Raw genomic sequence first — 71531 nt, forward strand, 5'->3', positions numbered from 1 at the left:
CCAAACTCTTCATGCGCTCACGAGAGCCTTGAGCTTCTTGGCGCTTCTTCAGAAAAGCTTCTTTAAGCTCATGCAGCATGACCTTGAAGTTTCTGACGTCTTGAACACTGAGCTTCGCCACATGCTTCTTGAATTGAGCCTTCTCATAATCAATTTTGTTCTTCAGCTCAACAATGCGCTGAGCAAGAGCTAGCTCAGAAGCAATGGCGCCATTGAAAGAGACGCTGAGGCCAATGGGAAGCTACAAATCTTCAAAGATTAGATTTGGTGTGTCAAACCATTCATCAATGAAGTTATGGAGAACTGCCACATCAAAGAGAGGCAAGTTGTTGAAGATTTCTGCTTCTTCCTTGCTCTTTATCAGCTGCTCAAGGGCATCATCAGCAAGATCTTCATCACTGGACAAATCAATGGGCTCTTCACGCAGAATAGCAGCAGGAGTCAGAGCTTGATCAGTACGCCTGACAAGTTGCTTTTTCTTCTCCGTCTTCTTGGAGATACGGGATTGATCTTCAGACTGCACACTGGCTTCAGGAGGTGCAGTGGCCAATGGCTTCACACGAGAAGCTTTTGGAGGTGCGGCTGATGATGAAGCCTTAATCTTCTTTGGCTTCTGCGGCCTTGGAGTAGGAGCTGGGGCTTCATCAGAATCAGCATCATTGTCAGAATGATCCACTTTGGCACCTTGTACCAAGATGTAGGAGATGAGGCCATCAAGATTTGCAAAGGGGCCAATTCTGTTTTCTTCAGCTTCACGTGTGCCATCATCACGGGGAGCAGAGGGGCCAGGATTGAAGTCTAATCCCCATGACTTCTTGTTTTCCTTTGCCGAGGCCTTAGCAAATTGAAGGTTGCGCTTGAAGAGATTGTCGTCACGACACCAGAGCAATGATGATGGGTCGGCTTCTTCAGGTTGTGGTCCATGGACCATGCAAGAATAGAATTCTTGCGCAATGGCTTCAACTTTGTTCTTGGGGGGAAGGCCTCGATAGAGAATATCACCCCAAGGGCTCTTGATAGCGTTTTTCTCTGTGTACTCCTGGGTGACGAACTTGTACTTGTACCACTGTTCAGCCCAATAGCGTCAAATCCATTGGATTCGAGTTTTGCGCTGATTGTAATCTTCTTCACGATCCGTTTTATACATTTCTGCCAAATCATCAGGCAGATCCTTTGAAGTTCCCCCACGATGCTGTCTGCCACCCTTCCTGATAGATTTCTCCGTAGCCATGAACTTCAAATTGAATGGTTTCAATATGTTAAAAGGCTTCAAAGGCTTTCGCTTGCTGGTCAGACAGGAACTCGCTTCAGGAGAATCAATGTGTTGCTGTGAGAATTCTGCAAACGAATGCAGACTATGATAACCTAGGGATTCTCCCACGGACATGTACCTGTGACAGCATTAGAGATGCGAGGGAAGGGGAAGAGGTCATATGCATTCTCAGAAGATTTTGAAGATAAATCAGTTTGAAGACATTGACCTCATGTTGCGAAGACATTCACTTATATGTTGAGAGTCGATTCCAGAGTTGTACGAATCCGTGAATAAGTACAAGTGAGGAACCAAACTAGATAGGAAATCTAAGTGAATAGACTAGGCATTATGAGATGCAGACAGAATAGATCTAACATTGAGTAGGTAGAAACCACTTTCTGTAAATGGAATGAATCTAGAAAGATAAAAAAAGTGGTAAAAATAGAGTTATAATTACCGCACGAAGAACTGCTAGAAGGGATGAATAGGAGACCGAGCAGTTCAGCCCACCGTGCCCTAACTTGGCGGCGGAGGACACCTATGGCGACGGCGGAGAGGACGATGTCCGCGGCCGGCGTGAGGACGGCGTCGGAGAAGTTGCGGCAGCTAAGCGCTTCGTCGCCGGCGTCGTCGAGAGCTAGCGGTGGCGCTAGGGTTTTGACGAGGTGGAGAGGTGGAAGAAGGATTTCCTTACCGCAGGGGACACGTATTTATAAGTAGGTGTGTGGCACAGCGCAATTACGCAGGTGCCCCTATTTGTTCACATCCGTGGGACACGTGGCAAGCATGCAACATACTTAGAGTTGTCCCACGTTCCCACGCCCGCCAAGTTTGTCGGATGTTCATTCCGGCTTCTCCGGATATCGACAATAAAGATGAATCATTTAAATAGGACTTGATGTTTGTCTCTGTGTCTTCTGCTGACTAGGATGCAGAGAAGACATTCGACAGTTTCAATAGAATGCATATGATTTGGACAGATAGAGTTTGAGATAGAAAGCATAGAGAGATTAGGGTCCGATCACATTCACTTAGTTCAAAAGATTCAACTTGAAGACATAGCTATAAGTGAATGCTGTAGAGGACAGAACACCGGTATATATATATGCAATCAAATCATCATAGCACAGAAAATTATGAAGATAAATTGAAACTGAAGACAAACCAAATGCGAAGTCTTTGCAAAAGTAACGCCATGAGTGAAACACTTCAAACAGAGAAATTTGGTGGTGGCGTTACCCACCGTATAGGAAGTATTAGACCCAGACACGGCGCACAATTATCGTGGCGCTCCGAAGTCAAATTCCATGTTAATGTATTCACACTCAGAGTGTAAGTCTTCATTGATTGAAGATATACCTTGCTTCGTGTGTTGCACATCTAAGTCATCAACATGCATAAGTGTTAGGATGTGTGCCTGATCACAGGACATTAGAGGATTCCAAGATATTTAGCTCACACCGTAACTTGCAAAACCTTTTCTCATCCAAGGGCTTTGTGAAGATATCTGCCAGTTGTTCTTCAGTGTTGACGTGAATGATGTCAATATCTTTCTTCATGACATGATCTCTGAGAAAATGATGATGAATTTCAATGTGCTTTGTCTTCGAGTGCTGAACTAGATTGTTGGCTATCTTGATGGCACTTTCGTTGTCGCAGAAGAGAGGTACTTGTTTCAGGTTGATGCCATAGTCCTTGAGAGTTTGCTTCATCCATAGAAGCTGAGCACAATAGGATCCAGCAGCAATGTATTCAGATTCAGCAGTTGAGAGTGATACACAGTTCTGCTTCTTTGAAGACCAACAGACAAGTGATCGACCAAGAAAATGACATGTGCCTGGTGTAGACTTGTGATCCACCTTGTCACCAGCATAATCAGCATCCGAGAATCCAACCAGATCAAACCTTGAGCCCTTTGGATACCATAATCCGAGTGTTTGGGTGTAAGCCAAATATCGAAGAATTCGCTTCACAGCTAAGTGATACGATTCCTTTGGTGTCGCTTGGAATCGAGCACACATGCAAACACTAAGCATAATATCTGGCCTAGATGCACATAGGTAAAGTAAAGAACCAATCATGGAGCGATATACCTTTTGATCGAACTCTTTACCATTGTCGTCGGGACCAAGATGATGCTTGGCTGGCATTGGCATCGTGTAACCTTTGCAATCTTGCATGCCGAACTTCTTCAGGCAGTCTTTGAGATATTTTTCTTAAGATATGAAGACGCCATTTCTTTGTTGATGAATTTGAAGACCAAGGAAGAACTTCAGCTCACCCATCATGGACATCTGATATTGCTCTTGCATCATGTATCCAAACTCATCACTATACTTCTGGTTGGTGCAACCGAAGATTATGTCATCCACATATATTTGGCACACAAACAGTTCACCATCATATGTCTTCGTGAAGAGTGTGGGATCTAGAGATCCTGGTTTGAAGCCCTTACTCTTCAGGAAGTCTTTGATTGTATCATACCAAGCGCGAGGAGCTTGTTTGAGGCCATACAATGCTTTGTTGAGTTTGTACACCTTATCAGGATGTTTTGGATCTTCAAACCCAGGTGGTTGAGCAACATACACTTCTTCTTCAATCTTGCCGTTGAGGAAAGCACTTTTCACATCCATTTGATATAGCAAGATGTTGTGGTGATTTGCATAGGCTAGCAGTATGCGAATAGCTTCAAGCCTAGCCACAGGAGCAAATGTTTCATCGAAGTCAATTCCTTAAACTTGAGTATATCCTTGTGCTACAAGACGTGCTTTGTTTCTGATGACTTGACCATGCTCATCTTGTTTGTTCCGATATATCTATTTTGTGCCAATAATGTTATGCTTGCGAGGGTTAGGGCGCTTGACCAGTTCTCAAACATTATTCAGCTTGAACTATTGAAGTTCTTCTTGCATGGCTTGAATCCATTCAGGTTCCATAAAGGCTTCAACAACTTTCTTGGGTTCAGATATTGATACAAATGAAAAATGCCCATAGAAATTTGCTAACTGTGTTGCTCTTGATCGAGTAAGTGGACCTGGTGCGTTGATGCTATCAATTATCTTCTCAATTTGTACTTCATTTGCAACACGAGGATGAACTGGACGAAGACCTTGCTCATGCTGATCATTGTCATCATTGGAAGTATTGTCTTCGGTCTGAGCATTGTCTTCAGGTTGGTTTGGTGCAGAAATGATAAGTTCCTCTTCAGGCTATGCTTCAGAGGGCATGATCTCACCAGTTCCCATTAGCTTGATAGATTCATTGGAAGGAGCTTCATCAAGTGTGCTTGGCAGGAGCTCTCGTTGTGAACCATTGGTTTCATCAAATCGCATATCCACTGTTTCAACGATTTTGTAGTGGAAGAGGTTGAAGACTCTGTAAGAGTGCGAATCCTTTCCATAGCCAAGCATGAAGCCTTCGTGAGCTTTGGGTTCAAATTTTTACTTGCGATGGGGATCCTTGATCCAGCACCTAGCTCCAAAGACTCTGAAGTAGATGACTTTTGGCTTCTTGCCAGTAAGGAGCTCATAGGATGTTTTGCCCAGAAGCTTATGGATGTAGACACGGTTGATGATATGACAAGCTGTATCAATGGCTTCAGGCCATAATTTCCTTGGTGTCTTGTACTCGTCAAGCATTGTTCGAGCCATCTCAATGAGGGTTCTGTTCTTGCTCTCTACAATGCCGTTTTGCTGAGGTGTGTATGGAGCAGAAAATTCATGAGTGATTCCCATTGTATCCAGATATAGATCAAGGCCGGTGTTCTTGAATTCAGTGCCGTTATCACTTCTGATATGCTTGATCTTGACGCCATAATTGTTCATTGCTCGATTGGCAAATCGTCTAAAGACATCTTGTACTTCAGTCTTGTAGAGAATTATGTGCACCCATGTATATCTTGAGTAGTCATCAACAATGACGATGCCATAGAGACACGCCGTTGTTGTGAGGGTGGAGTAGTGAGTAGGGCCAAATAAGTCCATGTGCAACAGCTCAAAGGGTTGAGATGTCGTCATGATTGTCTTCGAGGGGTGCTTGGCCCTTGTCATCTTCCCAGCTTCGCAAGCACCGCACAAATGATCTTTCTTGAACTTGACACCTTCGATGCCTATGACATGCTTCTTGATGAGAGTGTGCAAGTTCCTCGTGCCAGCATGCCCTAGCCTTCGATGCCAGAGCCAGCATTCTGAAGCTTTTGCAAGAAGACATACGACAAGCTGTGGACCTGCTGAGAAATCTACCATGTATAGATCACCTTTCCTATACCCTTCAAAGACTAGAGACTTGTCAGATTCCATTAGTACAAGGCAACGATATTTTCCAAATATCACAATCATGTTTAAGTCACAAAGCATTGAGACAGACATTAAGTTGAATCCAAGGGATTCAACAAGCATCACTTTATCCATGTGTTGATCCTTTGAGATTGCAACTCTACCTAGACCCAATACCTTGCCTTTACCAGTGTCAGCAAATGTGATTTGACTCTTGTCGGATGGACATAAGGTTGAGTCCATGAGAAGACTTCGATCACCAGTCATATGATTATTGCATCCACTGTCAATAATCCATTCTGAAGCTTTTTGACATGCCCTACAGTGCAGTTAGGAGGATAGGCTTCACAATGTATGTTGTGAAGCATAAGCAGTTGATGCACACTTGGATTATCACAACATAGATGAAAGTTAGCACACAGTATGACAGGTAAGCGATTCATATGTGGAATACATAGTAAGTCATTTTATCATGCGTCCCTTTTGTGTTTTAGGTCCCCAGCAATAATATCGGACGCCTTTGATTGCTGGCTGGAGACCATGTTCTGCAAAAGAGAGTTAGTTTTTCTTCACCACCCACATCTTGAGGGGTGGCTTAGAAGCAATGAGTCTAGGTGCAGCATCTAAGAATTTCGGCTTTGGAGCCCTAGCAAATAGCCTTGCAGGAGATGAATGATACTCATATGAATAGGCAGAAAACTTCTTAGTCTTGTGAACATAGCGGTTTGAAGACACACGCTCATATTCATAAGTTTGAGTGTGATTTCCCTGCAAAACATTGGCGTTAGGGTGACCCAGGTGAGTCCTGTTTCCGTATGAAGCTGTTGGACCATGTGACGCCTTTGATCTGAGGTTTGTCTTCTTCCCTGGTGGTGTCATGACAACATTCACAGGAAGATTCTCGAGACAGCTTTTGGGAACCCAGATCTTCTTCATTGGCGGTCCATTCCTGCAGTTAGTACCAATATACCTGGCAAACACTTCACCATTCTGATTTTTGAACACTTTATAGTTTGCATCAAAGGATTCATCAATGATAATAGGATTAGCACAGGCAAAGCCAGATAAAGTGGATGGATCCACTGAAGGTTCCTTTGCAGCAACCCATGTGGTTTTGGGATACCGCTCAGGCTTCCAGTAGGAACCATCAGCATTCATTTTCCTCTCGAACCCAACACCCTCTTTCCTAGGGTTTCAGTTCAGAATCTGCTTTTTGATGACATCACAAAGTGTCTGATGCCCTTTCAGACTTTTATACATCCCTGTTTCAAGAAATGTCTTCAGCCTAGCATTTTCATCAGCAATAGTAGTGGTATCCTCAGAAGAGGGGTTAGTTACCACATTAGTAGTTGAAGACAGAGCAACAATAGCAGTAGTGGAATATTCAGCAACAGAGGCAGCCTTATCACGCTCAATGCATTTTAAGCATGGTGGTTCAAATTCATCCTGAGCGGGACTGATTTGTTGCGCAAGTAATGAATCGTGCTTCTTCAGAAGAACTTCATAATCCACTCTTATCTTTTCAAGATCTTGCTCTCTTTGAAGACATTCAGAAGAAAGTTTCTCATGATCAGATAAGAGAGCATTATGTTGATCTTGAAGGGCGTCAAACTTGGAATGAAGTCTTTGAAGACTCTCAGCCAAAGCTTTTGACTGATCCATTTCTTCGCCCAATATATCATCGCTCTTACTAAGCATGTTGTGAATCTTTTCCAAAGCTCTTTGTTGTTTAGTGGCAAGGGAAGCAAGTTTGACATAGCTGGGGCCAAATTCATCACCTGATTCATCATCACTAGTTTTAGAAAGATAGCATTCCGTTATCTTAGCACCCCCTTCCATGAGGCATGGTGAAGATGAAGACGGTTCAGATGGAAAGGTCATCTCTTTAAGAGACTCCTTGTAGTCATCAAGCCAAGGATCATGACGATTAAGATGACTATCATAGACCTTAGAAAGCCGGTCCCAGATTAGCTTCGCGTGATTGAGGTGCATGACGTTCCTGAACTGATTTTGGGACAGGCAGGAGCAGATGACATCCTTCACTGTGAGGTTCAGTAGAGTGTACTTGCGAATGTCATCAGCCTCCGCCATCTTACATAGATCGGTAAGACCAATCTCGCTGACGGTCCACAGTTCACTGTCCATAGCCATGAGTCGCTTCTTCATCATGGCTTTCCACCGGGGATACTCATGACCGTCAAAGGTGGGGCAAGATACATTCCTCAATCCTGCAGTCGACATAGCTAAACTCCAGGTGGTTAAACCGAATCACACAGAACAAGGGAGTACCTTACTCTGATACCAATTGAAAGTGCTAGTTATCGACTAGAGGGTAGGGATGGCAATGGGTACCCATTACCCGCATACCCGGCGGGTAAAAACCCTATTAGGGTAAGGGTATGGAATAAATGATTACCCATGGGTATATAAATAGAAAAATATTAAACCCATCGGGTATAGTGGGTACGGGTATGGGATGTCATAACCCATAACCGTGTACCCATAGACCCACATAAAATATGTTAAGTGGGCCCTTACTATTCATTTATCTAATTTAATTTCCCACAAAATGAGTCTAATCCCATAGCCATTGACTACATGAGTAGCCCACGTTGGCAGTAGCTACATGGTAAACATGGGTGGCCCGGTAAACATGGAAAGGAAACATGTAATGGCAGAACGAATCCCATAAATATCTCCTTCTCTCCTAGATTAACGTGATTAGGTGATGGTGAATAATGAATACGTGTGATCACAGCCCATATTTAGATAGATATCCTCCTCATCTCCTCGTATCATTTCATCTCCTTGTCTCATTTCATCTCCTCGCCTCCTCGTCCATCGGCTATCGCTAGTCGCTGCCGCCAGCGCGTCCAGCTGCTCACTGCCTCGCCATTGCTAGCGCCTCCAGTCACTCGGACACCATGGACCTTGCGGATGAGGACCACAACTTCTGTGAGGATGGCGACCGGGAGAAGCACATGCAGCTCGCACTCATGTAGATTTAGTCTGAGGGCGGTGACCACCATAGTTCCACCGCGACCAGGAGCATGGCATGACAACCCCGATCTTGTTGATGGATAGCGCATTGATCTTGTAGTTTTTTTTATATGGATGAGGTGATGCATTTGTGCATATAATCATTGGTTTCTGCTTATACAAGATGTATACAATATATAGCTATTGTGATGAATATGATTTTTCTATATATAGAAGATATTCGATGTAGATATGTTATATTATTACAAGATTTCAGTACATAGTGTATTATGTATATATGAGCATCGTAATTTCAGTGCTCATTAAGAATCAAGTATTATATTCAGTAGACTACATATATATGAATTTGATGTCTATTTTGTTATTGATGCTCCTTTTGTAGTAGTACAAGCTCAGCAGCCAAGTACATGTTCCTTGTGAATATGCCAATGATACATCTGCCCCAATGGATGAAGATGAAGATCATGTTGTTCTTTTCAATGATTAAGATGTACAGGAGGAGATGGAAGAGGTCAACAAAGTACGCAAATAGAAGATAATTTCTGAAGTTTGGCTAGAAATGAAACAAAAGAGGACAATGACATCTTGTCGATTATGATTACTTTTTGCTCAAGTTGATGTGTGCACACGGGTATTTTCACCCGTCGGTATCCATTTACCCTGTCGGGTGATGGGTATGGGAAAAAATTGTACCCGTTGACGGGTATGGGTACGGGTAATGGGTAAGATCAAGGAGGATGGGTAAGGGTATGGACTAACTATACCCGTACCCAAACCCGGCGGGTGCCATCCCTGCTTGTGTGAGGATGGCGACCGGGAGAAGCAGATGCAACTCGCACTCATGCAGATTTAGTCTGAGGGCGGCGACCACCACAGTTCCACCGCGGCCAGGAGCATGGCATGACAACCCCGATCTTGTTGATGGATAGCGCATTGATCTTGTAGTTTTTTTATATGGATGAGGTGATGCATTTGTGCATATAATCATTGGTTTCTGCTTATACAAGATGTATACAGTATATAGCTATTGTGATGAATATGATTTTTCTATATATAGAAGATATTCGATGTAGATATGTTATATAAGTACAAGATTTCAGTGCATAGTGTATTATGTATATATGAGCATCGTAATTTCAGTGCTCATTAAGAATCAAGTATTATATTCAGTAGACTACATATATATGAATTTGATGTCTATTTTGTTATTGATGCTCCTTTTGCAGTAGTACAAGCTCAGCAGCCAAGTACATGTTCCTTGTGAATATGCCAATGATACATCTGCCCCAATGGATGAAGATGGAGATCATGTTGTTCTTTTCAATGATTAAGATGTACAGGAGGAGATGGAAGAGGTCAACAAAGTACACAAATAGAAGATAATTTCTGAAGTTTGGCTAGAAATGAAACAAAAGAGGTCAATGACATCTTGTCAATTATGATTACTTTTTGCTCAAGTTGATGTGTGCACACGGGTATTTTCACCCGTTGGTATCCATTTATCCTGTCGGGTGATGGGTATGGGGAAAAATTGTACCCGTTTACGGGTATGGGTACGGGTAATGGGTAAGCTCAAGGAGGATGGGTAAGGGTATGGACTAACTATACCCGTACCCAAACCCGGCGGGTGCCATCCCTACTTGTGTGAGGACGGCGACCAGGAGAAGCAGATGCAGCTCGCACTCATGCAGATTTAGTCTGAGGGCGGCGACCACCATAGTTCCACCGCGGCCAGGAGCATGGCATGACAACCCCGATCTTGTTGATGGATAGCGCATTGATCTTGTAGTTTTTTTTATATGGATGAGGTGATGCATTTGTGCATATAATCATTGGTTTCTGCTTATACAAGATGTATACAGTATATAGCTATTGTGATGAATATGATTTTTCTATATATAGAAGATATTCGATGTAGATATGTTATACAAGTACAAGATTTCAGTGCGTAGTGTATTATGTATATATGAGCATCGTAGTTTCAGTGCTCATTAAGAATCAAGTATTATATTCAGTAGACTACATATATATGAATTTGATGTCTATTTTGTTATTGATGCTCCTTTTGCAGTAGTACAAGCTCAACAGCCAAGTACATGTTCCTTGTGAATATGCCAATGATACATCTGCCCCAATGGATGAAGATGGAGATCATGTTGTTTTTTTCAATGATTAAGATGTATAGGAGGAGGTGCAAGAGGTCAACAAAGTACGCAAATAGAAGATAATTTCTGAAGTTTGGCTAGAAATGAAACAAAAGAGGTCAATGACATCTTGTCGATTATGATTACTTTTTGCTCAAGTTGATGTGTGCACACGAGTATTTTCACCCGTCGGTATCCATTTACCCTGTCGGGTGATGGGTATGGGAAAAAATTGTACCCGTTGACGGGTATGGGTACGGGTAATGGGTAAGCTCAAGGAGGATGGGTAAGGGTATGGACTAACTATACCCGTACCCAAACCCGGCGGGTGCCATCCCTACTTGTGTGAGGATGGCGACCGGGAGAAGCAGATGCAACTCGCACTCATGCAGATTTAGTCTGAGGGCGGCGACCATCACAGTTCCACCGCGGCCAGGAGCATGGCATGACAACCCCGATCTTGTTGATGGATAGCGCATTGATCTTGTAGTTTTTTTATATGGATGAGGTGATGCATTTGTGCATATAATCATTGGTTTCTGCTTATACAAGATGTATACAGTATATAGCTATTGTGATGAATATGATTTTTCTATATATAGAAGATATTCGATGTAGATATGTTATATAAGTACAAGATTTCAGTACGTAGTGTATTATGTATATATGAGCATCGTAATTTCAGTGCTCATTAAGAATCAAGTATTATATTCAGTAGACTACATATATATGAATTTGATGTCTATTTTGTTATTGATGCTCCTTTTGCAGTAGTACAAGCTCAGCAGCTAAGTACATGTTCCTTGTGAATATGCCAATGATACATCTGCCCCAATGGATGAAGATGGAGATCATGTTGTTCTTTTCAATGATTAAGATGTACAGGAGGAGATGGAAGAGGTCAACAAAGTACGCAAATAGAAGATAATTTCTAAAGTTTGGCTAGAAATGAAACAAAAGAGGTCAATGACATCTTGTCGATTATGATTACTTTTTGCTCAAGTTGATGTGTGCACATGGGTATTTTCACCCGTCGGTATCCATTTACCCTGTCGGGTGATGGGTATGGGAAAAAATTGTACCCGTTAACGGGTATTGGTACGGGTAATGGGTAAGCTCAAGGAGGATGGGTAAGGGTATGGACTAACTATACCGGTACCCAAACCCGGCGGGTGCCATCCCTACTTGTGTGAGGATGGCGACCGGGAGAAGCAGATGCAGCTCGCACTCATGCAGATTTAGTCTGAGGGCGGCGACCACCACAGTTCCACCGCGGCCAGGAGCATGGCATGACAACCCCGATCTTGTTGATGGAGAGCGCATTGATCTTGTAGTTTTTTTATATGGATGAGGTGATGCATTTGTGCATATAATCATTGGTTTCTGCTTATACAAGATGTATACAGTATATAGCTATTGTGTGAATATGATTTTTCTATATATAGAAGATATTCGATGTAGATATGTTATATAAGTACAAGATTTCAGTGCGTAGTGTATTATGTATATATGAGCATCGTAATTTCAGTGCTCATTAAGAATCAAGTATTATATTCAGTAGACTACATCTATATGAATTTGATGTCTATTTTGTTATTGATGCTCCTTTTGCAGTAGTACAAGCTCAGCAGCCAAGTACATGTTCCTTGTGAATATGCCAATGATACATCTGCCCCAATGGTTGAAGATGAAGATCATGTTGTTCTTTTCAATGATTAAGATGTACAGGAGGAGATGGAAGAGGTCAACAAAGTACGCAAATAGAAGATAATTTCTGAAGTTTGGCTAGAAATGAAACAAAAGAGGTCAATGACATCTTGTCGATTATGATTACTTTTTGCTCAAGTTGATGTGTGCACACGGGTATTTTCAGCCGTCAGTATCCATTTACCCTGTCGGGTGATGGGTATGGGAAAAAATTGTACCCGTTAACGGGTATGGGTACGGGTAATGGGTAAGATCAAGGAGGATGGGTAAGGGTATGGACTAACTATACCCGTACCCAAACCCGGCGGGTGCCATCCCTACTTGTGTGAGGATGGCGACCGGGAGAAGCAGATGCAACTCGCACTCATGCAGATTTAGTCTGAGGGCGGCGACCACCACAGTTCCACCGCGGCCAGGAGCATGGCATGACAACCCCGATCTTGTTGATGGATAGCGCATTGATCTTGTAGTTTTTTTATATGGATGAGGTGATGCATTTGTGCATATAATCATTGGTTTCTGCTTATACAAGATGTATACAGTATATAGCTATTGTGATGAATATGATTTTTCTATATATAGAAGATATTCGATGTAGATATGTTATATAAGTACAAGATTTCAGTACGTAGTGTATTATGTATATATGAGCATCGTAATTTCAGTGCTCATTAAGAATCAAGTATTATATTCAGTAGACTACATATATATGAATTTGATGTCTATTTTGTTATTGATGCTCCTTTTGCAGTAGTACAATCTCAGCAGCTAAGTACATGTTCCTTGTGAATATGCCAATGATACATCTGCCCCAATGGATGAAGATGGAGATCATGTTGTTCTTTTCAATGATTAAGATGTACAGGAGGAGATGGAAGAGGTCAACAAAGTACGCAAATAGAAGATAATTTCTAAAGTTTGGCTAGAAATGAAACAAAAGAGGTCAATGACATCTTGTCGATTATGATTACTTTTTGCTCAAGTTGATGTGTGCACACGGGTATTTTCAGCCGTCGGTATCCATTTACCCTGTCGGGTGATGGGTATGGGAAAAAATTGTACCCGTTAACGGGTATGGGTACGGGTAATGGGTAAGCTCAAGGAGGATGGGTAAGGGTATGGACTAACTATACCCGTACCCAAACCCGGCGGGTGCCATCCCTACTTGTGTGAGGATGGCGACCGGGAGAAGCAGATGCAGCTCGCACTCATGCAGATTTAGTCTGAGGGCGGCGACCACCACAGTTCCACCGCGGCCAGGCGCATGGCATGACAACCCCGATCTTGTTGATGGATAGCGCATTGATCTTGTAGTTTTTTTATATGGATGAGGTGATGCATTTGTGCATATAATCATTGGTTTCTGCTTATACAAGATGTATACAGTATATAGCTATTGTGATGAATATGATTTTTCTATATATAGAAGATATTCGATGTAGATATGTTATATAAGTACAAGATTTCAGTGCGTAGTGTATTATGTATATATGAGCATCGTAATTTCAGTGCTCATTAAGAATCAAGTATTATATTCAGTAGACTACATATATATGAATTTGATGTCTATTTTGTTATTGATGCTCCTTTTGCAGTAGTAAAAGCTCAGCTGCCAAGTACATGTTCCTTGTGAATACGCCAATGATACATCTGCCCCAATGGATGAAGATGGAGATCATGTTGTTCTTTTCAATGATTAAAATGTATAGGAGGAGATGGAAGAGGTCAACAAAGTATGCAAATAGAAGATAATTTCTGAAGTTTGGCTAGAAATGAAACAAAAGAGGTCAATGACATCTTGTCGATTATGATTACTTTTTGCTCAAGTTGATGTGTGCACACGGGTATTTTCACCCGTCAGTATCCATTTACCCTGTCGGGTGATGGGTATGGGAAAAAATTGTACCCGTTGACGGGTATGGGTACGGGTAATGGGTAAGCTCAAGGAGGATGGGTAAGGGTATGGACTAACTATACTCGTACCCAAACCCGGCGGGTGCCATCCCTACTAGAGGGGGGGTGAATAGGCGATTTTTATCAAAGTCTTCAAAACGTGGAAGTTTCAAAGACAAACAATAGAAATGCCCTAATTGATATGCAGCGGAAGATAAACTACAACAAGCAAGCCATAGTCAAGTATGCAATAGCGTTAACGTACGAAGACTAATAACAGCTAAGTAGTAGGATCAGGATGGAAGATAGTGTGAAGCCAATCAACAACAGTAGTCAAGCAATGAAGTCAATCAGATAAGATAGATAAGCAATGACTTCACGAAGACAAACTCAAGGTAAAGGAGGGAAGAGATAGAACCAGTCACTTGTTGAAGACACATGATTTGTTGGACCAGTTCCAGTTGCTGTGACAACTGTACGTCTGGTTAGGGAGGCTGAGATTCAACTCAGAAGACCGTGTCTTCACCTTATTCCCCTTGAGCTAAGGACACTTAGTCCTCGCCCAATCACTCTGGTAAGTCTTCAAGGTAGACTTACAAACCTTCACAGACTTCGTTCACCCGGCAATCCACAATGATTCTTGGATGCTTAGAACGCGACGCCTAACCGGCTGGAGGATACACAGTCCTCGAGTGTAATAAGTCTTCAGGTCACACAGACAGAAAGACTTCAGTGATGCCTAACACTCTTTGGCTCTGGGTGTTTGGGCTTTGTCCTTGCAAGGATTTCTCTCTCAACGGCTTCGAGGTGGGTTGCTCTCAAAATGACAAAAGCCGTAAACTAACTCTGAGCAGCCACCAATTTATGGTGTAGGGGGTGGGCTATTTATAGCCACAAGGCAACCCGACCTGATTTGTCTAAAATGACCCTGGGTCACTAAGGAACTGACACGTGTTCCAACGGTCAGATTTCAAACACACGCGGCAACTTTACTTGGGCTACAAGCAAAGCTGACTCATCCAACTCTGGATAAGATTTGCTCTCATTGTCTTCGCTCGAAGACATAGGATTTGGGTTGAGTATCACTTCAGTCACTCCGACTTAGTTCACTTGGACCCCACTTAACAGTACGGTGGTTCCTATGACTCAACAAAGAAGAAAAGGAAACAACGAAACCACACAGTCTTCACGCTCCATAGTCTTCACGCAATGTTGTCATAGTCTTCAATATGAATATCTTCTCATACCACCATTGTCTTCAATGTCTTCATACATTTTTAGGGGTCATCTCCGGTAGGTAAACCGAATCATTGAGGGACACTACCTGCGTTATCCTGCAATTCTCACAAACACATTAGTCCCTCAACCAACTTTGTCGTCAATACTCCAAAACCAACTAGGGGTGGCACTAGATGCACTTACAGACGGCGTGCCCATGATGAGCTCGAGGAGGGAATCAACTAAGGTGAAGAAGATCCAGTGAGTAAGCCTCTGGTCGACGGCAAGCCAGGCAGCGTCGGGATCGGCTGGGGGCGAACGATAGGCATGATCTTGGACGCCATATTGGAGGAGAACGCAAGTCAAGAAGGTGTGTTATTTGATGTAGTTGTTCTCAGCGGGATCGAGTTTGAATTTTGTGTGGTTTGAGATATGACATGTATGAATGTTGAGAGGGGATGGGCCAGGAGGTGGGGCGGCAGAGGGGGCGACCATGGTGGTGATCGCGAGGAAGCAGTGGGAGTAGCGGATGAAGATAGGGAAGGGGAGGTCCCGGAAGGGGAGGTAGGAATGGCAATGGGTACCCATTACCCGCATACCTGGCGGGTAAAAACCCTATTAGGGTAAGGGTATGGAATAAATGATTACCCATGGGTATATAAATAGAAAAATGTTAAACCCATCGGGTATAGTGGGTACGGGTATGGGATGTCATAACCCATAACCGTGTACCCATAGACCCACATAAAATATGTTAAGTGGGCCCTTACTATTCATTTATCTAATTTAATTTCCCACAAAATGAGTCTAATCCCATAGCCATTGACTACATGAGTAGCCCACGTTGGCAGTAGCTACATGGTAAACATGGGTGGCCCGGTAAACATGGAAAGGAAACATGTAATGGCAGAACGAATCCCATAAATCTCTCCTTCTCTCCTAGATTAACGTGATTAGGTGATGGTGAATAATGAATACGTGTGATCACAGCCCATATTTAGATAGATATCCTCCTCATCTCCTCGTATCATTTCATCTCCTCGCCTCCTCGTCCATCGGCTATCGCTAGTCGCTGCCGCCAGCGCGTCCAGCTGCTCACTGCCTCGTCATTGCTAGCGCCTCCAGTCACTCGGACACCATGGACCTTGCAGATGAGGACCACAACTTGTGTCTGGGGAGGACTGAGGGGGTGGCAAGCGGGGGCCCGGAGTAGGGAGCTCGCCGAAGATGTCCTCAGAAGACATAGAATCTGGTATCAGGATAGATGAAGGAGATTTCAATGATGTTCTTGTTTGCTCTAACATTGTGAAGGATCAAATTTCTAATAGTACGTTGTATGAGGAGATTATGAACAGCTTATCGTACAAATTAAATAACATTGCTGGCTAATACTTGCAAGGTGCACGTACGATTTGCCGAATATATATCTGGATAGTATTACCATTTCCTGATTCATGACTAATAACAAGTCGAATCTTTTGAGGATCGGTATCCCCGAGTTGTTACTAAATTATTGCAGGCCCAGATCTCCTTCTCTTTGTATATCACAGCAGACCAATCTAACAATCTGTGTGGCTCTACCGATCTTTTAAAACGGGGGCTGCAGGGAGTGCAATATCGATCAAGATATGCCAAGAAAAGATGAGACATCTAAGCAATCAACCAGTGCAGGGGGGACGACCTTCCTTTTGCTTCCGGGATGGACAGGAGCTCTAGGTGCAGTCAGTGCGTGGGCTCAAAATCTTTTGTGCCATTATTTTTTATGATCGGATGACGATATAAGATGCTATCAATGATCAAACAGGGAAAATATGGACCTTTTACTGCCAACAATGCTCACTAAAATAAAAGGTCGACAATCGATGAATAGTAGATCGGAAGTTTTTCCCGCAAAAAATGAAAAAATAAATGGTTAGTTTGATAAATGCCACTTGAGTTCTGGCGATTTCGAGAAATGCCACTGCAATTTCTAAACTTCAAAAATGCCATTTCTAGTGGCGTTTTTCAAAGTTTGACATTTTTTAAAGTTTGAAAATTGCAATGGCATTTCTCGGAATTGCTATAATTCGAGTGGAATTTATCCAATTAACCCAAAAATAAAAGGATGAATAAGGAAGAATGTACTGATTAACAAAGTCTCATCTAACTTCAATACCATTAGATTCTTGCATAAAGAATTTTGCGGACCCCCCCCCCCCCCCACCCCCACCCCCGCGCGGCCGCCCTTTCCCATTTTTTACAGTCTTTGGTTGAACTACCTAGATGCATGTAATTTTATAGGTGGCATAAACTTCTTGGAAAAAATAAGAAAGAAAATATAGCACTAATAAAATTACAAATGCACTCACTCGCAATAATAATAATAATTGCAAATGCACTCGAGCAATAATCTGTCTTTACCTTTTTTTTTTGAGAAATGAGTGTTATAGATGGGAAATATCAAACCTGAAATCACACGAATGAAGACGAACAAAAACTGGATCCAAATAGATCCACCGAAAAACCAAGACCGACCGAGTTACATGTGATCCGACGGAGACTTACCTCCACACATCCTCCGACAATGCTATTCACACCATCGGGACAGGGATAGAATGTGTGAGACATTGTTCCTATTAAGGGACATCACCACCACCACGCAACCCCAACCAAGACATTCAACCTAGAGTCTTGCTATGCGTACGACTCTTGCTTGTCCGATTTCATACGACATAGCAGATCAAGCCGTTCAACTCCTGATCCAAACGGCAGCACACCACTAGATTAGGCATAGTGCAACCACAGTAGTTCCGTTCAACCTAACAAAAACAAGAACAGAGCCCCTCCCGCCGGCGAGTGGTCGAGATCTTCCGCACCTCCGCAGCACAAAGGCCATCGGAGGTGGGGCGAATCGGCGGCGGCGCTGGCGGGAGGAGGAAGGAGACTTTTCTTGTGGAGGAGGATTCAAAATCTTTCTCTACACATTAACCTAAGCCTTTTGAGCTTTGAAAAAGGAAAATCAAGTCTGAGATATATAAAAACATTGAACAAGCTAGCATGCCCCGGGGACCGGTTCAACTCAGGCATCCAAGCCAGCTAGCTAGCTACTCTGTTTAGGAAGTCATTGACGACTAATATTTTTCCTTAATCCGGTCCAGTGGGTAAAACGAAGCATCCAGCTGACGGGTGCCTTGAGGATTTTGCTGTGGTCTGATGTGGTGTGTGCGAGAGAGGTTGACCGCCAACTGATCCGGCGGTCAAAGGCCAGGATCCTCCTCCATTGCTCCCACTCTAGAAGGTGTTTTGACCCGCAAAAAAATACGTAAAATATAAATAAAAATCGAAGGTGTTTTGACCCCTGCCAGTGGTGCAACTCGCAGGCACCCTGCTCCTTTCCTGCTGATGAAAAGGATGTCAGTCGCGTCAGTCATGTCGAGTTCAGGTTCGGTATTATGTCGATTCGAGTAATTAATTATGGGGTTTGCTATATGATAGGAATACCGCTTGCTTTTAATTTCAAGAATAAGAACCGCTGCACTGATCTGGACACACGCACGTATCCGCGTTCTGTCCGTCGCCGATACGACTCCTTTGCTCGTGAGATGTTTTGGGCATCGCCACTGTGCTGCTCCAGTTTGCTCAACCCAAGGCCAACAGAGAGGCAGCTTAACATGGAAGATAAATTTATAGGGAGCTGAACTGCCCTGCAATTATCCTGGATTATTAACATCGAGTCCACTGGACCAACCTGTGGCGTCGTAGCTGGAACTGGAAGGGGCCAGCTGTCCTTCGGCTGCAATTGGAAGTAGCCCTCCTGCTCATGGGCTGCAAAATGGCCCCGACAGCTAAATGCAGCAAGTTCATGCGGCAACTTGGGCACCCAGCCGAGCCATGCGGTGCGATGGAAAGGCCGGGGATCCGCACGAGCGCCACCACCTGCCCTGGAAATCCATAGTCGGATCGTGTAGTAGGTTTTGGCACCATGGAAACGACGAGCTTCGCACGGCTGATATGGGTACGTGACAGCCATCGTCCGATCAGGGCGGATTTTAATTAGTTTATTTATCAAATGATGACATGCCATGATCCCGACCGGAAAGCGACGATCCAGCACTTCTCGCATGGGATCCGCCATGGAACACCAACTGTTCCAGGTGCAGGGCGGCCAATGCCAAGCGGCGTTTCCAGTTTCGGAATCGAGTTTTGCCGAAAGCCCATCGCGGAAGAGCCCTCGCAGCTAACCCGTTCACACTCGTGCAAGGCAAAGCTGCCGCTTGTTGCGACGCCATTCTAATTTCAGCTGCTCCTTTTCCGTTTGGGAAAAGTGGCGCGATCTGTAAAACTTTTGACGGAGTAAACGTGATTAGTTCTTCAGTTCCAGTAACCTCCGGGAGGCCCACTGCGCATCATGGACATGGGATTACTTAGAGCAGCGAGGTTTACCTGGTCTTACCAGAACCAGGAACGTTTCCGTTTTGAACCTTTCAAATAAAAAGTGAGGAATTAGAATGAGAGTATGTATATGAGGTGTAAAAGTAGATGATGGACCAAGTTCCTCCATTCCCGCCCTGTTTTCTGTCCGGTCAGTGATTACTCGGATTTGTACTGAATATTTTTGTTAAGAAATTATTGGAAAGGGGTGATAGCCCAGATGTAAAAAAGAGATGATGGACCAAGTTTACCATGCAGCGAGTGATACAACACTTCTATAGCAAATATACGCGCATACACTCACCCTATGAACGCACACGCACACATGCACACGCACACCATATCCCTATGAGCAACTCCGAGAGACTGAACCGACCTATTATCTTGAGATTTTACGAAGTCACTTTAGGCGCATCGTAGTTTATGGGAACATCTCCTCCTACTAAATGCGCATCGCCGAAAAATTTAAAATAAATCCAGAATAAATGCGAGTACCAGAACTTGAACCCTGGTGGACTGAGATACCACTATCCACCTAACCATCCAATCACAGGTTGGTTCACAATCTGAAGTATAGTTCTTTCTTTTGGGGCAAATTTTTTGAGACACATGAGGATTTTTTTTTTTGAAAAAGGCAGAACAAAGTAACCAGACTACTATTAAAGCCCAATAGGTCAACAGAAAATTCATTCAAACTCAATACCGGTCTACGCGGTCCACAGACAAGCAAGCCGAGCCCATAATATCCATACAGCCCATCGATCCGGCCTGTACCGACCTCGAGGCCCGAAGAGATAAGGGAAGCGGGGCGTAAGAAATTAGAAACCCAAAAATCAGCGACTGGATTTTCCTGGCCCGAAACAGCAAGGTCTCTCTCGCGCTCGCCTCTCTCCTCCTCGTCTTCGGCGGCGGCGATGCTGTCCGGCGACGTTCCCCCGAACCAGACCGTCTACTTCAGGAACCTCAACGAGAAGGTCAAGAAAGAAGGTATTCTTCACCCGGCCGCTTAGCGTCCCGCCGCACCCGCTGGCAAAATCCTTCTCCTAAAACCCTAGCCTCTCGATCCAGGCTGTTGCTCGCCCGCGCCTCGCTTTTGGGTTGGTAGGATCTCTGCTGTGGACTCTCGAGAGATGAAACGTCCATAGTGTCAAATGCTGGCCGTAGGAGCTGATTGAACTGCCCGATTTTGGTTCCGTTTCATGCTTTTGCTGGAACCCGTGTTTGGCTAAGTCCGTCTCATCCTTTTAGGAAACTCGCGCTCTCTGCAAGCTGTGTCAGAGCTTTGAAGGGGCAAAGTTATTGGCTCCCTCTACAGTATGTATTTGTAATTTCCAAGCGAGCGTGGTCGTATATGTCTAAAATCGAGTTTGCATAAACAATAGTTCTACTGTTCTAGGTTGTACTATGCTAGTAATTTCAGTTGGTTCATGCTGTAACGTGTCTCGTTCTTTCCTGCAGAGTTGAAGAGATCACTTTATGCATTGTGCTCTCAGTATGGAAGGATAGTGGATGTCGTGGCCTTAAAAACTCATAAACTGAGGGGGCAAGCCTGGGTGGCATTCAGTGAAATTACAGCGGCTACCAACGCTTTCCGGGGCCTACAGGACTTCGATTTTTACGGCAAAAAAATGGTGAAGCATCTCCACTTCAGCTTATAATGTCAAGGTGTTTTGTTTACTTTTTATTCTCGCCGTTCTCTTCTGTGCATAAGAGAAGAGAAGCATGGTGGGTATGTTTGGTCCAAAACAAGCAATCTGTTTCTGATTATCATAAGTGGGCAATTTAGTCTTCCTATGATGGTCCTTAGATTTGCATTAGCAGTTTAGCACAACAATGCTCCACTTCAAAGTCTCCGCTGGTAAATTTTTGTACAATAAAGTTATACCTTGAGTGTAAGTCTTGTGTTTTGTTTGCAATCTGCAGAGGCTTGCCCATGTGTGCTAACCCAGAGTTCTTTGCCTAACTGGTACAATTATGGCGACCATTTAGGTTGCCACATACACTATGTCACTTGCCTAAGTTTAGGTATGGCGAAATTGTACGTGATCTGTGAACCAAACCCGCCCATAGAAAATACAGCCTTGTAGCCTTCGTCTTTTACAATGTTTTGATTAACAGTTTGTAGAATACTGTGGATAGACGATAGACGTTTGTTCTTCAAATGGTGCTAGCATACACTACTTGCGCTTAGGTTATACTGGATACTCTTTCATGAATCATATGTCCAGATGATCTCTGACTAGATGCTGAAGCACGTAATCTTTATCTATCTACTCCTTATTTGTTACTCCTATTTGAATCTATTGTTTTAACCTGTAAGTAAAACTGTGTCGCATTAATAAACAAAATTAGTGTTAACAATACCATGGTTGACAACTTACTTTTTTCCCTTCCCTTATGCAGCGGGTACAATATGCAAAAACAAAGTCTGACTGTTTTGCAAAAGCAGATGGGTCTTATGCTCCTAAAGAGAAAAGGAAGAAGCAAGAGGAGAAAGGTATTTCTAATTGTAGATTTTATTTATGTTTTAGTCTACACTCTACACTACAACTGCCTGTTGAGATAATAACCTAGCAGCAATCCTAGTTGGATATGTTGGGTTAGTACATCAGGGGAGCCAAAATGATGATAACATCTACACTAGTGTGCATATTAGCTTGCTTTTCGGTTCTCGAAATCAGAACCTGCCCTGTTAGAACATATAATTATTCCTATGGAGATTAATGCTGCTTTATTTAACCATTTAAGAATAACTATAATTGCCCATTTAATTATGTAGTCTAAGTTCAACTATGATGTATGATAGCATCCACTTACACTCTGTGTTATTTAAATTGGTGCCAATAACCCCTTCACACCCCGATCTTGGGTGCCTTTTATTTGCATGTTATCATTCTCAGCAATTGATCCAATGTGGTGTCAGCAGGTGTGCTGATGCGTTTTAACATTTTGAAAGTGTACAAAACAAGTATTCTGAAATTTACCAAGGTAGGCAAATAACGTAAAATGACCACCGACCTTATCATGTGGCTTTACTACATCACCACATCTGTTTTCTGATCGCTCCCCCTAGGCCCCTCCTCCCTTTTGGCATGGCCAATTCTTGTGGTGGATCATACATGCTGCTGTCTGTTGCTTGTGCCAAAGGTTAAATAACCCCGGGAAAAAACGCGCTCAGTGCAGGCCTGCTACTCTGTTTTTGCCGAAATCTGGGGTCTAGGCTCCTGGCAAAGCCCCCACTGTGTGCTGCAGCGGCCTCTAGCTACATATCCCAGACCCTCCACCCTGCCGCAGCGCAACTCCTAGACTCCTGTGCGATGCCTAGGCAGTCTGGGCTCTAGGAGCAGGTTTGCCACCCGCCTAAAAAACCGTGCTTCTGCCAAGAATGCTTGCTATCCATTCACTTGCCTCGCTCGCTGCCTCATTATACTGAGGCCACCAAAGCATCCTGTCACCTTGGTTCCTGCCTCATTAGTCGTATTGTTTGTGTTTCAACAATGTTCAAAAAAGCGGTAAGCGTAAGCGGAGCGGAAGGCCACAGCTTAAGCGCAGCTTAACCGGGATTAAGCGTTTTATAAAAATTGACCAGAATTTGGCTGTTTTTGAATAATATGCACAAGAAAACAGCAGACATAGCACATAGGTAACTGAAAAATCTGAAATAGCATATAAGGTTGAGGTTTAGTGGTTCACACACCACAACAAATAGCCAAATAACACATAAGGATAAGGTTCAGTGGTTCACACAGCAAGCGTAAATGCATAATATTGTCTTAGAATGAGCATATAGGATAAATGGCAGCAGCCAAGCAGCAGCAGCCAAGCTGGATGCAGAGCAGAAGCCGCCGTCACAATGCTCTCTTCTTTCCCCTCCTTCTAACCCAGTAACCCTAGCCGAACAGGCCACTTTTGGGCCAGGCCTTATATATCCCCCTTTCCCCCTCCCGCCTGTGTCTATTTCAGCTCCCGCCTGACTTTTGGGCCCGCCTTCTTCGACTTTCCATCGCTTAAGCGCGCTCAGTGCACGCTCAGCCAGCGCTTAGCGCTAAAGCGATCGCTAAATCACGCTTTTTTCCGCTCAACACTAAGAGTTGCGCCTAGGCCAGAAGCGAAGCATTTAGCTGTTGCTCAGCGCTTAAGCACCGCCTAAAAACGCTTTCTTGAACATTGGTTTTCAACAATGTGAAATGGCATGGAATGATGGAATGCACACACTGGCGTCCATTTCATTCGTGTAATGGTAAGATCAGGTAAACAATAGACAAAGAAGGGTATTTCAGCACAACTTTCCATAGACACCAGAGAGGGAGTGCAGGCGATCTGACTTCCCAGTGACACTAAGATTGATGTGCTCTGAATAGCAATGGGTCTTGGGTGTTGGCAGCTTGAGGTCCTCCATGAGATGACCTCTAACTCATTCAGTAACCTTGAACCTAGAACCTCTAACTCATCTTCGATGCCATTGTTACTGCACTTGTCGTGGGCGCTACCGCTCTACCTGAAGAGTGGTTTTTGGAGAGAAAAGGGATGGAGGCAGAGGTGGCCATGACTGTTGTTGGGTCCTGCCATTCCTTTATATTGATTTCTGTTTTAATTTAAGACACATGTCATTGACATGCATGCCTTGTAAGCACGGGAAAGTATCTGCTAAAAAACCAAGTTACGACAGAAATTCCGTGAAAAATTTCTTTCGAGAATTCTAAAAAGAACTGTATGCTTCAAAGGTAATACTCTATCGTGTAAAATTTCAACTTCAAACTTATCTATTTGGGGGGAAGGAATGAAATCATTACTGAACTTGTTTTTTCCCTACCACCCAAATGAATTTTATTTTGTACTTGAAATTTTAGATGTTTATTATAGAACATTACCTCCCCATCATATTTTGTTTTAGAATTTTCGGTAGCTTGGAAATATGTTTTTTTTTTTTTTTTTTTTGCTTGGTTTTCACTGGTTTCTGAAGGGGAGCCTTGGCGCAGTGGTAAAGCTGCTGCCTTGTGACCATGAGGTCATGGGTTCAAGTCCTGGAAACAGCCTCTTACAGAAATGTAGGGAAAGGCTGCGTACTATAGACCCAAAGTGGTCGGACCCTTCCCTGGACCCTGCGCAAGCGGGAGCTACATGCACCAGGTTGCCCCTTTTTTTTTTGGTTTTCACTGGTTTCCACTGTAACGTAGTTGCCACCGGATATTTTTCTTTGTAAGCACATATCTGTGGATGCTGCCATAGTCAATTTTATGAACTGATGTTTCTAAGATGTGGTAAATTTAGAACAAGGGTGTTATGCGCTCTCACTTCAACTGTTGTAGGTGACGAAATAGATGGGTACCATACTTGCTTGAAATGAGATGACTTGAATAGTTCAATGGGCATAAAATGCACCTTTTCCTTATTTTACTGTTTGAAGTGTTCAAAGTGTGTATTTATATACTGCTCATTGCCTCTTATCCCCCCTGTAGCTGCTGAGAAAAAACGGCGAACTGAAGATGGACAACAACCTGGCGCTAATGCTCCTGTTGCCCCAAGCAATGGAACTGTAAGTTCTTGGTTTAAAAGCCACACTTTGGTTTTTATTTGTTGTTTAGCCATTGGTATTGTATGCCAAAAATTCGCAAATTGTACTAGCCTTACTGTAGATATGAAGTGATGTGTTTGTCTATGTAGTATGTTGGACTTGTTCACCACAAAGCCTGCCTTCCTTTTTTTTATTTTATATGTAGAAATTAGTTTTTTTAATAGTATAGAAATGTCAGACAATATATGCTTGCTGTCTAAAGTGTCTGAGTGTGTCACTCGTTTTTCTTTTCTATCAAAAATTTCACCGACAGAACCTGAATGATCTAGTCACTATAACTACTGTTAAGCTGATAATGATTATCCTTTTAACAATTAACATTCTTAATCAGTTTGCTAGATGGTATGGTACACCTTTATTTACTAGGGTGTCTCTGAAGTTTATGTGTAAGCATTCAACTGCGACCAAGCATCTATAAATGCATCATGTCTAGCTCTGCAGACCTTGTTATTATTTGTAGTTGCTCCTTCGTCTGAAGGGTGTAAATTGTACCTACCATTTTTTTTGGCTATAACCAAAATATCGGTCTTTGTTTGGACGAGGGCCAACTTTTTGGCATGCCAATGCTGCTTTCCCAACTCTAGTTCATGTTTAGCCAATGTTGGCCAATCCATAGCAGGCAACCTTTCGCACCAATCAAACACACTCGCAGTTTCGACCTCAGTGAAGTTTTCCTTTGACAATGTATACCTCTAAAAGTTTGTAGTAGTTGAGCTGCAAGTTGGTGCTGATATCGTATTCTGTTATGTTTCACTAGGGCACCAGGCCTGCTAGAAAGCTGATATGGTTGCCTACCTAAGCGTTATGTCAGAAACTAATCTGACTTGAGCTGGCTGGTCTACTTGAGTCATGGATTAATCTGAAATATTTTCAGTGTCTTTGAGTTGGAAGATAGTCTTGTCATACGTTCCATTAATTTATGTTTAGGTATGTTAGCTCACCAATGCCGTGAGCACTCTGCCTGTACTGACCTAATCCTACACAAAGATATTCAACCGTCTTAACAGTTCCTAGTCATGCAATGCTCATACTGTCCTGTTAAATTGGGGAGTAGTTGTTAGTGAGATATCATATCTTGCTAGCATCAAAATCTTTGTTGAATGCAGCATCGCCTTCATGAATGATATATATGTGAACAAAACCAAGTATTAGTGTACTTATTAGTTTGCGATTAACATTTAGCGGTGCTGGAATTTTGATATGCAACTTTGAGATTCTTTTTGAAGTAATTTTGTTAACCTTTTCTACTTGTGCAGGGTCATCAACCTTCTCGTTTTGCCAAGCCTCCGCAAGAGCCAGCTGCTCCGCCGAACAACATCCTCTTCCTCCAGAACATGCCGGATCAGACCACGAGCATGATGCTCCAGATCCTGTTCCAGCAATACCCTGGTTTCCGGGAGGTGCGGATGATTGAAGCCAAGCCAGGCATTGCTTTTGTGGAGTACGAGGATGAGAACCAGTCCATGGTTGCAATGGAAGCCCTCCAGGGTTTCAAGATCAGCCCAGAGAACCCAATGGCCATCTCATACGCCAAAAAGTGAAACGATCCATGTGATCTCCAAACCGGCCAAAAGAAATCTGTAACTGTAAGATTTTCCACCCTAAGCTTTCAAGCTGCTGTGCTGTGCTGGCTTTCTAACCCTGTATTTCTTGGAAGTGACTTGCTTGTTGTTTAAGAAGTTAAAAGTATGTGCTACTTTAAATCAGGTTTGGCTCTACGTTTTCATGTGAACCCGGGTATTGTCCTTGTCAAGTCTGGTATCGTGGCCTATGCATGATCATTTTCTCTATCAATCTACAGTGGTAGGAGAAGTTAACAAGACATGGACGACGTACCCCTCGCTTAAAAGGCAAGAGAAAATCATCAGGCCTATCTATATCCTCCTGCCTCCAGTCCATGGTCAGAGATGAATGAATGAGGTGTATATTCCAGTAATATACATTTTGGCCAGAAATCGAAGTAGTTGCCGGCATGATGCCTGATGGTTGAACAAGTATTTTAGTAGTGGGATGGTTGGTTTGGTGGCCTGTTTTTTGTTTAATGGGAGGCGTGCGTGCCGCCTTGTACCACTACTGCTTTGCAATTATGGGATTGCTGTTGCATTCGTGGCCCTCAAATTAGGTGCGTATCTCCCCGTTGGCCGCCTTGTATGAGTAGCTTTGAAGTCGAAGAATGTACTGTAGTATGTGTGCATGGTCGCCATGTTTCTTTCTAGTGGAGGGAGGTGGACGGCTAGCAAAGGCAGGCGAAATTTCCTTTCTTAAAGGAAATAGTTCCCTCTGTGTTTGTGCTCGCTCGCTCGGGCAACCTATGCTGGTCCTACGCTTATGCTGGCTGGTTGTTACAAGGCTACAGATAGTGTGCTGTGGGGTTGGGGACTTTGTAGGGTGTTGTGGTTGGGCACCGTTTTGTCCTGTCAAAATCTTGTAGCCTACCGCGCTTGTGAGTCATGTTTTCGTCGTGTAACGACACCATGTGACACGTAAAAAGGCATCAAACTAGCTGGTTTTGCCCTGTGACCGTTGTCTCTCGTTGGATTTGGATGCCCTTCCTGATTCTTACGGGATTAAACAGGCTTGTAAGTGAAAATCTGAATAATCACACGGAGCAGGAGCTGCGTAAGTAAATTTTACTCTGCGCAAGTGCAAAGGTGCTCATGGGAAGCTTGGCGTTGGCACTCGGCAGTTAAAACTGCCTTTGCAGACGGCGTGGAAAGTCATTCCGAAACCACCTTCGAACTTAGTTACGCACGGGCACGGCAGTGAAGGGGATCACACTTAACAAGTTCCGCTGCAGGAATGGAGTACCAAGCATCATTGTGCATTAACAAGTTCACATGATGCACTAGGCCGACTATGTGCGGGCCCCTCGTTGCCGCGGAGAGCAAACCAAGAGAGAGAAACAGCGCAATTAGCTACGAGTAACCCTTTTAATCTCGCTCCCTCCCCTGAGATTTCTCTTTTCTCTCTCTCTGCTTATGCGCTGAGCGCCCTGGAAGTACGAGAAAGAGGCACAGGGAAAAACAGAAAGACCACCGCCGTAAACAACACCGGCCACGCCGAACCTTTTCAGGCTTACATTTAGCGGCAGGCACCAATCCATCCAAAACTGTAAAGCCACCGGGACAGGAGGATCCTCCTAGACCTCTGCGCTCCTGCCTCTGCCTGAGCCACCGGGATCGGCAATCAACCCAGAAAAGCTGCCATTGCTGCTGCTGCAGGAGCAGCAGGAGGCGGGAAGAGAGCTCCCGGCCGGAGCAACCAAGAACAACAATGCCCCTGTCAAGGCACACGGTGGCCAACGAGTACTCCCTCGGCGGCCGCGACCTCTACAAGCGGGCCGACCAGCACGACCCCGAGGCCGTCCTCGACGGCGTCGCCACCGCCGGCCTCGTCGGCCTCCTCCGCCAGCTCGGCGACCTCGCAGAGTACGTCCATGCTGCTCCCTCCCTTGCTATCTCGGATTTCTTTCTTTCCTTTGAGTCTCTCTCTTCTTTTCTTCTATCCCATGAATTCTTGCAAACGTTTTGGATTGTTATTGTTTTTGCGTCATGAATCATCAGCATTGCTGGGTCAGTGGTGTTGACAGCAGGTAGATCACCTAATGCTTTTCTTTTGAACAAATTCGGTGGTTTTCAGACCCTTTTTCGGACCAAGTAAAGTAGGTGATTGATGTATGGATTAGCGCCCTTGACTTCGAGGTGGTTAACTGTTGTTGTTGATAGTCTTGTCCTTGCTAGGCAACAGAGATCAGTTTCTTTTTCTTGGTTGTGATCAAGCACTCTCTTGTCATCATATAACTTCCACCATTATTCAATCTTATGTTCCCATTCATGTACTGGTAGAAAAAAAAACTTTGATTATTCTATAGAGCCTCAAGGTTGAAGCAATGACAATACAATACTGCTCTAAAAGTAACCAGAGTTTGACCCCTAAGAATCTAGAATTACGGCGTGCTGAATCACAAATTGTTCTTGGGATCGATGGAGACGATCGTTGGCTTTTCCGTTCTTCATCAACTTCAGATTTTCTTTCTTTTATGCTTTTTTATGCGAGGGGGTTCAGTACAAGTGTACAACTCAGCTATAATATCCTTGTGTTTTGCTTCAATGTTTCAGAGGTTCTTGAATTGCACTCAAGCCACATGTTAGGACATAGTACTAGTTCAATCTCCAGTGTTCTTAGTCTTATGATCTTTTGGTGTAGCAGTGGTAGGATCAAGTACTCTACCAGGTCTAGGGCGTAGGTGGTAAGGAAAGGATGGAGGGAGACGTGGCGAGGATCGGGCGCGCCGGCGGCAGGGCGCCGTCGCGGCTAGGAGAGGGGCGGCGGCTAGGGCTGTTGGCGGCTAGGGTTCCGGCTCCTCAGGGAGCCGGGCAATAGGAGATAATATTCTTCTTATTGCTTGCCTTCAACAAGAGTCTTACAACCTATATTTATATCCTAGATAACTTGTAGAAGAATCAACCTAAGATAACTTGCCTAAGATAACTTGCCTAATCTGAAAATAAAAACTAAGATAACTTGCGGGCCTAAGCCGGCCGGCCATAACACTTCTCCCCGCCTGCACAAACAGCTCGTCCTCGAGCTGCAAGGTGGGGAAGCGCTTGCTTGAACTCTTCGAGGTAATCAACCAGCGTCAAACACCTTCTTGACATTTGGGGCGGCCAGGTCAGCGGCGACGACGTCCTTCGGAATGTAGTCTGCCACCTCCAGGTAGAAGAGTCGCGGGCAGGCGTGGCCGGGCTTGTAGGGTTCGTCGCAGTTGAAGCACAACCCTTGGCGGCGACGCTCGAGTATCTCAGCTGGGGTGAGCCGGCGGAACGGGCGCCCCGCGGTCGCGGCAAGGGGTGCCGCAGAAGCCTGCACAGGCCGACCCTGCGCGGAATCCGGTCCGGGTAGCGACCCAGTAGTCTGGGACGGTGATTCCTGCTGGATGGCCACCGCGCGGCACTCGAACGTGCGGGCGTAATACATGGCCGACTGGAGATCCTGGGGTCCCCGAAGCTCCACGTCCATGCGGATATGGTCCGGTAGACCGCCCACAAATAACTCGGCGCGCTGAGTGGCGGAGACGCCCGGCGCGTGGCACGCCAGGGCCTGGAAGCGGTCGGCGTAGTCCTGCACCGTGGATGTGAAAGGTAAGCGGCCGAGGGCCACCAGTCGGCTCCCGCGGATAGGAGGCCCGAACCGGAGGAGACAAAGCTCCCGGAAGCGCTCCCATGGTGGCATGCCGCCCTCGTCCTGCTCGAGGGTGTAGTACCAGGTCTGCGCTGCGCCTCGAAGATGATAGGACGCGAGCCAGGTGCGATCCGAAGCGAGCGTCCGCTGCCCTCGAAAGAACAGCTCGCACTGGTTGAGCCAGTTGAGGGGGTCCTCCGTGCCCTCGTAGGTGGCGAAGTCCAGTTTGGCGAAGCGAGGGGGTGTCGGCCCGCCGTGCCCGGGGGCGGCCGTAGTTGCCGCCGGCGCGTATGCCGGGTCGGGAAGCGCCGGGGCGTAGTTCGCCGAGCTGGAGGGGTGATCAAACCGCAGGGAGGGCGTCGGGTGTTCCGGCGCCGTGGAGTAGACCGGCCCCGAAGACGAGCCGGTCGCCCAAGCGGGGATCGGCGATGGTGACGGTGGAAACTGCACCTGGTGCAGGGGCCGACCCGTAGCCCTAGGCGCGGGTGGTGGTACTGTCGATGGCGGCGGCGCCTGATGGAGCTGCACCGGCGCCTGCGGCGTGGGGGCCGGCGGTGACGCCGGAAGAAGCTGCTGGGTCTGGCCCTGCTCCGAGGCGCCGGTGCCCAGGTTAGGGCTGGGCGGGGCCGGTGGAGGACCCTGCTCCGAGGCCGCTGGAAGGTAGGGCGCGACGGAGGACGGCGCGGCCGGCGCGGTCCAGGTGGGCCACTGCGGCCTCGTGGTGGCGAGAAGTGGCGGGGCTGCTGGCGTGATATGCGGCGGCCACTGCGCCCAAGGCGGCCGTGCGGCCGCTGGGGCGGGGAGCGCCGGGTAGCCTCCGGTGACGGCCCCCGGTGCCGAGTACCACGGAAGCGCCTGCTGACCCGCGGCCATGGCTGGATGGAGTCCGGTGATGGCCCCCGGTGCCGAGTACCACGGAAGCGCCTGCTGACCCGCGGCCATGGCTGGATGGAGTGGTGGGGGCGGCCCGTACGGACCTGCCAGGTAGAGGCGGATCCCTTGAACCGCGGTGACGAGGTCGTTGAGGACGCCCGCCATGGCCTCCGGCGTGAACTGTTGCGGCTGCGGGGGAGGTGATGGCGGCGGCGAGTGTTGGACGGGGGCCTGTGGCTGCCCTTGGCCCGGCGTGGTGCCGGGTGCCGTTAGGACCGGCGCTGAGAGCGACGCAGTGGTGCCCGCCGAGAGCGAGGCCGTGACGCCCGGCGCAGAGGCGGCGGTGGTGGAGGAGTTGGCGGGCAGCGGTGGTGGTGGCGGTGGAATTGGCGGAGACATGGTTGAAACCCGGTTACCTGATACCAAATTGGTAGGATCAAGTACTCTACCAGGTCTAGGGCATAGGTGGTAAGGGAAGGATGGAGGGAGACGTGGCGAGGATCGGGCGCGCCGGCGGCAGGGCGCCGTCGCGGCTAGGAGAGGGGCGGCGGCTAGGGCTGTTGGCGGCTAGGGTTCCGGCTCCTCAGGGAGCCGGGCAATAGGAGATAATATTCTTCTTATTGCTTGCCTTCAACAAGAGTCTTACAACCTATATTTATATCCTAGATAACTTGTAGAAGAATCAACCTAAGATAACTTGCCTAATCTGAAAATAAAAACTAAGATAACTTGCGGGCCTAAGCCGGCCGGCCATAACAAGCAGTGGCATTTAATTAGTAAGCACTTTTCTTCTGAGACGAAATTTCTGCAGCCACTTCAATTTTTAGCTATAACGTACTAGTACAATTATAGGAAGACGCATCAGAATTCATAACTTGACGTCTTGACCATGATGCCATCGTATGGCATCATCATTCGTGAGCAGATTTGCGGCAGAGGTGTTCCACGGGCTGTATGATGAGGTGATGACCGCGTCGGCGCGGGGGCATGGTCTCGTGCTCCGGGTGCAGCAGCTGGAGACAGAGTTGCCACTCCTGGAGAAAGACGTCTGTCAGAGAGATTACCTGTACATAGCTTCTAACAGGGGTGGGTTCAGCACTGTAAACCTGCATCTTTGGACTGCTTGTAGTTTTTCTCTTTTTGCTGCACTGAGATAACGTTGCCATGCTCATGCAGGAGTTGATTGGCATGCGAACCTGAGGGTGGACCATGGGGTTGTGACGACGGGCGACACGCCTTGCTTCATCATGGATTCCATCAAGCAGGCCATGGGCCTCCAAGATTGTTCATGCTTGACAAGTATGATGAGTTTCTGTCTTTTGTGAATTGGAGGTAGTGAAGCGATGTACTTGTGTTTATGAAAGTTTGGTCAACTTTCAGGTATGATATTGGCGGCGAGGGAACGTGCATGAAGAGATACTCAGACCCGGCCTTCTTCAAGACAGATTCCGCATGTTCCAGAATGCTGCAGGAAGGAATGAGAACAGAAAGAAGACCAATTAGAACCATGGTAATCAACTGTTAATCTCTAGTGCTGTTATTGCATTAAGTTCATATGCACTAGTTCACTCAGTTGTAATCTTTGTTGATATAACCCTAATAGCGTAAATCAGAATAACATTCTGGACTGAAAGTTTCTTGTGCTAACTGTTTATCTGGAAAGGATATTCAACATATTTTGTTCCTTCCTTTTGCAGGAGATCAGGCCGAACCTGCAGAATGCTGAGATTTTCAGAGCTTCTGATGGAGCCAACAATGACTCAAGGTACACCCCCATCCCCCATAAGAACAACAAAAATCTTCTGCTAAGTGTAACTTTATTATTCTCTGTTTATTCCTTCTCAAACAAACTTACCATTTCCCTGCATAGGTTCAAGACTGATTTATCGGGTGAAGTGTTGGATGAAGTCCCGACAAGGCGCCAAAGACTGAAGCACCGACAACTAAACGGGACCGTGTTCCGAAGCTTCAGACCGCAGATGCAGGATCTTTATGAAAAGGCTTCACCAGAGGAGAAAACCTTCTCCATGGATCGATCAGAGGTGCAGATATCTTTCACCGACTCACCCGACACAAACGTCGAAGAGAGAGATATCATGGTGGACACTTCCAGCACCACTGAGAAGGGCAAGGAAGGCTACTACGCCACAGCACGCAAGAGGAGGTCGACTTCCCAAGAAACACCGTCAAGCTGTTCAGCAGGAAGCAGCAAGGGATACAGCTCTGAAGTTGATATTTACGTGGACACACTCACCACAATGGGGTCTGACTCAGAGCACAGGGACCATGGTGGACAAGGTGCCTTTGCATTAGGCAAGATGTGCTCTGATGCTCAGGGCGCCGCCGTCTCCAGGTCTAGTACCTTCAGTAAAAAGGAGGACTCTTGCTCTTCAGATGTTGGCTCAGGAAACAGAGACGAGGCTGATCACTCCGAAGGAGATGTCACTGTCTGTGTAACGGAAGCCAAACTTGTTGGTGGTGAACACGAGAGGACTAGCTCGTTGGAGGAATTGTTTTCACAAGAAAAGCCGGTTTCTTGCGAGCATGAGAGGACTGTTTCCTTGGAGGAACTGCTTACTGGGGACATACTTCTTTCAGAGCCTGATACAAGGGAATTAGCTACCGAGTCCAGTGGTAATGCTATTGTCAGTAATGCTACATCCGATGGTACAGCTGATGCTACTAAAAAGGCCAAGGGGAACAATGTTTCGGCCATTTCCTTCAAGAAAACAGCGAGCAAGAGGTGTGTCGAAAGCATGGAGCTGTTTGCCTCAAAAGTCGGCATTCTGCCCAGGAAACTCTCCAAGAAGCATGACCCATTCTCTGATTCCCTCCGTAACATGGCAAAGGAGCTGCTTGAGCTCAAGTGTGATGGCACTCAAGATACTGACTTGTATGAGTTTGAAGCGAATGGCGATGGATTCGACGTCAAGTGTCGGAAAATGGCTCACCCTCCTATTGAAACCATGGAGGAAAGTTTCAGGAAGAGCATTTCTTTTGATTCACCCCAAGATGATGTTGGTTCAAGGGAATGCCAGCTGGAAGTAGTGGATCAAGAGTCAAACCATGAGGTTCCAACTGCTGACAGTCCACAAGATTCAGTGCCTGATGAAAATGGTTTTGAGCACATCGATGTCTACCTGACAGACATCGTATCACCGAGTCCCAAAGAAGATGGAGAAGAGGAAGAAGAAGACGATGAAGAAGAAGAGGAAGGATGGGCGGTTGCGGCACCTGATGAGCATTCATCTGTTGGCATGCTCAATCATGCATCAGAGCTTATTCAAGAGCACACTGAGGATATACATACCGAAGGTGCTTCTGAAAATGCATCTGATATGGGTGAAGATTTGAAAGAAGTGTGCATTTGCGAAGAGCGTGTGAACGTGGAAGATGCTGATGGATGCAGTGAATCTGATGAGAATGCATCGGAGGACGAAATCACAGAGAACATAGGAGAGCATGTGGCTCTAGATGATGTGATCTCCTCGCCGATTTCATCCAAGCAATCTGATGATCCTTGCCATGTAACTCCATTCACTCTCAAAGATGCAGATATTGCAGTAGCAAGTGAAGGCCCAGACAACTACAGCACTGAAATGGAGCATGTCACATTGCTGGAAACAGTCGCGGAAACGGGACTACCTAAAGTTGTGACTGAACAAGTAGTCAGCAGTGAGGCTGCCTTGCCAGATGATGAACAGTGCTGTCCACATCCAGAAACTAGTTTACCACAAGATACAGTTCTCGGTAGCTGTGAACTTCTAGACCAAAATGAGCAACTGCAACTGCACAGCTCATCTATGATGTCTGCCACTCCAGATCCAACTGTAAACACAGGGGAAATACATGAATTGCATGAAGAACCGCCTAATCCATGCAACAGCATCAGCACTGACATTTTTGCAGATCAATTGGCTCCGGACTCCACTGATTTGCCGCTGCCCAGCATTTCAAGTTTTGATTGGATGCTTAGTGGTTTAATGAAGAAGTCATTGAACGTGCTTCCTGCTCCATCAAGTAATATAAATCTACAAGAGATTAGTTCTTCTGAAGATACTGAAGAAACACCACCACTTCCACCTCTTCCGCCGGTGCAGTGGCGAGCGACCAAGCTTCAGACAGGATCCACATCTTTATTTGCAAAATTGGGGAGACCACCAAGGCCAAAACCTCCAGTGAAACAGCTAGAAAATGAAAATAACTCTGCACCAGGCGAAACAAATCAAGAATCTGAAAATGTTCAGGAAATAGGCTGGAACAATTGTTTTAGTTCGCAGAAGGAAATGGCACAGGCAACAACACTTTGTAGTGAGACTCGGACAGATCTGTTACCTGAGAGTGATTCTCAAGAAAATAATGTCCAAGAAGGATACAAAGAGTGTGATGTGCAGTCTTCTAATCTATTTTGCTCATCAGAAGTCAAGTGCAACACAGACGTTACTTCAGTAGGCGACGACATGCACACTTTTAAGCCGCCTGAGCTTATAGTAATTCCAGAGGAGGCTTGGTCTGAGCTCGTAGATATGAAACCGATACTGAAGCAGGAGGAAGAGAGAAAACAACAGCTCATAAATGGAGTTTCTGATTGCAGTAGCATTCATACCAGTGGTTTGCCAATTGAAAAGACCACTGTGGAGCATGAAAGCTCTGACCAAAAGGAGGAATTGTCAGCAGCAGATAGCAACACAACTACAGATTCAGAAGAAAACAAACCAAATGGGCTTCCTTGTCAAGATGATATTCAGAATCCTGACTTCTCAGTGCAGCAGGAAGATAAATCCAATGACATGGTTAGGGATTTCTCTTCAGCATTAGAAGAGGAACTAGCAAAGTTGCCTGCTCATTCAGTGCCAGAACTACCTAGATATCCTCTGCTTCAAGTTATTTCTCATGATAGAAGCATGGTATACAATATAACTACTCCCTCCGTTCGGAATTACTTGTCACAGAAATGGATGTATCTCGACGTATTTTAGTTCTAGATACATCCATTTTCGAGACGAGTAATTCCGAACGAAGGGAGTACTTCCATGTTCTGCGTTTTTTCCCCACCACTTTAAGATCATCACCCTGAGTATATTGACTTAATTTTTTCTTTTCATGTTTGTAGCTGAGAAAGGCTCCAACTTTGGTTCAGCCATCAAGTAAGCTTTCAGATGAGAAGAACACAGTGCTGGATCAGATAAAGAACAAGGTAAGCCTTCACCCTGCACATAAACAACATCGTTGTTCAGCTAGATTATATCTTTAATATTAACATGCTTTGTTTGCAGACTTTCAACTTGAAACCGGTTGTTACAAAGAGACCAAATGTGATGGGTGGTCCAAGAACAAACTTGCAAGTGGCGGCCATTCTCGAGAGGGCCAACGCGATTCACCAGGTTAAACCCTCTCGCTTCATCGTGTATATATCTTGCTAGAAGTTTCAGCTGACAGTAGCTTTATCATATGGCACGGTACCGAGATGACACATTCTTCTTTTAAAAACAGGCGGTTGCTGATGACGATGACGAGGATAGCTGGAGTGAGTAGCTTTCCTCAGAGCAATTTGGCGGCTGATGTTTCACATGTTATGCGCAGGTCTTGTGCTCGTGTTCTTGCATGAAGAAAATGGTAGAATATATCAGTAGAGTCAAAATGCACCTTTTTCTTCATCTCGAGAACACCATGCCAAGACAGTTTGATCTGTGCTAGCGTATTTTGACGTTTTCGGGGCATGCCATATGTTTATTATCTTTTGATGTGCCTCCTGAAGTTTGATTTTTGATAAGGACTGTATGTGTACGCCCATAGACTAGTGTGATTGTTGTAACTTGAGTGTATATAGAAGAAGCAAAAGTGCACATTTTGTCTGGTCAAAACCAAAGTCTTCTGAAGCCAAGGAGACCCGTTGTCGCCCTATCTCTTCATCATTGTCGCCGACCTACTGCAACAGATGATCCAGCAAGACTACAACCTTCTACATCTTAGCCACCCTCTGTTCTCACACCTGTTGTCAAGGGCCTCGGTGCCCAAGACAGCAGGACCTCGACTACGTAGTTTGTAGTCGCGGTGGATAGGAGCGCTAGGGTTTTTGCCTGGCTGCTCTATGATGCGGGAGGGGAAGATAGAAGGAAATAACTTTATTGCTTATCCCTAAAGGGTGCTAACTATCCGATATATAAAGGCCGCATGGGCTAATAACAAACTAGAAACCTATACGAAATAAACTAGTCTAGGAACTAATGTGCCCGGATCAGGACTCCTGTCCAGCCTGCGCCTTGCCTGATGCGGCCGTCGGCTGCTCCTGGCCGCGCGGCCCACGTCTGTAAGACGTGCCCCACATGACATCTCTCCCCCCCTCGACGAGCAGCTCGTCCTCGAGCTGAAAAGCGGGGTAGCGCTCGACGAAACTGTCAAGATCCTCCCATGTAGCTGACGAAGCTGCTTCACCCTTCCAGTGGACGAGTAGCTGGCGAACGCCGCGTGCTAGGCGCGCACGAGTCACGCGCTCTGGTTCTGGAACAGCCGCCCCGTTGTGGATCGAAGGCAATCCCGGCGGTGTAGTTGGAGGAATGCCGAAGAACTTCTTGAGGAGGCCCACGTGGAACACGTCATGGAGGCGCGAGCGTGCCGGAAGCTCAAGACGGTATGCCACGTCGTTGATCACTTCTGAAATGCGGTACGGCCCATAGAATCGTGGCTTGAGCTTGCCCCTGGTTGGCAAGTTGAGAGAGGACGTGGCGCGCTGTCGAAGGCGAAGCCAAACCCAATCGCCCACCTCATGCCGAATGTCCCGATGACGTCTGTCGTAGTAGGACTTATAGACCGCCTGTGCCTGTTGTAGACGATAGCGGACGTCCTCGATAAGTTCGTCGCGCTCAGCCATGCTCCTGGCCACTGCAGCCACCCGTGTGTCGCCGGGCTCGTAAGAGCGAATAGTGGGAGGGTCACGGCCATACACAAGCTTGAACGGAGTCTCTTGGGTTGCTGTCTGGTAGGCGGTGTTGTATATGTACTCAGCCCAGGGAAGCCACCGGAGCCACTGCTTGGGACGATCCCCGGTAAGACACCGTAAATACATCACAATGATCTTGTTAGCAGCCTCCGTTTGACCATCCGACTGCGGGTGAAATGCTGACGTCATGTGCAGCTTTGTCCCCGTGAGGCGCATGAGCTCTCGCCAAAAAGCGGAGGTGAAGACGGGGTCGCGGTCAGAGACCATGGACTGCGGCACGCCATGGAGACGAACAACCTCAGCGAAGAACACCTGTGCCACTGACTCTGCCGTGTATGGGTGGGCTAACGCCACAAAATGGCAATACTTGCTGAAGCGATCCACCACGGTGAGGATGACAGACTTCCCGCCTACTCGAGGAAGCGCTTCCACGAAGTCGATGCCGATGTCAGTCCACACGCCCGTGGGTACCGGCAGCGGCAGTAGCAGCCCAGCGGGGTGCAAGTGCTCGGACTTGTACCGCTGGCAAGTACCGCAAGTGCGGACGTACTCCTGCACCGTCTTGCGAAGGTTAGGTGCGTGGAAATCGCGGCGGAGACGATGCAATGTGCGCAGGACGCCTTCATGCCCATCATCGTGCACGGCACTGAGAATCTCCTGGAGTAGCGGGGATGACGGCGGAATGTAGAGGCGGCCGTTGAAAGTAACGAGGCCGTCGGAGAGCGCCCAAGGCTGTTGCCGCGCACCTGCCGTGATATCCTCCCGCAGTGTGACGAGCGCCGGATCAGTGGACGTCGCTTGCCGGAGGCGATTGATGAAGTCGAAACGAGGCCCTGAGACCGCCATGATCGTCGTCTCCTCCGTGTCACGGCGGGAAAGTGCATCCGCCACCGTGTTGGTACTACCTGCCTTGTACTCCACCGTAAAGTCGAATCCCAGGAGTTTGCCAACCCAATGATGCTGCGGGATGGTGGCCAAACGCTGGTCAAGCAGAAATTTGAGGCTGTAATGATCCGTTTTTACCACAAACTGACGCCCCCATAGGTACGGCCTCCAATGGAGAATCGCGAGCACCAGGCCGATGAGTTCCCGTTCATACGCTGCCAGGGAACGGTGACGTGGCGCGGCTGGCCGGCTAAAGAAAGCCACCGGGTGGTGGTCCTGAAGAAGGACGGCCCCGAAACCGTACGTCGATGCGTCACACTCGACGATGAACGGCCGTGTAAAATCCGGTAACGCGAGGACGGGAGCCGTGGTGATTGCCGTCTTGAGGGTGTTAAAAGCTGCTGCCGCCTCCGGCGACCAAGAGAAACCATCCTTGCGAAGGAGGGCCGTCAGGGGCGCGGCAACCACGCCAAAGTCCTTGACAAACTTGCGGTAGTACCCCGCAAGGCCGAGAAAGCCCCGAACCGCGCGCGCCGAGCGTGGTTGCGGCCAGTCCGCCACTACCTGCACCTTTTCCGGATCCATGGCCACGCCTGCAGCGGAGATGGTGTGACCCAGGTATGCGATTGATTCAACGGCGAACGCGCATTTGGAGCGCTTGACGAAGAGCCGGTGCTGGTGCAGGACCGTGAAGACGGTGCGCACATGTCGGAGATGGTCAGCCCATGTCTCGCTGAAAATGAGGATGTCGTCAAAGAAGACGAGAACAAAACGGCGCAGGTATGGCCGCAGCAGATCATTCATGAGGGCCTGGAACGTGGCCGGCGCGTTGCAGAGTCCGAACGGCATCACCAGAAACTCGTAGAGGCCGTCATGAGTACGGAAAGCTGTCTTCGGGATGTCCTCCGCATGCATCCGCACCTGGTGGTAGCCGGAACGTAAATCGAGCTTGGTGAAGAAACGAGCGTGCCGTAGCTCGTCGAGGAGTTCGTCCACCACCGGAATCGGGAACGCATTCTTGACAGTAATGGCGTTCAGGGCGCGATAATCGATGCAGAAGCGCCAGGACCCGTCGGCCTTGCGGACCAGCAGTACCGGGGACGAGAATGCGGAACAACTCGCACGGATGATACCTTGGGCGAGCATGGCGGCGCACTGACGCTCCAGCTCGTCCTTGTGCGCGGCCGGGTATCGATACGGACGGACGGCCACCGGGGCGGAACCAGGTAGCAGGGTGATGCCGTGATCGCGGCTGCGGGGCGGTGGCACGCCGGAGGGGTCGGCGAAGATGCCGTCGAACTCGGTGATGATGGCGTCCAGGAAGTCGCGGCCGCTGCATGATTTTAGGGCTGGCCCGTCCGGTCCTGCAATGCCGTGCCAGCACACCCGATGGCCCTGCCGCCAGAATGTCATGGAGAGGGCTCGGAAATCCCACAGGATCGGTCCGAGCGATGCCAGCCACTGCGTGCCCAGGACGATGTCGTAGCCCGCGAGCGGCAAGGCGAGGAAATCCTCCGCGAACTCCTCGTGGCCGATGCGGAAGGGCACGACGCGGTACGCGCCCTGGCACGGAACGCGCTCGCCGTTGGCCACCGTGACGCGCATCTTCTCTGTGGTGGGGGGCGGTAACGTAGCACGAGTGGCCGCCTCTTCGGCGATGAAGTTGTGGGTGGAGCCTGAATCGATCAGGGCGAGGAGGGAGACACCTCCGAGAGTAATCTGCATCTGCATGGTTTCACTCGTGCGCACGCCGGCGATCGCGTGGAGCGAGATTTGAGGGTCGGCCCGCGATGCATCATCAGTGGCGGAGGCCGCGTCGTCGTCGTCGTCGTTCGGCGCTAAGTCGAGGAGAAAGATGCGCTGGCACACGCGGTTGTGGCCCCTGCCAAACTTCTCGTTACAGTTGAAGCAAAGGCCCAGGCGACGGCGTTCCTCCATCTCTGTCTGGGAGAGACGCTTGATTGGGCGTCCGTCCGGCAGATTGTGGCCCTGCTGAGGTGCGGCTGGTGGGGCCGGAGCGGGGGGCGCGAGGCATGGTCCTGGTGTCGGCAGGATGCCCTTCTGTGGAAAACGCACCGGTGGCGCGGCGGAAAGCGCGCACTGGTCGCGCAGCTCCAATTTGCGGGCGAGGCTCATGGCGACGGCGAGGGACTGTGGGTTATGGATCTCCACGTCGAGGCTGAGGGGTGGCTGGAGTCCCGCGGTGAAGATCTGCACTTTCTGTGTCTCGGATAAGGTGCCTGCCCGGGGAAGGAGTGCCTCAAACCGCTCCTGGAAGTCGACGACGGACGTCGTGCGTTTGCACGCCATTAGTTCGCCCAGCGGGTTAGCGCGCAGCGGTGGCCCGAAGCGGAGATTGAGCAGCTCGGAGAAGCGGCGCCACGGAGGTGTGCCCTCGTCGCGCTGGACCTGCATATACCATAGTTGGGCAGGACCCTCGAGATTGTAGGACGCCATCCACACCTTCTCCTCCTCGGCGATCCGTTGTTGATGGAAGAAGGACTCGCATCTGTTGATGAAGGCGAGCGGATCAGACTTGCCGTCGAACTTGGGGAAGTCCATCTTCTGGAACCTGGGCGGCCGATCATTGTGGTGCTGCCCATCATGGGCGGCGGCAGCGCTGGACGAAGAGGAGGACTTGTCCTTCTGGAGTGCGGTGACGGACGACTGCAGGGACGTCACCGTGGCCGTCAAGGCCTCGATCATCTTAGCCAGATCCGCGGTGGTCGGTTCTGCCATGCCGGAAGTGACCGAGGCGGCAGCGGATTGTGGCGATGTCGGGGAGCTGGGCGCAGACACAGGGGGGAAAGCGGCCGGCGGATGGAGCGTGGACGAGGAGGAGGATCGCCTGGAACCTGATACCAAGTTGTCAAGGGCCTCGGTGCCCAAGACAGCAGGACCTCGACTACGTAGTTCGTAGTCGCGGTGGATAGGAGCGCTAGGGTTTTTGCCTGGCTGCTCTATGATGCGGGAGGGGAAGATAGAAGGAAATAACTTTATTGCTTATCCCTAAAGGGTGCTAACTATCTGATATATAAAGGCCCCATGGGCTAATAACAAACTAGAAATCTATACGAAATAAACTAGTCTAGGAACTAATGTGCCCGGATCAGGACTCCTGTCCAGCCTGCGCCTTGCCTGATGCGGCCGTCGGCTGCTCCTGGCCGCGCGGCCCACGTCTGTAAGACGTGCCCCACATGACACCTGTCGCCAACAATTTTGCAGTACGCCGATGACACTCTCATCATTACCAAGGCTTCGAACGACGCATCCATACAGCTAAAAAGCATACTCCACAAATTCGCTATGGCAACTGGCCTCACTATAAACTTCACAAAAACCACGTTTGTACCTATGTTCGTCTGCCCTGTTCTCGCAGCCGACATTGCCACCACACTGCAGTGCACGACCTCCACCTTCCCGCAAATTTATCTAGGACTACCCTTAGCACCCACACGCTTACCTACTAATGCTTTCCTCCAAATCATAGAACGATGCCGGAATTTTTTGACAGGCTGGCGGGCCAAACTTCTCTCTAAGGGCGACAGAATTATCCTACTGTCGGTTGTACTCGACTCCGTCCTGATCTACTTTATGTCTGCCTTCCTTATTCCGAAGAGTGTTCTAAAAACACTAGACTCGATTCGACGAGCCTTCTTTTGGGCCGTAGAGGAAACCTGCACTAGTGCACAATGCTTAGTTGCCTGGAAAAATGTATGCAAACCAAAAAAGTTTGGGGGTTTAGGCCTGAAAAATCTTCATCAGCAGAACAAATGTCTCTTGATGAAATTCTCTGTAAAAGCACTGCTACCAGACCAAACGACTTGACTAGATTGGATCGCCCTGCACACTAATGCTTTCATCGCTCCACAAAATAGTCAGTCCTTCCTCTGTGATACTATCAACAAAACAACTACCAACGCTTCATGCTATCTCATTTGTACTCACAAAATAAGTTGGCCCTGGGAGCATTTTCAATTGGGAAGAGTTAGCCCGAGTGTTTACCAAAACATTCGAGGGCACCTGCAAGCGACCTGCTGGTTTGGCAGAATTGCAGCATTATGTTCGGAAATAGAATGAGACTTTGAGAGACTATATCCAGAGATGGACTACCCTTCATCACACAGTGGAGAATGTGTCAGAGCACCAAGTAGTTTGTGCCTTTAAAGAAGGCGTTCGCTACAGAGAGCTCAACCTGAAGTTCGGTCGGACCGGAGACATGTCTCTGACTCGGATGCTGGAGATTTCCACTCGATACGCTAACGACGAAGAAGAGGACCGACTCCGGAGCGGCAAGAACAAATCAGTTGCCCAAGATACCGGAGGAGGAAACTCCAGTCGGAAGCAAAAACAAAAAGCTGAGTCTGCAGGTCCTGCTGAGGAAGCAGTTTTGAATCAAGGAAAGTTCAAGGGGAAGCCTAAAGGGCCTTGGACCCCTAAAAAAGTGAAATCTCAAGCGGGAAATGATGTGCTTGATTTACCGTGTCATATACACACCAAAAAGGATGAAGAGGGAAATTTGATTCTTCCCAAGCATACCACTCGACAGTGTCGACTCCTGATTCAGAGTCTCCGAGAGGGCCAGCCCAGTAAAAAGGACAAAGAGTTTGATAAGGAGGAGGACAAAGAAGAACATGGAGGTTACCCCAATGTCAATGCCACTTTGGTGATTTTTACTGACCTCGAGAGCAAAAGTCGACTGAAAGTTATTAACAGAGAAGTAAGCATGGTTGCTCCGGCAACGACGACATATTTGAAGTGGTCAAAAACCCCTATTACATTCGACCAGTCCGACCACCCAACACACGTTGCTACCCCTGGGCGGCAAGCGTTGGTGGTCGACCCAGTCGTTGGGGGCACTCGACTAACCAAGGTTTTGATGGACGGTGGCAATGGCTTGAATATACTATATGCTGAGGCCCTCCGAGGGATGGGCATTTCGATGTCCAAGCTCAGTGAGAGCAACATGAGATTCCATGGTGTCATCCCAGGAAAGAAAGCCGACTCACTCGGTCAGATCACTCTTGATGTGGTTTTCAGTGATTCAAAGAATTACCGCAAGGAAAAGTTGACGTTTGAGGTGGTGGATTTTGACAATGCCTATCATGCCATTCTAGGCAGACCTGCTTATGCTCATTTCATGGCTCGACCGTGTTATGTGTACCTCAAGTTGAAGATGCTTGGCCCCAGAGGCGTGATCACAGTCACTGGAAATCGGCAGAGAGCAGAAGATTGCCTCCAGAAGGGCTCAAAGATCGCCGATGAACATATGGCAACAGTAGAAATGCAAGAATTCCAAAAGAATGCAGATCCGACTGATTTGTTGCGTACCAAGAGGCCTGCTTTAGAGTTCCGCATTTCAGTCGTCTGGTGAAACAAAACCGGTTCACATTCACCTGACCGATCCCAATGCACTCCGACCCATATCTCAACAACACTTGACGGCAAATAGGAAGAAGTGCTCATCCAGTTCCTCCGTGAGAACTGGGACATCCTCGCATGGAAACCATCAGACATGTCGGGTGTACCCAGGGGACTGGCTGAGCACCGTTTGCGAGTCAACCCGAAAGCAAAACCTGTTAAAGAGCATCTCCGTCGGTCCGCCGCGGAGAAGAGTAAAGCAATTGGCGAGGAGGTGGCTCGGCTTCTGGCTGCTGAGTTCATCCGCGAGATATACCACTCCGAGTGGCTCACCAATGTTGTTATGGTCCCCAAGAAAGATAAGTCACTTCGAATGTGTATTGATTTCAAGCGTATCAATCAGGCCTGCCCGAAAGATAATTTTCCTCTGCCCCGCATCGACCAGATAGTCGACTCAACTGTGGGGTGTGAGCGATTGTCCTTTTTGGATGCTTATTCCGGGTACCATCATATCCGACTGTATGGACCCGACGAAATAAAAACAACTTTCATCACCCCATTTGGGTATTTTGCTATGTTACTATACCCTTTGGCCTCAAGAATGCTGGTGCCACGTTCCGCATGATTAAGAAGTGCCTGCTCACTCAAATCAGTCGGAATGTGGAAGCATACATGGATGACATCGTGGTCAAGTCACGCAAAGGTTCCGACCTACTGACTGACCTCGCCGAAACCTTTGCCAACTTAAGAAGATATGATATCAAGCTCAGTCCGTCAAAATGCACATTCGGAGTCCCAGGTGGGAAGTTACTCGGTTTCCTATTTCCGAACGAGGAATCGACGCAATCCCAGAGAAGGTTGGCACAACCCTCCGAATGAAACGCCATGTGCATGTGCACGATGTTCAGAAGCTTACTGGTTGTTTGGCTGTATTGAGTCGATTCATCTCATGCCTCGGTGAAAAGGCATTACCTCTTTATCGACTGATGAAGAAGTCTGACAAGTTTGAGTGGAATGATGAAGCTGAAGCAGCGTTTGAAGAGCTCAAAGCCCTGTTTTCCACCCAGCCGGTGCTTGCCGCTCCAATCAACAAAGAGCCTTTACTGCTTTACATCACAGCCACTGGACAAGTTGTCAGCACGGTGCTCATGGTTGAGCGGGAAGAAGAAGGCAAAGCCTACAAAGTTCAGCACCCTGTGTATTATATTTCTGAAGTCTTGACTCCGTCCAAGCAGAGATATCCTCATTATTAGAAGCTTGTTTATGGAATTTACTTGACCACGAAGAAAGTTGCACACTACTTCTCAAACCACTCGATTTCAGTCGTCAGCGACGCACCATTGTCAGAAATTTTGAACAATAGGGATGCGACTGGTCGAGTGGCAAAATGGACGATTGAACTCCTTCCGTTGGATATCAAGTTTGAGGCAAAGAAAGCCATCAAGTCCCAAGCAATAGCAGATTTCCTCACAGAGTGGATTGAGCAGCAGCAACCGACTCAGATTCACTCGGAGCATTGTACTATGTTCTTTGATGGTCCAAGATGTTGAATGGCTCTGGTGCAGGAGTGGTTTTGGTATCCACAAGAGGCAACAAGCTCAGCTATGTCCTCCAGATTCACTTTGATTCTTCAAATAATGAAGCTGAGTATGAGGCACTGTTGTATGGGTTACGTATGGGAATTTCACTCGGTGTCCGACGCTTGATGGTCTACGGCGACTCAGATTTAGTGGTTAATCAAGTAATGAAGGAATGGGAGATCAGGAGTCCAACAATGACCGATTATTGCAATGCAGTAAGAAAGCTAGAGAAGAAGTTTGAGGGGTTAGAGCTCCACCACATACCCCGAATCAAGAATCAAGCCGCTGATGATCTGGCGAAGATAGATTCCACTCGGAAGCCTATCCCTAGTAATGTGTTCTTGGAGCATCTCCACACCCCGTCAATACAAGAAGATCCCTTCAAGGAAGAGCCCCCGCAACTGATAAGTTCAACCAATCTGACTGAGATTGAAGTCCCAACTGTAGTCAACTTGGTCATGGAAGTTTTAGTGGTCACGCCCGACTGGACGGTGCCATATATCGCGTACCTGCCCAGGCAGGAACTCCCAGAAGATGAAGATGAGGCCCGCCAGATCATCCATCAATCCAAAGCTTTCACCATGATAAGAGGGCATCTTTACGGGGAAAGTGTCACAGTAGTGGCTCATCGTTGCATCTCCCTAGAAGAAGGTCGAATGATTTTAAATGAGATTCACTCGGGGACCTATGTTCACCATGCGTCCTCTCAGACCATCGTGGCCAAAGCATACCAAGCAGGATTCTATTGGCTGCGTGCAAATGAGATGACAAAGGATATAGTCGACAAGTGCACAGGCTGCCAGTTCTACTCCAACATGTCTCACAAGCCTGCATCCGCCTTGAAGACTATTCCACTCATCTCGTCATTCGCAGTCTGGGGGTTGGATATGGTTGGACCCTTCAAGATCGGCAGAAGTGGTTTCACTCATTTGCTCGTGGCAGTCGACAAATTCACCAAATGGATCGAAGCCAAGCCTATCAAGAACCTTGACTCAAGAACTGCTATCAGTTTCATCAAGGAGTTGATATTTAGATATGGAGTCCCTCATAGCATTATCACAGATAATGGCTCCAACTTTGATTCTGATGAGTTCAGGGCGTTTTGTGCTTCCCAAGGCACTCGGGTCGACTACGCATCTGTTGCGCACCCGTAGTCGAATGGGCAAGCAGAAAGGGCGAATGGTTTGATCCTTCAAGGGCTGAAACCCCGACTGATGCGCGGCCTCAAGCACGCTGCTGGAGCTTGGGTGACTGAGTTGCCATCCGTCTTATGGGGATTGAGAACAACTCCGAACCGGTCGATTGACTGAACCCCTTTCTTCATGGTGTATGGTGCTGAAGCTGTGCTTCCGAGTGACTTACTGCACAACACTCCCCGAGTGGAACTCTTCTCAAAAGCTGAAGCAGAACAGGCACGCCAAGATGCAGTTGATCTCCTGGAGGAGGAACGTGAGGTGGCTCTGATCCGATCGACCATCTACCAACAAGACCTACGTTGATTCCATGCCCATAATGTCAGAGGTCAAGCATTCCAGGAAGGAGACCTTGTGCTCCGAGTGCATCAGAAAGGACCTCACAAGCTCGCTCCGGCCTGGGAAGGTCCCTTCATCATCACCAAGGTGCTCCACAACAGGGCGTATCACCTCTACAATTTAGACAAGAAAGAAGACGAGCCACGCTCGTGGAATGCGGAACCGATCCACCGTTTCTATACCTAAACCACTCGGATCGACGAGTTGTAATAAGAATCCTTCAGTTTTCTTATCAAAGACAAGATTTTTGCAGTATCTTAATGATTGTTTTCCCGTAAACACATGTGTCCAAATCCCCCAGTGGGCGGCTTAGCCACGAACCTGATTCGCCTAAGTTTCAAAATCACTCCGAGTGAAGAGAAACACTCTCACTCAGAGGCTTAGCGGCGAACCTGATTCGCCTAAGTTTCAAAACCACTCCGAGTAAAGAGCAACCCTCTCACTCGGGGGCTTAGCCACAACCTGATTCGCCTAAGTTAAAAAACCATTCCGACTGGAGAGCAATCCTCCCACTCGGGGGCTTAGCCGCGAACCTAATTCGCCTAAGTTAAAAAACCATTCCGAGTGGAGAGCAATCCTCCCACTCGGGGGCTTAGATGCGACCCCGTACTCACCTAAGTTAAAAAACCATTCCGAGTGGAGAGCAATCCTCCCACTCAGGGGCTTAGCTGCGACCCTGTACTCGCCTAAGTTAAAAAACCATTTCGAGTGGAGAACAATCCTCCCACTCGGGGGCTTAGCTGCGACCCCGTACTCGCCTAAGTTTAAAAACCACTCCGAGTGATGAGCAACCCTCTCACTCGGGGGCTTAGCTGCGACCCCATACTCGCCTAAGTTAAAAAACCATTCCGAGTGGAGAGCAATCCTCCCACTCGGGGGCTTAGCTGCGACCCCATGCTCGCCTAAGTTAAAAAACCATTCCGAGTGGAGAACAATCCTCCCACTCGGGGGCTTAGTTGTGACCCAGTACTCACCTAAGTTTAAAAACCACTTCGAGTGATGGCAACCCTCTCACTCGGGGGCTTAGCTGCAACCCCGTACTCACCTAAGTTAAACAACCATTCCTAGTGGAGAGCAATCCTCCCACTCGGGGGCTTAGCTGCGACCCCGTACTCGCCTAAGTTTAAAAACCACTCCGAGTGATGAGCAACCCTCCCACTCGGAGGCTTAGCTGCGGCCCCGTTCTCCCCTAAGTCGCAAAGATCCTCTGAGCTGCGTCACAAGTACAACGTCCGCTCCATCCTGATCCGCAAGGACGACGAGGTGCCAATTGAGCACGTCATCGGAGCTGCGTCACAAGTACAACGTTTGCTCCATCCTGATCCGCAAGGACGATGAGGTGCCAATCAAGCACGTCGTCAGAGCTGCATCCAAGTACAACGTCTATTCCGAGTGAGAAATCAAGCTCCACTCGGAGTTAAAAGATCTAAAAGTGGTAAAGACAAAGCAAGCATATTCAAGGAAAAACCAAGTTCAGATAAACCCAGCAAAGTTCAGAACCAGGGGCAGAAGTACTCAGGCATCAGGCCTGCAAGAGTTTAATGGTTACAAAATCACTTGGCATTCCGAGGCAAATAAAGGTGAGGCATTAAGTTTGTTCACTCGGCAGGAGGATGGCTTGGTGGCTCGACAAAGCTGTCAAGGTCGATGTCGTCTGCAATACGAGTGGCAGCATCGATGAAGGTCTCCATGAAGGACTGGAATTTGAGCTTCTTGGTGTTGGCAACCTTGAGAGCCGCCAGCTTGTCTTCTTTGACCTCCTTGCAATGGACTCGGACCAGGGACAGAGCCACATCAGCACCACAGCGAACAGACGATTTCTTCCACTCTTGCACTCGACCAGGGATGTCCTTGAGTCGAGTCATCAAAGACTCGAGATCATTTTGGAACTCCACTTGGGGCCAGAGCTCCGTGTCAATCCGCGACACTGCCACTTTTAGACGAGCAAGATAATCCATAGCACTGGCAAGACGAGAATCCAATCGCAGCACGTTCATCGCAACTTCATCCTTGATAGGAGAGTTTATGGGGTCTAAGTCCGTCTCGATCCGCCTAGTCTCTGCCTCGAAGTCTTGACAGAATTCTGCACACCCGAAAAAATGGTGAGTCGGCAGTTGAATGATGAGTCGACAATTGCAAATCAGTCGGACAAGAGAAAGTACCTTCCAGCTTCAGGAGCATCTTCTCGACGAGTCTTCCTAGATAAGCCTCCAGTTCACCCCTCTTTCGAGTGAGATCTCCAACCTTGTCAGACAGGGCCTCCTTGTCCTTCTTTAGCTACGCGACTTCTTTGTTGGCTTCATTAACAACAGTCTTCGACTAGGCGTTTTCCTCTTCCAACTTGCTGACTGAAGCCAGCTTCTTGTCGGAAAGTTCTGTTTTCTCTCGCACCTCTCTCTGCGCCGCGGCAAGGTCAAGGTCCTTTTGCTCCAGAGCCTGCTCCATTTTGACTAAAGAAATAACATTCTTCAGACGAGCTTGGAGTTGACGGTTTTCACTACGCACATCTGTTCGAGTGGAGTCACTCGGTTCAAAAGACTAAAAGGGAAAAACTATAAGGTTGACAGTCGACGAGTTATTACCTCCCAGCTCCAGATCGAGGTTGAGACTGATCTGCTTCTTCTCCAACTTAGCAAATTGGGCCCTGAGCTCACAAGATTTTTGCAATCAACAAATAAGACACGTCAGTTGGCAGAAACAAAAGTCAACCACAACAAAACTGCAACAGGAAGTGTTCTAAGACTACTGCCGAATCAAACAATCAACAGTAGTCTCGGGGACTACACCCAATGGGTGCACTTGGCATGCCCCCACTGGTCTGATTTACCACTCAGCATGGTCTGCCCAGCACGAGTATAAAAAAAGGAAGAGAGATTCTCAGACCCCAGCTGACTGCCCGCAGTCGACCGTGGTCTCGGGGACTACACCCAGTGGGTTCACTCTGCGTGCCCCCACTAGTCTGGATCCCATTCAGATCAATTTGTTCCGCTGAGTGAAAGAACTATAAAGAGACATTTGATAAAGACCCCCGACGAATCAAAAATTCGACAGCGGTCTCGAGGACTACACCCAGTGGGTGCACTCTGTGTGCCCCCACTGGTTCGGAGATACACTCGACTCGACCTGGTCAACTCAAGTGGAAGAACTATTTAGCTAAAGTTAAAACACTAGTGGGTGGATGGATATAAAGTGCAGACTCATGATAGATGCACATAAAAGGTTCCAAAACTCTCATCCACGGACATCTTACAGATAATAAAGCAGCAGTTTCTGTTCAGTCGGAAATCAACTCACCTTGACATTGATCTGCAGAGCAGAGTTGGCATCGTAGGCAGCCTTGCTAGCCTCATGCACCACCTTCATTTGGTCCATCATAAAACCTGCTTGGAGTATAGCTTGCTTAGCAGCACCCACCGGGTCTTCTGGAATATGATGGGTAACAAAGAGAGGAGTTGGTGGAACAGTCGGAGCAACCAGAGGATCTAACACATGGAGTTGTGATACGTCTCCAATGTATCTACTTTTCCAAACACTTTTGCCCTTGTTTTGGACTCTAACTTGCATGATTTGAATGAAACTAACCCGGACTGACGCTGTTTTCAGCAGAACTACCATGATGTTGTTTTATGTGTAGAAAAGAAAAGTTCTCGGAATGTCTTGGAAATCCACAGAGGCACTTTTTGGAATTAATAAGAATTTTTGGCGAAAGAATTAATGCCAGGGGCCCCACAGCCTGTCCACGAGACAGGGGGTGCCCCCCCCCTAGGGCGTGACCTCCTATCTCATGGGCCCCCTGGACCTCCACCGACCTCAACTCCAACTCCATATATTCCGTCTCGGGGAGAAAAAAATCAGGGAGAAAGTTTCATCGCGTTTCACGACACGAAGCCGCCGCCAAGCCCTAATCTCTCTTGAGAGGGCTGATCTGGAGTCCGTTCGAGGCTCCGGAGATGGGGATTCATCGTCGTCGTCATCATCAACCATCCTCCATCACCAATTTCATGATGCTCACTGCCGTGCGTGAGTAATTCCATCGTAGGCTTGCTGGACGGTGATGGGTTGGATGAGATTTACCATGTAATCAAGTTAGTTTTGTTAGGGTTTGATCCCTAGTATCCACTATGTTCTGAGATTGATGTTGCTATGACTTTGCTATGCTTAATGCTTGTCACTAGGGCCCGAGTGCCATGATTTCAGATCTGAACCTATTATGTTTTCATGAATATATGTGTGTTCTTGATCCTATCTTGCAAGTCTATAGTCACCTATTATGTGTTATGATCTGACAACCCCGAAGTGACAATAATCGGGACACTTCTCGGTGATGATCGTAGTTTGAGGAGTTCATGTATTCACTATGTGCTAATGCTTTGATCCGCTTCTCTATTAAAAGGAGACCTTAATATCCCTTAGTTTCCGCTAGGACCCCGCTTCCATGGGAGGGTAGGACAAAAGACGTCATACAAGTTCTTTTCCATAAGCACGTATGACTATTTACGGAATACATGCCTACATTACATTGATGAATTGGAGCTAGTTCTATATCACCCTATGTTATAACTATTGCATGAGGAATCACATCCGGCATAATTATCCATCACTGATCCATTGCCTACGAGCTTTTCATATATTGTTCTTCGCTTATTTACTTTTCCGTTGCTACTGTTACATCTACTACAAAAACCCAAAAACATTTATCTTTACTTTTGCTACTGTTACCTTTATTATCATACCACTTTTGCTATTGAACACTTTGTTGCAGATACTAAGTTATCCAGGTGTGGTTGAATTGACAACTCAACTGCTAATACTCAAGAATATTGCTTGGCTCCCCTTGTGCGAATCAATAAATTTGGGTTGAATACTCTACCCTCGAAAGCTGTTGCGATCCCCTATACTTGTGGGTTATCAAGACTAATTTCTGGTGCCGTTGCCAGGAAGCATAGCTCTATTCTCTGAGTCACTTGGGATTTATATCTGTTGATCACTATGAAGAACTTGAAAGACGATCAAACTACTATTTTGCCCTCAACTATGAGGGGAGGTAAGGAACTGCCATCTAGCTCTGCACTAGATTCTCCTTCCGTTATTAGTAAGCTTGCGACACCTAAACCTGCTACTACTATGAATTCTGATATGTCGCATGTTATTGATGATGCCACTTCTGCTATGCATGATGAAACTACTTCTGTGCGTGATACTACTTTGCCATTAGGTGAATTTCTTGATGAACAACTTGCTAGAGTTAGGGGGAATGATATTACTGAAGAACCTATTATTGATGATAGTGATGATGAAGGTCCCCCCCAATGATTATGTATTACCTGTTGTTCCTAAGGGTTATGTTATGAATGAAAAAGCTGCTATGGAAATCCTTGCTTGCAATGATAGAAATGATCTTAAGAAATTATTAGCTAAATGGAAGCAGCAGTCTCTTAATGCTAGAATGAAACCCGATCTTGCTTTTGCTACTTCACCTATCTGTGTTACTGATAAGGATTATGAATTCTCCGTTGATCCTGATATTATTACTTTAGTTGAATCGGATCCTTTTTATGGCCTTGAATCTGAAACTGTTGTGGCACATCTTACCAAGTCGAATGATATAGCCACCCTATTTACTAATGATGAGAAATCTCGCTATTTATACATCCATAAGATATTTCCGTTCTCATTAAAGGGTGATGCTAAGACTTGGTATAATTCTCTTGCTCCTGGTTGTGTGTGTAGTCCCCAGGATATGATTTATTACTTCTCTACTAAATATTTCCCTGCTCATAAGAAACAAGCTACCTTGCGGGAAATATATAATTTTGTGCAAATCAAAGAAGAGAGTCTCCCACAAGCTTGGGGGAGGCTTCTTCGGTTACTTAATGCTTTGCCTGATCATCCTCTTAAGAAAAATGAAATACTTGATATCGTTTATAATGGACTAACCGATGCTTCCAAGGACTACTTGGATAGTTGTGCTGGTTGTGTTTTCAGGGAAAGAACAGTCGACGAAGCTGAAATATTATTGAATAATATGTTGACTAATGAAAATAATTGGACTCTTCCCGAGCCAATTCCTGAAGTAATTCCTGAACCAATTGAGCCAACTCCTGAGCCTATTCCTAAACCCACTCCGAAGAAGAGAGGTGTTTATTTCTCAGTCCTGAAGATATGCAAGAGGCAAAGAAATCAATGAAAGAAAAGGGTATTAAAGCTGAAGATGTTAAGAATTTACCTCCTATTGAAGAAATACATGGTCTTAATTTACCGCCTGAAGAACCTTGATAACCCGACACAGGTAGTAAAGGTAAATTCTCTTTATAGATATGATAAAGTTGAAATACCCTCTACTAAATTTCATAGCCCATGCTTAGATGAATTTGACGACTTTATGCCTAGACAAGAAAGTTTTAATGCTTATGTTGGTAGAGAGTTAAAGAATAATGCTTTCGAGATAGGACACGTAGGTGATAATCTGGCTAGAGTTAAAGATGAACTTCACCGCGTTAGCAAATATGCTTCTATGGTTGCTACTCAAGCTGAGCAAGTACTTAAAGCTCAAAATGATTTGCTTGATGAATTAAATAATAAAAATGACTTTGCTGTTAGAGTGGCTACTAGAACTGGTAGAATGACTCAGAAACCTTTGTATCGTGAAGGCCACCCTAAGAGAATCGAGCAAGATTCTCAGAGGAATAATTTAGAGGCACCTAGTTCTTCTAAAAAGAAGAAAAAGAAAATTGATAGGACTTTGCATGCTTTTAGTGAACCTACTATAGACACACCTGAGAATCCCAATGATATTTCTATTTCTGATGCTGAAACTCAATCAGGTGATGAACATGAACCTAGTGATAATGTTAATGATAATGTTCATGTTGATGCTCAACCTAGCAAAAAAAATGATGTAGAGATTGAACCTGCTGTTGATCTTGATAACCCACAATCAAAGAATCAACGTTATGATAAGAGAGATTTTGTTGCTAGGAAGCACGGTAAAGAAAGAGAACCATGGGTTCAGAAACCCATGCCCTTTCCTCCTAAACCATCCAAGTCAAAGGATGATGAGGATTTTGAGCGCTTTGCTGAAATGATTAGACCTATTTTCTTACGTATGCACTTAACTGGTATGGTTAAAGTAAATCCTTATGCTAAGTATATGAAGGATATCATCACAAATAGAAGAAAGATACCGGAAGCTGAAATTTCCACCATGCTTGCTAATTACACTTTTAAAGGTGGAATACCAAAGAAACTTGGAGATCCGGGTGTTCCAACTATACCATGCTCCATTAAAAGAAATTATGTTAGAACTGCTTTATGTGATCTTGGAGCTGGTGTTACTGTTATGCCTCTCTCTTTATATCGTAGACTTGAATTGAATAAGTTGACACCTACTGAAATATCTTTGCAAATGGCCGATAAATCAACTGTTATACCTGTCGGTATTTGCGAGGATGTGCCTGTTGTGGTTGCAAGTGTCACTATTTTAACAGACTTTGTTATTCTTGATATTCCTGAGGATGATAGTATGTCTATTATCCTTGGTAGACCTTTTCTTAATACTGCAGGGGCTGTTATTGATTGCAACAAAGGCAATGTCACTTTTCATGTTAATGGTAATGAGCATACGGTACACTTTCCGAGGAAACAATCTCAAGTTCATAGTATCAATTCTATTGAAAAAGTTCCAACTATCATTTTTGGAGGTTTTGAATTTCCTCTCCCTGCTGTCAAGAAAAAGTATGATATTCTTATTGTTGGGGATTTTCATATCCCCGTTGAGGTAACTTAGTGTTATTCGAAATTTCTCTAGTTCTGTGTTATTCGGAATGAGTTTGTGATAAGCACATTTCATATACATAATTTTGGCATTGAATTATACCATTCGTCGAGTTATGCCCATCTATTCTTGCTAAGTTTAGTTGAATATTTGCATGAAAATCATATAATGAATCATTTACTAGTCATTGTGTTTCTTTTGCAGAAAAGTGCGACAATGCACTATAATCTACAAGTTTCTGTCTAGAAAGTATTGAGGAACAAGACAAGGGCAAGAAAGAAAGAGTGGAGGGATCAACTTGTGAAGTAGGAAGAGAAGTAGAAGGGCCGAAGTGCAAAAGGACAGACCTGAGGAGAGGATCAAAATCCCTAGCTGCAGCCCGATCCCCTTGGAGGCCTGGCATCTCATCTCTCTCCCCCGATCCCTTTCTTCTCCACCTCCGGCCGCCGCCGCGGCCAGGCCGGCGTGGCGTCGCGCCACCGCGCCATCACCAGCACCACCGTGCCACCCAGCCATCCACCACCAGGATCCACCACTCACCACCATCTCCAGCCACCGCCATACCTCACCAGCACCACCATCCATCAAATCCCTCTCCCACCATCAGCACCACCAGCGCCTCCACCGCACCTCCACCCCACGCTCGTGCGCCCGACCAGACGAGGCGTCTGGTGCTCCACGCGATTCTCCTTGCCTGCTGCTGCTCCTTCCCTTGCTTCGCCGCTTCTCCCACGCCCCTGCCGCTGCTCATCTCTCTGCTCCTCCTCCTCCGTTCCCCTTATTGTTGCTGCTTGTGCGCTGCAGCTGCACCTTCTTCTCCTGCCTACTGCTTCTTCTTCTTCCCTGCGTCACTTCTGCTGCTCTTGCTCTTCTCTGCCTCGCTACTATTCGTCTTACATGAACCTCAAAACTGCTGCTGCTCCCTTTCTTTCTCTTTCTCTCACTCTTTCTATGTGTGTGTGTGTGTAGTTGCTGATAGTTACTACTGGATGCTAGACCAATTACATTCAAATCAGTATTAGCTCTCTATGTGTCCGTAAGTCAGTTAGTGTACTGTTCTGTTTTGAAAAGGTGAAACTTGTGTATTGTTCTGAACACCCAATTTGTGTTTTGTTATGTATTAGTTTCTGCAATATATGTGAAATTGTGAGTTGTTGAGCTGATCATTTTCGATTAGACTTGTATTGTCATGCATTTTGAGTCATATATATATATATATATATATAAATTCGGTTAATTCTAGTAACTGTGGTGTTCCATATTTGTGAATCTCCTGTACAAATGAGTTCCATTGCTATAGAACTCAATGCTGCTCTACATCATCTTAAATGTCTGCTTGTGAACCATGTACCATAATCTTTCTATCCCTTATCCTTTATGCTTGCCTGTGTTAGTATTTTAATTTCTCAAGCATAACGAAACTACTATAAAGACAGAGAGTATAATCTGAACCTTCCTTTGCTTCTTTTCATTTTCTTTTGTCGATGATTTTTCCCGAATGATCTTAGTTAGTCTAGATTTAATATTCTGCTTTCATCACCCAATATTGTGTTACCTAGATTTATCCGAGCGTTGTTGCCGTCGCCTAGTCCCTGTGGATAACACGACATCCGTAGTTTGGGCATAAAAACCCTGCTATATTACAATCGATCATTTTGGCGCCGTTGCCGGGGACTAGCGTCGAGCGATTGTGTTAGGCTATAGACTAGATTTACTTTAGTTCCTTGTTCAATTCATCGTGCATTTCATCTTCAGTGTTTTTCCTCTACTTTCCCCCATTGTTGCTTCGGCTTATTAGGATACTAACCTTCTGACTAGTGTTTACTGTTTATGAGTGTGTGTAGGGAATCATAAATCTTTGTTGGTTGTTGTATAGTTACACTTGGTTAAGATATGGCATTGCTTCGTGATCTTTGGATGCCAAGTAGTCAATGTTATATCACAGGACCGGTTTGGCCAACTATTGAGGCAGAGAATTTTGAGATGAAGCCTGGTCTTATTGCTTTGGTTCAACAACAACAGTTTGGAGGATTGCCCACTGTGGATCCCTATGAGCACTTATACCGAGTCATGGAGTATTCAGGTACAGTCAAGTACCATGGAGTTCCTCAAGATGCTATCAAGTGCATGATGTTCTCATTCTCCCTCCGCGATGATGCTCGTGCTTGGTATCGATCCTTGCCATCAAGGTCATACAGTTGGAATGAGATATCGCGAGCTTTCTTGGATAAATATTTCCCACTACACAAGCAGTCCGCAATTCGAGATGAGATCTTCAATTTCGTTCAGCGTGAAGGCGAAATCTTGTATGATGCTTGGGAGAGATACAAAGCCTTATTCAGGAGATGTCCTAATCATGGGCTCGAGAGATGGTTAGAGCTGCAGATATTCTATAGAGGATTGACTTCGGACACTCGAGCTTACGTCGATATGGCAGCGGGCGGAGCTATTACAAACAAGACACTTGATGATGCTTTTCTGCTGATTGAGAGCATAGCTTTCCACCAACTTCAGTGGTACAATGATAAGCCCACCTCTTATTCATTGGTTTGCTTGCAATAAATCACTACACCTTAGCCGCCAATGCTTACACAAAATCATGAACCTCTATCTCAGTGTGACAAGATTGAGCTTGCATGGATTATCTTTGACGATGATGACACCATTCTAGTTGACACACGCGCTACAGATCACATGGATACTAGTGTTGGAGATTCAGTTTTGCATTGTGATGATTCTTCCATGGATGAGCCGGAGCTGCAGTTAGTTGCTTTTGATATTGAGGAGTCACCTTTAGTTCATATTGAGCATGTGCTGGTAGAGCCAGATATGGAGAAGTTCTCCTTCGATGATGTCAGCTGCATTGATTCCTCAACACTTGAGCCTGAGATGGAGAGCTTCATGGTTGATTATGATGAGGTGGATTCAGATGTCAAGGAGCCAAGCTCTACTATTTCACTTGTTGACATGAGTCCAGTGGAAATTTCTACAAGCACACCTCACTTGGTATCTTCAATTGAGGTAGTCCTGAAGGTTCTTCCTAACTATCTCAGGTATGATCTCAGCTTTCTTGACAAGATATGCCATATCATGGATACTGCCCATGCAACATGCGGTCTATTGATGATATCTATTTGTCATATGCTTAGATATGCTTATGTGATAGGATATTCTATTGATGACTTAGAGGGCATTGTCCCCATCATTTGTATTGGCTTGTTTGTTGAGTGTTCTTTTAGGTTTACGCTTGTGTACCATTCATTGTGGGCTGACCAAGTTCGAGATGACATCCCATGGGATCCTGGTGGACTCAAAGCATGGCGATGAGGAGAAGCAATGGGGCACACACGAAGAAGAGTGAAGCTGGAGCATCCATAAGAAAGCAAGGGAGAAGAGCTGCAGCTGGTGAGGTGATCGAGCGGGTGCTACATGATCAAAGCCCAGTGAGATGTTTCATGACCCATTCTGGATATCATAAATACATGCTGAATTCAATTGCTAGTTGGGTTGCTTGAGCTAGTTATTACTTGTTGTCAAGCTGAAATTCACCTTTGGCATTGTGCTTGATGTGAATTTGTGAACTTGATTTCTGAATGCCTTGTAAACTAGTGATCTACACCATGCATGCTTTGCTGAAATTTGTGGAAGTTATTAGTTTTGAGTGCTCAAATCCCTAGTACACTAGAAAACTTGATCATTTTCTGCTTTTACCTTGATACACCTAGATCACCATGTTTAGATGCTGAATTTGTGCTAAGTGTGTTCCCATTGAGAGCAATCAGCTAACCACTATGGATTAGCATGCTATGTTCCCTGGATCGGTAGCATGTGAACCAGACATGGAGAAGTGATGATTCCTGTTTTTGTGCTTATGCGTTGTTCATTTAAGATAGGTAATAATGAATATATAAGTCTGGTCTACCTACAGGATTATGCATGTCATGTTCACTGGATCGGTGGCATGTGAAATCTGGTAGCTTGGACAGTAATAAATAAATAAAAATGTAATTGTCAAACCAGGTGTATACCATGTTCTCGGGATCGGTGGTATGTTCCTTTGGGGAGACAAACAAAAAAAACTAATAATTGGTCGAGCCAGGTGTATACCATGTTCTCGGGATCGGTGGTATGTTCCTATGGTGAGACTAATAATAATATAATCATTGCTTTATCTCTGTAAATAAGTGATTTGATCACAAGATTTAATTCCAGTTCATTTTGTTCTTGGGATCATGCTCTCTTTAGGAACCATTTGGCACAGTCATCATTTAAACTTGTTGATCCTCTTTTATCATTGTAAAAGTTTAAAATGGTCATGCTTACTAGTATTCTATTGCTCTGTAGCACTCTTAACCATTGATTTTCACTAGCTAAGTCCAAAGCATGCATTGTTTAGAGATCTACTTCACTTGGACATTCTCTAGTCAGCTCACAATTCACTATCTAGTTCTTGTCATATTCCTTTGCTTGAGGACAAGCAAAGATTTAAGTGTGGGGGAACTTGATAAGCACATTTCATATACATAATTTTGGCATTGAATTATACCATTCGTCGAGTTATGCCCATCTATTCTTGCTAAGTTTAGTTGAATATTTGCATGAAAATCATATAATGAATCATTTACTAGTCATTGTGTTTCTTTTGCAGAAAAGTGCGACAAGGCACTATAATCTACAAGTTTCTGTCTATAAAGTATTGAGGAACAAGACAAGGGAAAGAAAGAAAGAGTGGAGGGATCAACTTGTGAAGTAGGAAGAGAAGTAGAAGGGCCGAAGTGCAAAAGGACAGATCTGAGGAGAGGATCAAAATCCCTAGCTGCAGCCCGATCCCCTTGGAGGCCTGGCATCTCATCTCTCTCCCCCGATCCCTTTCTTCTCCACCTCCGGCCGCCGCCGCGGCCAGGCCGGCGTGGCGTCGCGCCACCGCGCCATCACCAGCACCACCGCGCCACCCAGCCATCCACCACCAGGATCCACCACTCACCACCATCTCCAGCCACCGACGTACCTCACCAGCACCACCATCCATCAAATCCCTCTCCCACCATCAGCACCACCAGCGCCTCCACCGCACCTCTACCCCACGCTCGTGCGCCCGACCAGACGAGGCGTCTGGTGCCCCACGCGATTCTCCTTGCTTGCTGCTGCTCCTTCCATTGCTTCGCCGCTTCTCCCACGCCCCTGTCGCTGCTCATCTCTCTGCTCCTCTGTTGGAAATATGCCCTAGAGGCAATAATAAAAGTGTTATTATTATATTTCCTTGTTCATGATAATCATTTATTATCCATGCTATAATTGTATTAATAGGAAACTCAGATACATGTGTGGATACATAGACAACACCATGTCCCTAGTGAGCCTCTAGTTGACTAGCTCGTTAATCAATAGATGGTCACGGTTTCCTGACCATGGACATTGGATGTCATTGATGACGGGATCACATCATTAGGAGAATGATGTGATGGACAAGACCCAATCCTAAGCCTAGCACAAAGATCGTGTAGTTCGTATGCTAAAGCTTTTTCTAATGTCAAGTATCTTTTCCTTAGACCATGAGATTGTGCAACTCCCGGATACCGTAGGAATGCTTTGGGTGTACCAAACGTCACAACGTAACTGGGTGGCTATAAAGGTGCATTACAGGTATCTCCAAAAGTGTCTGTTGGGTTGGCACGAATCGAGACTGGGATTTGTCACTCCGTGTAAACGGAGAGGTATCTCTGGGCCCACTCGGTAGGACATCATCATAATGTGCACAATGTGATCAAGGAGTTGATCACGGGATGATGTGTTACGGAACGAGTAAAGAGACTTGCCGGTAACGAGATTGAACAAGGTATCGGTATACCGACGATCGAATCTCGGGCAAGTACAATACCGCTAGACAAAGGGAATTGTATACGGGATCGATTGAGTCCTTGACATCGTGGTTCATCCGATGAGATCATCGTGGAACATGTGGGAGCCAACATGGGTATCCAGATCCCGCTGTTGGTTATTGACCGGAGAACGTCTCGGTCATGTCTGCATGTCTCCCGAACCCGTAGGGTCTACACACTTAAGGTTCGGTGACGCTAGGGTTATAAAGGAAGATTGTATGTGGTTACCGAATGTTGTTCGGAGTCCCGGATGAGATCCCGGACATCACGAGGAGTTCCAAAATGGTCTGGAGGTAAAGATTTATATATGGAAAGTTGTTGTTCGGGTTCCGGAAAAAGTTCGGGTTTTTTCGGTATTGTACCGGGAAGCTTCCAGAAGGTTCCGGAGGATTCCGAAGGGGTCCGGAGGTCCGGAAATTGTTCCACCACATCCAATACAGTAGCATGGGCTGTAAGGGGGCTCCCTAGCCTTAATGGGCCAGGGGAACCAGCCCCCCAAGGCCCATGCGCATGGGAAGGGGGAAACCCTAAAGGGGGAGGCCTCCACTTGACTTGGGAGGCACTCCTCCCCCCTTGGCCGCCCCCCTTAGAGGGGTCTAGGGCTGGCCGCACCCCTTGGGGTGGGAAACCCTAAAGGGGGCGCAGCCCCCCCTTCCCCCTATATATAGTTGAGGTTTGGGGCTGCTAAACACATGAGAACCTCTCCCTCTTGGTGCTGCCCTACCTCTCTTCTTCCTCCTCTTCTGTGGTGCTTGGCGAAGCCCTGCAGGATAGCCATGCTCCTCCACCACCACCACGCCATTGTACTGCTGCTGGATGGAGTCTTCCTCAACCTCTCCCTCTCTCCTTGCTGGATCAAGGCGTGGGAGACGTCACCGGGCTGTACGTGTGTTGAACGCGGAGGTGCCGTCCGTTCGGCACTAGGATCATCGGTGATTTGAATCACGACGAGTACGACTCCATCAACCCCGTTCACTTGAACGCTTCCGCTTAGCGATCTACAAGGGTATGTAGATGCACTCTCCTTCCCCTCGTTGCTGGTTTCTCCATAGATAGATCTTGGTGACACGTAGGAAAATTTTGAATTTCTGCTACGTTCCCCAACATCCTCCTCCTCTGTTCCTCTTGCTGTTGCTGCTTGTGCGCTGCAGCTGCACCTTCTTCTCCTGCCTACTGCTTCTTCTTCTTCCCTGCGTCACTTCTGCTGCTCCTGCTCTTCTCTGCCTCGCCACTATTCGTCTTACATGAACCTCAAAACTGTTGCTGCTCCCTTTCTTTCTCTTTCTCTCACTCTTTCTATGTGTGTGTGTGTAGTTGCTGATAGTTACTACTGGATGCTAGACCAATTACATTCAAATCAGTATTAGCTCTCTATGTGTCTGTAAATCAGTTAGTGTACTGTTCTGTTCTGAAAAGGTGAAACTTGTGTATTGTTCTGAACACCCAATTTGTGTTTTGTTATGTATTAGTTTCTGCAATATATGTGAAATTGTGAGTTGTTGAGCTGATCATTTTCGATTAGACTTGTATTGTCATGCATTTTGAGTCACACACACACACACACACACACACACACACATATATATATATATATATATATATATATATATATATTCGGTCAATTCTAGTAACTGAGGTGTTCCATATTTGTGAATCTCCTGTACAAATGAGTTCCATTGCTATAGAACTCAATGCTGCTCTACATCATCTTAAATGTCTGCTTGTGAACCATGTACCATAATCTTTCTGTCCCTTATCCTTTATGCTTGCCTGTGTTAGTATTTTAATTTCTCAAGCATAACGAAACTACTATAAAGACAAAGAGTATAATCTGAACCTTCCTTTGCTTCTTTTCATTTTCTTTTGTCGATGATTTTTCCCAAATGATCTTAGTTAGTCTAGATTTAATATTCTGCTTTCATCACCCAATATTGTGTTACCTAGATTTAGCCGAGCGTTGTTGCCGTGGCCTAGTCCCTGTGGAGAACACGACATCCGTAGTTTGGGCATAAAAACCCTGCTATATTACAATCGATCAGTTTGTTAACAAGACTTGATCAACCTTGTTAGTGGATTCATTTTGATGATCACGAGATGGATGAAACTAGAAGGCACAACCTTCTGTACCCTCTTTTTACTTTCTGTTATTTAGAATAAATAAAGCAAAAATAGTATTATACATTTGTTTTTTGAATTATCCATGCATAAAAAAATAGTCCAAAAATAAAAGTGCTCCAAATGCCCTACAAATTTAGTATGATTTTTTCTGCAATATTTGAGGATTTTAGGCACTAAAAACACTGCAGGAGGGGCAAGCACCAGGCCATGAGAGAGGAGCCCCCCCCCCTGTAGGGCGCGCCCCCTGTCTCGTGGGCCCCTAGTGGCTCCCCTCCACTTATGCCAGCACCCACACACTTCATCTTCTACCCAAAAAATCCCCATCCAGCTCAAGCACGAGTTCTAGCTCGTTTTGCTACGATTTTCGATCTCTTAGCTCAAAGCTCCATTCGCAAAACTGCTTTGGGAGATTGTTGCTTGGTATGTGACTCCTCCATTGGTCCAATTAGTTTTTGTTCTAGTGCTTTATTCATTGCAAATTTTTGTTGCATAGGTGACCATGTTCTTGAGCTTGCATGTTAAATTTTTGAGGTCCCAAGCAATTCCAATGCATGATATAGGTTCTAGGCACTTGCAGGAGTAGTTGCTATCAATCTTGTTTAGTTTTATCCACTTTTATTTTGAAGTTACTAAAATTTCAGAAATTTTCAGAAAAATAAATATGCTTAGAAGAATGTACCAAGGTGGTTCCTCTGCAAAGAAAGGGCCAAGGATTGCTATACGTGAGCAAGATGTTAAATTGCCGAGGGACGCAAATGTACGGGCTTGTGAGTGGCCATCTGATGATTTTATGGTCGAAGCAGGCTTCAAGGAGGAATTTGACGCGTATGTGCGTAATGCCGAGCTAGAGGACTTCTTACAAGATAAGTGTAAGGGCATATTTATTCCCAATATGTTTTGGTGATTGATGACAATGCTTGTGCGGACTAATCGTGTGCGTTTAGTTCTTTCAGAGATTCATCCATTGGCACGAGATGATTTCCTCCCCTCGGTGTTGTAATTCAAGACGGTGTAGCTCCTTCGTTTCGTTGTTGGTGGACTAGTTTCGTAGGAGTCACCGTACTATCAAGAGGGGATCCGTTTTGGTAAGACTTGGGTGGAATCACACGTACACATCCTTATCACACCCGTCGTCTTTCCTTCCGCATCTCTGGAGCTGTCGTTTTCCCCTTACTATGCTCTGCTCTGCCCTAGCGGTAGTACCGTGTCCACAGCGGTAGTACCGCCAAAACTCCACAGCGGTAGTACCCCTCTCAGAGCGGTAGTACCGCTCCGAGCGGTAGTACCGCTCTCAGAGCGGTAGTACCGCTTGGGTTTTTCGGCCGTAGTACCGCTGTGCGTCTGGGCTACTTCCGCCTCGATTCTCGAACGAATTTTTCGTGTCGGGTTTTGCGGCACTAAGGGAGGTAGTAGGGGCGGTAGTACCGCTCTAAGCGGTAGTACCGCCCTTCCCTAGCGGTAGTACCGCCCTGGTGTCAGGGCCCTGGGCAGCGCGGCAGTACCGCTGGGTCGAAGCGGTAGTACCGCCCGGAGCGGTAGTACCGCTCTTCCCTGGCGGTAGTACCGCCCTGGGGTCAGGGCCCCAGGCAGCACGGCAGTACCGCTGGGTCGAGCGGTAGTACCGCCCGGAGCGGTAGTACCGCCCTTCCCTAGCGGTAGTACCGCTCTGTGCGGGGCTGGTGAGTGGGATAACGGTTGGATTGTTCTTCCCACTATATAAAGGGGTCTTCTTCCCCAAAGTTGACCCACCTCTTTCCCCCAAAGCTCCATTGTTGCTCCAAGCTTCATTTTCGCCCGATCTCTCTCCCTAGCCAATCAAACTTGTTGATTTGCTCGGGATTGGTTGAGAAGGCCCAGATCTACACTTCCACCAAGAGAAATTTGATTCCCCCACTTATCCCTAGCGGATCTTGTTACTCTTGGGTGTTGAGCACCCTAGACGGTTGAGGTCACCTCGAAGCCATACTCCATTGTGGTGAAGCTTTGTGGTGTTGTTGGGAGCCTCCAAGTGTTGTGGAGATTGCCCCAATCTTGTTTGTAAAGGTCCGGTTGCCGCCTTCAAGGGCTCCAATAGTGGAATCACGGCATCTCGCATTGTGTGAGGGCGTGAGGAGATTACGGTGGCCCTAGTGGCTTCTTGGGGAGCATTGTGCCTCCACACTGCTCTAACGGAGACGTACTTCCCCTTAAACGGAAGGAACTTCGGTAACACATCCTTGTCTCCACCGGCTCCACTCTTGGTTATCTTGTCCCTTTACTTTTGCAAGCTTACTTGAGTTATATCCATTCCTTGCTTGTGTTCTTATTATCTTTGCATCATATAGGTTGTCCACGTAGTTGCACATCTAGACAACCTATTTCATTGCAAGTTTTAATTTGTTAAAGAAAAGTCTAAAAATTGTTAGTTGCCTATTCACCCCCCCTCTAGTCAACCATATCGATCCTTTCAATTGGTATCAGAGCCTCGTCTCTTTATTAAGGACTTTGCCGTCCGAAGAGTATGGTTGACGTCAACGACGGTGCGGAGGAACACTCCGGTGTGAATCCCATCTCGTCTTCGGCCGAAGGGGGAACCTCGGTCTCACGTGAGGAATTCAATGTGGCTTTAGACACATTGAAAACCTCCATGACGGCCGAGGTTAAAAGCATGTTTACTGAATTTCTAGAGGGACTTAAACTATCTACCTCACCAATGAAAGTGGGTGATCCCACTAACAAGGTGACGGATGCTAACTCCGATAAGGGGGAAGCTAACAATGAAAAGAGTCCATCTACTAGTGGTAGAAATGGCACCGGCATCTTTGCCCATGTGGAACCCCCGGTGTATAGAGGACCGATCCCCTCTACTCATTTGAATCATGCCGGTCCTCCTCCTAAATATGTGAAAAATGAAGATTTTGATGCTTGGCTCTATCGCTTCAAGCATCACTTAAAACATGTGAACACTAACCTTTGGAGAATTATTGAAGAAGGTTTCTATCCTCATGATCCAAGCAACTTCACCCCTCGAGAAGAAGTGGACAATCAATTCAATGAAAGTGCTCTCTTCATCATCCAAGATGCAATCCTTCCCGAAGATCTCCTTCATCTTCGACCTCATGCCATGGCTAAAGAAGCATGGAAATGTGTCAAGCATCTCTATCGAGGAAGTGCTAGCATTCAACGCTCCAACTATGAAGTGGTGCAAGATGAAGCCGATGAGTTTGCAATGAAGGAGGATGAAGAACCTCGTGAGATCTTTCGAAGAGTGACCAAACTCGCTGTCGCACTCCGAGATCATCAAAGCAAGGACACGGATGACAACTGGATCAAGCGCAAGTTCCTCAAGGCCATGATGCCCTACAACAAGGCCATGTCCTCCGTCATTCGCCAAAGACCGTACTTCCACTCCATGATCTCTAGTGAAGTGTTGGATGAGTTTGTTGCAATGAGCATCTTGGACAAGACCGCCGACAATGCGGTGCTCCATTCCCAAAGGGCAAAGAATCCCAATCTTGCCTTGAAGGCCAAGGCTAGTGTGGAAGAAGAAGAAGAAGAGGAAGATGAGGAGAGCAACCCCGAGGACACGAAGTATGATTATCATGAGCACATGGCTCTTGCCTCAAGACAGTTTTGGAGTAAGAAGAATACAAGACCCAACTTCAATAAGAACAACTCAAGTGGCCTCAAAGGGAAGCAACGAGTTAGAACCTGTTTCAACTGTGGCAATGTTAGCCATTTCGTTGCGGATTGTCCCTACGAGAAGCGGGAAGACAATGGTGGCAAGTTCATCCAAAAAGACAAAGCCAAGTCCTTCCCAAACAAGAACAACTTCACCAAGAAGACTCCGTCTCGCGGGTTGGTGGTTCAAGAAGAATACCGTGAGGATGACGATGATGATGAAGATGGTGAAACAATGGCCATGGGATCCGTTGCCATTGTCACAACTCCCCGGGTGTCTCTCTTCGATGCACCTAACGAGAACATCACCGCCAAGTGCTCATGGCTAAGGCCACCAACAAGGTAGCCTCCAACATCAAAACCACCATTATTCCTAACCCTCCTTCAACGGATGATTTTGATAATGGTAAGGGGTCTAATAGGAGATCAATGAATTTGAGTCCTTCATGAGTAAGCTCAAGGGCAAATCCAAGAAGCACTTTGTTGCTCTCTTGGAACAACTTGGTGAAGCCAATGGCATGATCGAGGCTCACGAAGAAACCATCTCTAAGATGGAAAGTCATAGTCGTGACTATGCCGATGAGATATCGGATCTCTCTAATGCTCTTGAGGAAGAGCATGAGCATCGTTTGGCTCTTGAGGAGTCACACAACGATGGTCATGCTAAACTAAAGAAAGATCTTGATCATGCTCTTGTTGTGTCTCGTGTTCTAGCTTCCGAGAAGGCTAAGCTTGGGGTTGATCATGTTAGACTCACGGAGGAGTTTGATGTACTTGACAAGGCCCACAAGGTCTTGAAAGGTGCTCATGCTACCCTCAAGGAGTCTCATGCTCAACTCCAAGTTAAGCTAACCAAGGAAAAGGCCACATTTCCTCACATGGTCTTAATTGATAATGCAAATGCTACTAACCCTTGTTGTGAGCATGTGCATCTTGTGGAGGAGAATGCCAAGTTGAAGGAACAACTCGAGAAAGGTCTTGTGTCATGCATACAAGGCGAGAAGAACCTAAATGACCTCTTGAGCAATCAAAAGGAAGTTGTGGGCAAGGAGGGAGTTGGGTTCTCACCCAAATCCAAGAACAAGAAGAAGAACAAGGAGAAGAAGAGCAAGACCGATCGACCTCCTTCGCTCATGCAAACCTTTGTGAGGGAGGGAGAAGGTGCTCCTAAGGAGAAGAAGAACAATGGGAAGAGTGGTGATGCCAAAGAGCGCAAAGCCATCTCTCCCAACAAAGCCGGCGACTTTAACCCGTCTTATGTGTTGTGCCGTGCTAGTGATGGGCATGTTTATGCTAAATTTGTTGGTTCTCCTTATGAGTACATTGAATGGTCTATTTGGGTTCCTAAGACCCTTGTTACTAACATCAAAGGACCCATTACTCAATGGGTACCTCAAACCAAGCATTGATCTCTTGTAGGTGTTTGCTTCCGGTGGGGGATCATGGTTGCTCGATAGTGGAGCAACAAATCATATGACCGGGAGCAAGGACTTGGTGGTGGACGTGCACAAGATCCCATCTATGCCCACCAATGTCGAATGGGGTGATGCCTCACATTCTAAGGTATTGGGTCTTGGCAAGGTTGTCATTTCTCATGATCTAACGATCGAGAAAGTCATGCTTGTTGAGTCCCTTGCATTCTATTTACTTTCCGTTCGTCAACTCGCACTCATGGGTTTTGTCACCTTCTTTGATATTGATACTGCGGCCCTCTTGTGGAGCAAGACTCTTAAAGTAGCCTTTGTTGGGCATGTCAAGAACGGTCTCTATGTGGTTAACTTCTTGGAGCAACCCACTAAGACCGCGACATGCCTAATGGCTAAAGTTGATGTGGGATGACTTTGGCATCGCCATTTAGCCCACGTCAATATGAGATCTTTGCAAAGTCTTCTCAAGGGGGACCATGTTCATGGACTAACGAATGTTAGTTTTTCCAAAGATCGTGTTTGCAGTGCTTGTATCGAAGGAAAGCTTCATGAGACGGCTCACCCTCCCACGACTATCATCTACTCAAAGAGACCCTTGGAGCTCCTCCACATGGACCTCTTTGGGCCCCCATCCTTTGATAGTCTTGGGGGTAGAAAGTATTGCTTGGTGATAGTGGATGATTATTCAAGATACACTTAGGTATACTTCTTCAAGAGGAAGAGTGAGACTCAACAAACCGTCATCGACTTTGCAAATGAAGCTCAACGTCAACACAATGCAAAGATCTTGACAATAAGAAGTGACAACGGCACCGAGTTCAAGAACTACACCTTGGATGAGTTTCTTAGTGATGAAGGGATCAAGCATCAATATTCTGCACCATATACCCCTCAACAAAATGGTGTTGCGGAGAGGAAGAACCGGACGTTGATGGATGCGGCAAGGACCATGATGGCGGAGTTCAAGTGTCCATACAACTTCTGGGCCGAAGCCATCAACACAGCTTGTCATGCATCCAATCGGCTCTATCTCCGCAAAGGCTTGAACAAGACTCCGTATGAGATACTCACCGAGAACTAGCCCAATCTCAAGTACTTCCGGGTGTTCGGGTGTAAGTGTTTCATTCTCAAGAAAGGTGTTAGTTTGTCTAAATTTGAAGCTAGAGCTCATGAGGGCATATTTGTTGGTTATGCTACAAACTCTCATGCTTATCGTGTTCTCAACAAGTCCAACAGACTCATTGAGGAGACGTGTAACATAGAGTTTGATGAAAATAACGGCTCCCAAGTGGAGCAAAGTGGTACTTGTGATGTAGGTGATGAAGTTCCTCCCCAAGCCATAAGAAGAATGGGTATTGGTCATATCCTACCCATTGAGGAACCCCTTGTGGCCGAAGGAGAAGGACAATGCTCCACTCAAGTGGAGCCATCACCTCCCCAAGACCCACACGCTTCCGAAGAACAAAGTGAAGGCCCTCACCTTCTTGAACAAGACCAAGGGAAAGATCAACCTCAAGATGGAGGTGAACCTCTAAATGATGCCCAAGGTCAAGTTCTCCCCCTCGAGCAAGTTCAAGATCATGAGCAAGCTCAAGACGGCGCTCAAGATGATCAAGTTAACCTTCCTCCTTCCACACCCGAGGAAGAATTAGAGCGTCGTGCCATGAAGATTGCTTCCAAACTCACCACCCAAGGCCATCTCATGGAAAACGTGGTTGGAAGTCTAAGAAAGGGGGTAAGCACTCGTAGACAATTAGCCAACTATTGTGAACATCATGCGTTTGTCTCTTGTGTTGAACCCCATAAGGTCTATGAGGCGCTCGAAGACTCGGATTGGCTCAATGCCATGCATGAAGAACTCAACAACTTTGAGTACAACAAGGTGTGGAGATTGGTGCCAAGGCCTTCCGGGAACCATAACATCATTGGAACCAAGTGGATCTTCAAGAACAAGCAAGATGCTCATGGGAACATCATTCGCAACAAGGCAAGATTGGTAGCACAAGGCTACTCCCAAGTCGAGGGTATCGACTACGGTGAAACCTTTGCTCCCGTTGCTCGTCTTGAATCCATTCGTTTGTTGATTGCTTATGCTTCCCATCACAACTTTAAGTTGCAACAAATGGATGTTAAAAGTGATTTTATTAATGGTCCTATTAATGAGTTGGTCTATGTCAAGCAACCCCCCGGGTTCGAGGATCCCTTCTTCCCGGATCATGTGTATCAACTCGATAAGGCGCTGTATGGCCTTAAACAAGCCCCACGTGCGTGGTATGACCACCTTACCGAGTTGTTACAAGATCGTGGATTTGAAGTGGGGCTAATCGATCCCACTCTTTTTACTAAGAAGGTCAAAGGGGAGTTGTTTGTATGCCAACTATATGTTGATGACATTATCTTTGGTTCCCCTAACAAAGCTTTCAATGAAGAATTTGCCGCTCTCATGACCTCTAAGTTCAAGATGTCTTCGATGGGAGAGTTGAAGTTATTCCTTGGTTTTGATATCAAACAAATAAGAGAAGGTACCTTCATCAACCAAGCCAAATACACTCAAGACATGCTCAAGAGATTCAAGTTAAGTGATGTCAAGCCGGCTTCTACTCCAATGCCCACCAAGTGCCAACTTGACATTGATCCCAATGGTAAAGCGGTGGATCAAAAGGTATATCGCTCCATGATTGGCTCCTTGCTTTACCTTTGTGCATCTAGACCAGATATCATGTTGAGTGTGGGGATGTGTGCACGGTTTCAAGCTGCACCGAAGGAAAGTTACTATGTGGCGGTCAAGCGAATCTTTTGATATTTGGCTCATACCCCAAACTTTGTCTTATGGTACCCAGGAGGG

At 46.4% G+C, this 71531-nt stretch overlaps 2 protein-coding genes and 1 non-coding gene across 6 annotated transcripts; 2 read left to right on the top strand and 1 right to left on the bottom strand.

The window, feature by feature from the left end:
- The first annotated feature begins 20714 nt into the window (after positions 1-20714).
- Positions 20715-27670, top strand: LOC123092404 (U2 small nuclear ribonucleoprotein B''). 3 transcript variants are annotated; one of them, XM_044514177.1, is made up of 6 exons: positions 20715-20888; positions 21360-21532; positions 22305-22398; positions 25361-25437; positions 26733-27062; positions 27184-27670. In XM_044514177.1, the coding sequence occupies exons 1-5, from the start codon at positions 20816-20818 to the stop codon at positions 27015-27017; spliced, it is 702 nt and encodes a 233-aa protein (XP_044370112.1). In that variant the 5' UTR covers positions 20715-20815; the 3' UTR covers positions 27018-27062; positions 27184-27670. The 3 variants fall into 3 exon arrangements, with proteins under 3 accessions (XP_044370112.1, XP_044370113.1, XP_044370111.1); XM_044514178.1 differs by having other exon boundaries at positions 27278-27670; XM_044514176.1 differs by lacking the exon at positions 27184-27670 and having other exon boundaries at positions 26733-27182.
- A 233-nt stretch (positions 27671-27903) lies between these two features.
- LOC123092403 (protein SCAR2) lies at positions 27904-37378 on the top strand. 2 transcript variants are annotated; one of them, XM_044514174.1, is made up of 9 exons: positions 27904-28904; positions 32456-32616; positions 32707-32829; positions 32911-33040; positions 33228-33295; positions 33401-36437; positions 36644-36727; positions 36807-36914; positions 37024-37378. In XM_044514174.1, the coding sequence occupies exons 3-9, from the start codon at positions 32819-32821 to the stop codon at positions 37063-37065; spliced, it is 3480 nt and encodes a 1159-aa protein (XP_044370109.1). In that variant the 5' UTR covers positions 27904-28904; positions 32456-32616; positions 32707-32818; the 3' UTR covers positions 37066-37378. The 2 variants fall into 2 exon arrangements, with proteins under 2 accessions (XP_044370109.1, XP_044370110.1); XM_044514175.1 differs by having other exon boundaries at positions 33401-36323.
- A 20476-nt stretch (positions 37379-57854) lies between these two features.
- Positions 57855-57965, bottom strand: LOC123095248 (small nucleolar RNA R71). The gene has a single exon (XR_006446147.1). It is a non-coding gene; the product is annotated as a small nucleolar RNA R71 (small nucleolar RNA).
- Between the last annotated feature and the right edge of the window lie 13566 nt (positions 57966-71531).

This window comes from Triticum aestivum, chromosome 4B (genome assembly GCF_018294505.1).
Source record: "Triticum aestivum cultivar Chinese Spring chromosome 4B, IWGSC CS RefSeq v2.1, whole genome shotgun sequence".
Classification (NCBI taxonomy): domain Eukaryota; kingdom Viridiplantae; phylum Streptophyta; class Magnoliopsida; order Poales; family Poaceae; genus Triticum; species Triticum aestivum.

What these genes read in the sequence shown, in the direction of transcription:
- LOC123092404 (XM_044514177.1), top strand. Translation starts at nt 20,816, where the DNA reads ATGCTGTCCGGCGACGTTCCCCCGAACCAGACCGTCTACTTCAGGAAC. An exon ending in CGAGAAGGTCAAGAAAGAAG is followed by an intron (nt 20,889 to 21,359) that starts GTATTCTTCACC and finishes TCTTTCCTGCAG; the next exon opens with AGTTGAAGAGATCACTTTAT. An exon ending in TTGCCCCAAGCAATGGAACT is followed by an intron (nt 25,438 to 26,732) that starts GTAAGTTCTTGG and finishes CTACTTGTGCAG; the next exon opens with GGTCATCAACCTTCTCGTTT.
- LOC123092403 (XM_044514174.1), top strand. An exon ending in GGAGCCAACAATGACTCAAG is followed by an intron (nt 33,296 to 33,400) that starts GTACACCCCCAT and finishes TTCCCTGCATAG; the next exon opens with GTTCAAGACTGATTTATCGG. An exon ending in TGGATCAGATAAAGAACAAG is followed by an intron (nt 36,728 to 36,806) that starts GTAAGCCTTCAC and finishes CTTTGTTTGCAG; the next exon opens with ACTTTCAACTTGAAACCGGT.